We start from the raw sequence: 72,089 nt of genomic DNA, 5'->3' as shown, positions 1-72,089 counted from the left end.
CACCGCCAAGTGAACAATGAAGAAGAACACGTCTTTTGTGATGAAGACTCAAGTCCCGCACTTGTTGTCTCCAAAGTCTTGACTCTCCAACATCACCAAGAAGAAGACCAACGATGCCACATATTCCACACCAATGCCGGCATCAATGGACGATCCGTCAAAGTCATCATCGATGGAGGGAGTTGTCATAATCTCGCAAGTGAAGAACTTTGCTCCAAGCTCCAATTTCCCAAGACGAAGCATCCACATCCATACAAAGTGCAATGGCTTAGTGACTCCGACACCATCCAAGTCGAGCACCGAGTACAAGTCTCCTTCAAAATCGGCGCCTACGAAGACACCTTGGAGTGCGACCTCGTTCCTATGACCGTTTGTCATCTTCTCCTTGGACGGCCATGGCAATTTGATAGAGGAGTCGTCCACAACGGCCGAACGAACCACAACATCTTCAAGATGAAGGGCAAGGAGTACGTCCTCCGTCCAATGTCGCCAAGTAAAGTGATCGCCGACAAGCAAGCCACCCATCGTGGAGATCATAGTGAGAGAGCGAGCCACCAAAAAGAGAGTGAGCGCTGCTACGTCTTGAGCTTGCGTTGGTTTTCCCCGAAGAGGAAGGGATGATGCAGCAGAGTAGCGTAAGTATTTCCCTCAGTTTTTGAGAACCAAGGTATCAATCCAGTAGGAGCCCACGCTCAAGTCCCTCGTACCTGCACAAAGCGATATCTACTCGCAACCAACGCGATTAGGGGCTGTCAAGCCCTTCACGGTCACTTACGAGAGTGAGATCTAATAGATAGAATATTTTTGTTATTTTTGATATAAAGATGCAAAGTAAAAAGCAAAGGCAAAGTAAATAGCAAAACAATATAAAAGTGATGGAGATTGATATGATGAGAATAGACCCGGGGGCCATAGGTTTCACTAGTGGCTTCTCTCAAGAGCATAAGTATTCTATGGTGGGTGAACAAATTACTCTTGAGCAATTGATAGAATTGTGCATAATTATGAGAATATCTAGGCATGATCATGTATATAGGCATCACGTCCGTGACAAGTAGATCGAAACGATTATGCATCTACTACTATTACTCCACTCATCGACCGCTATCCAGCATGCATCTAGAGTATTAAGTTAAAAACAGAGTAACGCCTTAAGCAAGATGACATGATGTAGAGAGATAAATTCATGCAATATGAAATAAACCCCATCTTGTTATCCTCGATGGCAACGATACAATACGTGCCTTGCTGCCCCTTCTGTCACTGGGTAAGGACATCGCAAGATCGAACCCAAAGCTAAGCACTTCTCCCATGGCAAGAACTACCAATCTAGTTGGCCAAACCAAACGGATAATTCGAAGAGACTTGCAAAGATAACAAATCATGCATAAAAGAATTCAGAGAAGTTTCAAATATTATTCATAGATAGACTTGATCATAAACCCACAATTCATCGGTCTCAACAAACACACCGCAAAAAGAAGATTACATCGAATAGATCTCCACAAGAGAGGGGGAGAACTTTGTATTGAGATTCAAAGAGAGAGAAGAAGCCATCTAGCTACTAACTATGGACCCGAAGGTCTGAGGTAAACTACTCACACTTCATCGGAGGGGTTAGGATGATGTAAAAGCCCTCCGTGATGACGGCCCTCTTCCGGCGGAGCTCCGGAACAGGCCCCAAGATGGGATCTCATGGATACAGAAAGTTGCGGCGGTGGAATTAGGTTTTTGGCTCCTGTTCTGATTGTTTGGGGGTACGTGTGTATATATAGGAGGAAGGAGTACGTCGGTGGAGCACCGAGGGGCCCACGAGGTAGGGGGCGCGCCCTAGGGGGGGCGCCCCCACCCTCGTGACCACCTCTTTGATCCCTTGCAGTAGGGTCCAAGTCTCCTGGATCACGTTCGGTGAGAAAATCACATTTCCGAAGATTTTATTCCGTTTGTACTCCGTTTGATATTCCGTTTATCCGAGACACCAAAATAGGCAAAAAACAGCAATTCTGGGCTGGGCCTCCGGTTAATAGGTTAGTCCCAAAAATAATATAAAAGTGGAAAATAAAGCCCAATATAGTCCAAAACAGTAGATAATATAGCATGGAGCAATCAAAAATTATAGATATGTTGGAGACGTATCAGGCATCCCCAAGCTTAATTCGTGCTCGTCCTCGAGTAGGTAAATGATAAAAAGAGAATTTTTGATGCGGAGTGCTGCTTGGCATAATTTCAATGCAAATCTTCTTAATTGTGGTATGAATATTTAGATTAGAAAGATTCAAGAAAAAAGTTTATATTGACATAGAAAATAATAATACTTCAAGCATACTAACAAAGCAATTATGTCTTCTCAAAATAACATGGCCAAAGAAAGTTATCCCTACAAAATCATATAGTCTGGCTATGCTCCATCTTCCTCACACAAAATATTTAAATCATGCACAACCCCGATGACAAGCCAAGCAATTGTTTCATACTCTAAATTTTTCAAAACTTTTTCAATCTTCATGCAATACATGAGCGTGAGCCATGGATATAGCACTATAGGTGGAATAGAATGGTGGTTGTGGAGAAGACAAAAAGGAGAAGATAGTCTCACATCAACTAGGCGTATCAACGGGCTATGGAGATGCCCATCAATAGATATCAATGTGAGTGAGTAGGGATTGCCATGCAACGGATGCACTAGAGCTATAAATGTATGAAAGCTAAACAAAAGAAACTAGTGGGTGTGCATCCAACTTGCTTGCTCACGAAGACCTAGGGCAATTTGAGGAAGCCCATCATTGGAATATACAAGCCAAGTTATATAACATAAAATTCCCACTAGTATATGAAAGTGACAATATATGAGACTCTCTATATGAAGAACATGGTGCTACTTTGAAGCACAATATATGAGACTTGCTATATCATGGTGCTACTTTGAAGCACAAGTGTGGAAAAAAAATGATAGTAGCATTGCCCCTTTTTATTTATATATAATTTTTTGGGCCTTTTTTTATTTGGCCTTTCTCTTTTTTTCTTCTTTTTTTGGGACAATGCTCTATTGAATGATGATCATCACACTTCTATTTATTTACAACTCAATGATTACAACTCGATACTAAAACAAAGTATGACTCTATATGAATGCCTCCGGTGGTGTACCGGGATATGCAATGAATCAAGAGTGACAAGTATGAAAGAATTATGTACGGTGGCTTTGCCACAAATACTATGTCAACTACATGATCATGCTAAGCAATATGACAATGATGGATGTGTCATGATGAACTAGATGGTGGAAAGTTGCATGGCAATATATCTCGGAATGGCTATGGAAATGCCATAATAGGTAGGTATGGTGGCTGTTTTGAGGAAGGTATATGGTAGGTGTATGATACCGGCGAAAGGTGCGCAGTATTAGAGATTCTAGCAAGGGTGGAAGGGTGGGAGTGCGTATAATCCATGGACTCAACATTAGTCATAAAGAACTCATATACTTATTGCAAAAATTTAGAAGTTATCAAAGCAAAGTATTACGCGCATGCTCCTAGGGGGATAGATTGGTAGGAAAAGACCATCGCTCGTCCCCGACCGCCACTCATAAGGAAGACAATCAATAAATAAATTATGCTCCGACTTCATCACATAATGGTTCACCATACGTGCATGCTACGAGAATCACAGACTTCAACACAAGTATTCTTTAAATTCACAACTACTCAACTAGCATGACTTTAATATTATCACCTCCATATCTCAAAACAATTATCATGCTTCAATCTTTTCTTAGTATTCAACACACTCAAAAAGTTTCACAAATCTTGAATACCAAGCATATTATTGTTAGGCAAATTACCATGTTATTAAGAGACTCTCAAATTAATTTAAGTGAAGCATGAGAGATCAATAGTTTCTTTAAAACGAATCCACCATCGTGCTCTAAAAGATCTAAGTGAAGCACATAGACCAAAATTATCTAGCTCAAAAGATATAAGTGAAGCACATAGAGCAAAATTATCTAGCTCAAAAGATATAAGTGAAGCACATAGAGTATTCTATCAAATTTTAATTCATGTATGGCTCTCTTAAAAGGTGTGTACAGCAAGGATGATTGTGGCATACTAACAAACAAATACACAAATAATACAAGACGCTCCAAGCAAAACACATATCATGTTGGTGAATAAAAATATAGCTCCAAGTAAACTACCGATGGAAGTGGACGAAAAAGAGGGGATGCCTTCCGGGGCATCCCCAAGCTTTGAATTTTTGGTGTCCTTGGATTATCTTGGGGGTGCCATGGGCATCCCCAAGCTTAGGCTCTTTCCACTCCTTGTTCCATGATCCATCAAAAGAATTCACCCAAAACTTGAAAACTTCACAACACAAAACTCAAGATAGAGAACTCGTGAGCTCCGTTAGCGAAAGAAAACAAAAGACCACTTCAAGGTACTGTAATGAACTCATTTTTTATTTGTATTGGTGTTAAATCTACTGTATTCCAACTTCTCTATGGATTATAAACTATTTTACTAGCCATATATTCATCAAAATAAGCAAACAACACACGAAAAACAGAATCTGACAAAAACAGAACAGTCTGTAGTTATCTGTAGCTAGCGCAAAATCTGGAACCCCAAAAATTCTAAAATAAATTTCTGGACATGAGTAATTTATCTATTAATCATATGAAAAAATAATTAACTAAATAGAACTCTTCAAATAAAAATGACAGTAGTTCTCGTGAGCGCTAAAGTTTCTGTTTTTTACAGCAAGTTCAACAAGACTTTCCCCAAGTCTTCCCAACGGTTCTACTTGGCACAAACACTAATTAAACACACAAAACACAACCAAAACAGAGGCTAAATAATTTATTTATTACTAAACAGGAGAAAAAAGCAAGGAACAAAAATAAAATTGGGTTGCCTCCCAACAAGCGCCATCGTATGACGCCCTAGCTAGGCATAACAAGCAAGGATAGATCTAAGTATTGCCATCTTTGGTAGGTAATTCTTCAATTAGGCATCTACCATCTTTAGGAATTTATTTATTTTTATTAATTATCAAACTTTTAGGCACAAGATCGAAAAATTCATTTGTAATAAATGGTTCTTTAATGATAGCAAAAAGATTGGGATGAATACTTATAGATTTAAGATCAGCAGTTTCCTTACTAGATGATTCACCCTTATTTTTAGGAATATACATAAGCTTGGCAATTTTAGTAGGAGGACTAGGAGTATTCTTTATGGAATAAAAAGCGGTTCCCAAATTTGCAATGATACCCTCAAGTTTATCAATTCTAGTAGAATCTAAGTTCATCTTCTCATTAACTATGGGTTCCTTTTTCTTAATATTTTTCAATGTCATTCCTACCTTAGATCCATATTGAGTAATTTGATTGTGGATCTTTTTATCTAGATTTTCAATTGATTCAATAGTAGCAACTTTATTTTCAATAATTTCAAGTCTTTGCATAACATGCTCCAAAGTTAACATGGTTCCATTAACCAAAAGAGGTGGTGAGCCAAATAAATCTATCATAGCATTATAAGAATCAAAAGTATGGCTACCCAAGAAGTTCCCTCCGGTAATGGTATCGAGGATATATCTATATCAAGGATTAACACCTACATAAAAATTGCGAAGAAGAACTACGGTATATTGTTTCCTGGTAGATCTATTTTGAGCATTGCAAATTCTATACCAAGCATCTTTTAGATTTTCTCCCTCCCTTTGTTTAAAATTTAGAACTTCACTCTCGGGAGACAACGGAGAAGATATGAGACTAGCCATGACGACAAGCAAACAAACTAGCACACGAGCAAACAAAAAGGCAAACAGAGAGGGAGGATAGAGAGAGAGAGGGCAAATAAAATGGCAAGGGTGAATTGGGAGGGAGAGGAAAACGAGAGGCAAATGGCAAATAATGTAATGCGAGAGATAGGGATTGTGATGGATACTTGGTATATTGACTTTTGCGTAGACTCCCCGGCAACAGCGCCAGAAATCCTTCTTGCTACGTCTTGAGCTTGTGTTGGTTTTCCCCGAAGAGGAAGGGATGATGCAGTAGAGTAGCGTAAGTATTTCCCTCAGTTTTTGAGAACCAAGGTATCAATCCAGTAGGAGCCCACGCTCAAGTACCTCGTACCTGCACAAAGCGATAGCTACTCGCAACCAACGCGATTAGGGGTTGTCAAGCCCTTCACGGTCACTTACGAGAGTGAGATCTGATAGATAGAATATTTTTGGTATTTTTGATATAAAGATGCAAAGTAAAAAGTAAAGGCAAAGTAAATAGCAAAACAATATAAAAGTGATGGAGATTGATATGATGAGAATAGACCCGGGGGCCATAGGTTTCACTAGTGGCTTCTCTCAAGAGCATAAGTATTCTATGGTGGGTGAACAAATTACTCTTGAGCAATTGATAGAATTGTGCATAATTATGAGAATATCTAGGCATGATCATGTATATAGGCATCACGTCCGTGACAAGTAGATCGAAACGATTCTGCATCTACTACTATTACTCCACTCATCGACCGCTATCCAGCATGCATCTAGAGTATTAAGTTAAAAACAGAGTAACGCCTTAAGCAAGATGACATGATGTAGAGAGATAAATTCATGCAATATGAAATAAACCCCATCTTGTTATCCTCGATGGCAACGATACAATACGTGCCTTGCTGCCCCTTCTGTCACTGGGTAAGGACATCACAAGATCGAACCCAAAGCTAAGCACTTCTCCCATGGCAAGAACTACCAATCTAGTTGGCCAAACCAAACGGATAATTCGAAGAGACTTGCAAAGATAACAAATCATGCATAAAAGAATTCAGAGAAGTTTCAAATATTATTCATAGATAGACTTGATCATAAACCCACAATTCATCGGTCTCAACAAACACACCGCAAAAAGAAGATTACATCGAATAGATCTCCACAAGAGAGGGGGAAAACTTTGTATTGAGATTCAAAGAGAGAGAAGAATCCATCTAGCTACTAACTATGGACCCGAAGGTTTGAGGTAAACTACTCACACTTCATCGGAGGGGCTAGGATGATGTAGAAGCCCTCCGTGATGACGGCCCTCTTCCGGCAGAGCTCCGGAACAGGCCCCAAGATGGGATCTCGTGGATACAGAAAGTTGCGGCGGTGAAATTAGGTTTTTGGCTCCTGTTCTGATCGTTTGGGGGTACGTGTGTATATATAGGAGGAAGGAGTACGTCGGTGGAGCACCGAGGGGCCCACGAGGCAGGGGGGCGCGCCCTAGGGGGGGCACCCTCGTGACCACCTCTTTGATCCCTTGCAGTAGGGTCCAAGTCTCCTGGATCACGTTCGGTAAAAAAATCACGTTTCCAAAGATTTTATTCCGTTTGGATTCCATTTGATATCCTGTTTATCCGAAACACTGAAATAGGCAAAAAACAGCAATTCTGGGCTGGGCCTCCGGTTAATAGGTTAGTCCCAAAAATAATATAAAAGTGGAAAATAAAGCCCAATATAGTCCAAAACAGTAGATAATATAGCATGGAGCAATAAAAAATTATAGATACGTTGGAGACGTATCAAGCGCCACAAGCCAAAATCGAGTGCCTCCACGATGAGCGAGAACAAGAACCTAGTTCTATTTGCCACCAAACGTGAGGTAAGGGAAGTGTGTGAGAACCCATCTAGTGTCCTACACTACGTCCTCATGTGCAAGGAAAATGCACCACAAACTAACACTTCTCACACTCTTCCTCTAGTGTTGTCTTCTCTTTTGCAGGAATTTCAAGATGTTTTCCCCGATGAGCTACCTCCGGGTCTACCTCCTCTACGAGGCATTGAGCACCGAATCGACCTCATCCCCGGAGCACCTCTTCCGAACAAAGCTCCATACCGTGTTGTAAGGGCATATTTATCCCTAAGGTGTTTTGGTGATTGATGACAACGCGTTTGCGGACTAATTGTGTGCCTTGAGTATCCCAGACATTTCATCACTAGGCACAAGACGGTTGGGTGCCCCTCGAAGACTGTTGACGACGGCGTCTTTTCTACGTTTCTTTTTGGTGGATTTGAGTCATAGGAAAGCCGTACTATTAAGAGGGGGTCCGCGTCGGAAAGGTTTGGGTGGAATCATCACGTACACGTCTCCTTCTTGTCCCCTCCTTTTCCCTTGGAGCTTCCTCCGCTTTCTCACCTCCCTGGTTCTGGCTGCTGAGTTGGGTCGCGGTAGTACTGCTCCCAGGAGAGCGGTAGTACCATAGGTGTTGGGTTTCGTAGTAATTTCAAAAATTTTCCTACGCACATGCAAGATCATGTGATGCATAGCAACGAGGGGGGGAGTGTTGTCTACGTACCCAACGCAGACCGACTGCGGAAGCGATGACACAACATAGAGGAAGTAGTCGTATGTCTTCACGATCCAACCGATCAAGCACCGAAACTACGGCACCTCCGAGTTCGAGCACACGTTCACCTCGATGACGATCCCCGGACTCTGATCCAGCAAAGTGTCGGGGAAGAGTTCCGTCAGCACGACGGCGTGGTGACGATCTTGATGAACTACAGCAGCAGGGCTTCGCCTAAACTCCGCTACAGTATTATCGAGGTATATGGTGGCAGGGGGCACCGCACACGGCTAAGGAATAGATCACGTGGATCAACTTGTGTGTCTAGAGGTGCCCCCTGCCTCCGTATATAAAGGAGTAGAGGGGGGGAGGCTGGCCGGCCAAGGAGGAGGGCGCAGGAGAGTCCTACTCCCTCTAGGAGTAGGATTCCCCCCCCCCAATCCTAGTCGGAATAGGATTCGCGGAGGGGGAAAAGAGGAGGAGGGGGCCGGCCACCTCTCCTAGTCCTAATAGGACTAGGGGAAGGGGGAGGCGCACAGCCCATCTAGGGCAGCCTCTTCTCTTTTCCACCAAGGCCCACTATGGCCCATATAGCTCCCGGGGGGTTCCGGTAACCCTCCCGGTATTCCGGTAAAATCCCGATTTCACCCGGAACACATCCGATATCCAAACATAGGCTTCCAATATATCAATCTTTACGTCTCGACCATTTCGAGACTCCTCTTCATGTCCATGATCACATCCGGGACTCCGAACAACCTTCGGTACATCAAAATGCATAAACTCATAATATAACTGTCATCGTAACCTTAAGCGTGCGGACCCTACGGGTTCGAGAACAATGTAGACATGACCGAGACACGTCTCCTGTCAATAACCAATAGCGGGACCTGGATGCCCATATTGGCTCCTACATATTCTACAAAGATCTTTATCGGTCAGACCGCATAACAACATACGTTGTTCCCTTTGTCATCGGTATGTTACTTGCCCAAGATTCGATCGTCGGTATCCAATACCTAGTTCAATCTCGTTACCGGCAAGTCTCTTTACTCGTTCCGTAATACATCATTTCACAACTAACATATTAGTTGTAATGCTTGCAAGGCTTATGTGATGTGTATTACCGAGAGGGCCCAGAGATACCTCTCCGACAATCGGAGTGACAAATCCTAATCTCGATATACGCCAACCCAACATCTAACTTCGGAGACACCTGTAATGCTCCTTTATAATCACCCAGTTACGTTGTGACGTTTGGTAGCACCCAAAGTGTTCCTCCGGCAAACGGGAGTTGCATAATCTCATAGTCATAGGAACATGTATAAGTCATGAAGAAAGCAATAGCAACATACTAAACAATCGTGTGCTAAGCTAATGGAATGGGTCATGTCAATTAGATCATTCAACTAATGATGTGACCTCGTTAATCAAATAACAACTCATTGTTCATGGTTAGGAAACATAACCATCTTTGATTAACGAGCTAGTCAAGTAGAGGCATACTAGTGACACTTTGTTTGTCTATGTATTCACACATGTATTATGTTTCCGGTTAATACAATTCTAGCATGAATAATAAACATTTATCATGATTATAAGGAAATAAATAATAACTTTATTATTGCCTCTAGGGAATATTTCCTTCAGTCTCCCACTTGCACTAGAGTCAATAATCTAGATTACACTGTAATGATTCTAACACCCATGGAGCTTTGGTGCTGATCATGTTTTGCTTGTGGAAGAGGCTTAGTCAACGGGTCTGCAACATTCAGATCCGTATGTATCTTGCAAATCTCTATGTCTCCCACCTGGACTAGATCCCGGATGGAGTTGAAGCGTCTCTTGATGTGTTTGGTCCTTTTGTGAAATCTGGATTCCTTTGCCAAGGCAATTGCACCAGTATTGTCACAAAAGATTTTCATTGGACCCGATGCATTAGGTATGACACCTAGATCGGATATGAACTCCTTCATCCAGACTCCTTCGTTCGCTGCTTCCGAAGCAACTATGTACTCCGCTTCACATGTAGATCCCGCTACGACGCTTTGTTTAGAACTGCACCAACTGACAGCTCCACCGTTTAATGTAAACACGTATCTGGTTTGCGATTTAGAATCGTCCGGATCAGTGTCAAAGCTTGCATCAACGTAACCTTTTACGGTGAGCTTTTTGTCACCTCCATATACGAGAAACATATCCTTAGTCCTTTTCAGGTATTTCAGGATGTTCTTGACCGCTGTCCAGTGATCCATTCCTGGATTACTTTGGTACCTCCCTGCTAAACTTATAGCAAGGCACACATCAGGTCTGGTACACAGCATTGCATACATGATAGATCCTATGGCTGATGCATAGGGAACATCTTTCATATTCTCTCTACCTTCTGCAGTGGCCGGGCATTGAGTCTTACTCAATTTCACACCTTGTAACACAGGCAAGAACCCTTTCTTTGCTTGATCCATTTTGAACTTCTTCAAAATTTTGTCAAGGTATGTGCTTTGTGAAAGTCCAATTAAGCGTCTTGATCTATCTCTATAGATCTTAATGCCTAATATGTAAGCAGCTTCACCGAGGTCTTTCATTGAAAAACTTTTATTCAAGTATCCCTTTATGCTATCCAGAAATTCTATATCATTTCCAATTAGCAATATGTCATCCACATATAATATCAGAAATGCTACAGAGCTCCCACTCACTTTCTTGTAAATACAGGCTTCTCCGAAAGTCTGTATAAAACCAAATGCTTTGATCACACTATCAAAACGTTTATTCCAACTCTGAGAGGCTTGCACCAGTCCATAAATGGATCGCTGGAGCTTGCACACTTTGTTAGCTCCCTTTGGATCGACAAAACCTTCCGGTTGCATCATATACAACTCTTCTTCCAGAAATCCATTCAGGAATGCAGTTTTGACATCCATCTGCCAAATTTCATAATCATAAAATGCGGCAATCGCTAACATGATTCGGATGGACTTAAGCATCGCTACGGGTGAGAAGGTCTCATCGTAGTCAATCCCTTGAACTTGTCGAAAACCTTTCGCGACAAGTCGAGCTTTGTAGACAGTAACATTACCATCAACGTCAGTCTTCTTCTTGAAGATCCATTTATTCTCAATTGCTTGCCGATCATCGGGCAAGTCAACCAAAGTCCATACTTTCTTCTCATACATGGATCCCATCTCAGATTTCATGGCTTCAAGCCACTTTGCGGAATCTGGGCTCACCATCGCTTCTTCATAGTTCGTAGGTTCATCATGATCTAGTAGCATGACTTCCAGAACTGGATTACCGTACCACTCTGGTGCGGATCTTACTCTGATTGATCTACGAGGTTCAGTAGTATCTTGTTCTGAAGTTTCATGATCATTATCATTAACTTCCTCACTTATTGGTGTAGGTGTCACAGAAATAATTTTCTGTGATGTACTACTTTCCAACAAGGGAGTAGGTACAGTTACCTCGTCAAGTTCTACTTTCCTCCCACTCACTTCTTTCGAGAGAAACTCCTTCTCAAGAAAGTTTCCGAATTTAGCAACAAAAGTCTTGCCTTCGGATCTGTGATAGAAGGTGTATCCAATAGTTTCCTTTGGATATCCTATGAAGACACATTTCTCCGATTTGGGTTCGAGCTTATCAGGTTGAAGCTTTTTCACATAAGCATCGCAGCCCCAAACTTTAAGAAATGACAACTTTGGTTTCTTGCCAAACCACAGTTCATAAGGCGTCGTCTCAACGGATTTTGATGGTGCCCTATTTAACGTGAATGCGGCCGTCTCTAGAGCATAACCCCAAAACGATAGCGGTAAATCAGTAAGAGACATCATAGATCGCACCATATCCAGTAAAGTATGATTACGACGTTCGGACACACCATTACGCTGTGGTGTTCCGGGTGGCGTGAGTTGCGAAACTATTCCACAGTTTTTCAAATGTACACCAAACTCGTAACTCAAATATTCTCCTCCACGATCAGATCGTAGAAACTTTATTTTCTTGTTACGATGATTTTCAACTTCACTCTGAAATTCTTTGAACTTTTCAAATGTTTCAGACTTATGTTTCATTAAGTAGATATACCCATATCTGCTTAAATCATCTGTGAAGGTGAGAAAATAACGATATCCGCCACGAGCCTCAATATTCATCGGACCACATACATCGGTATGTATGATTTCCAACAAATCTGTTGCTCTCTCCATAGTACCGGAGAACGGTGTTTTAGTCATCTTGCCCATGAGGCACGGTTCGCAAGTACCAAGTGATTCATAATCAAGTGGTTCCAAAAGTCCATCAGTATGGAGTTTCTTCATGCGCTTTATACCGATATGACCTAAACGACAGTGCCACAAATAAGTTGCACTTTCATTATCAACTCTGCATCTTTTGGCTTCAACATTGTGAATATGTGTATTACTACTATCGAGATTCAATAAGAATAGACCACTCTTCAAGGGTGCATGACCATAAAAGATATTACTCATATAAATAGAACAACCATTATTCTCTGATTTAAATGAATAACCGTCTCGCATTAAACAAGATCCAGATATAATGTTCATGCTCAACGCTGGCACCAAATAACAATTATTTAGGTCTAATATTAATCCCGAAGGTAGATGTAGAGGTAGCGTGCCGACCGCGATCACATCGACTTTGGAACCGTTTCCCACGCGCATCGTCATCTCGTCCTTAGCCAATCTTCGCTTAATCCGTAGCCCCTGTTTCGAGTTGCAAATATTAGCAACAGAACCAGTATCAAATACCCAGGTGCTACTGCGAGCATTAGTAAGGTACACATCAATAACATGTATATCACATATACCTTTGTTCACTTTGCCATCCTTCTTATCCGCCAAATACTTGGGGCAGTTCCGCTTCCAGTGACCAGTCTGCTTGCAGTAGAAGCACTCAGTTTCAGGCTTAGGTCCAGACTTGGGTTTCTTCTCTTGAGCAGCAACTGGCTTGCCGTTCTTCTTGAAGTTCCCCTTCTTCTTTCCTTTGCCCTTTTTCTTGAAACTAGTGGTCTTGTTGACCATCAACACTTGATGCTCTTTCTTGATTTCTACCTCCGCAGCTTTCAGCATCGCGAAGAGCTCGGGAATAGTCTTGTTCATCCCTTGCATATTATAGTTCATCACGAAGCTCTTGTAGCTTGGTGGCAGTGATTAGAGAATTCTGTCAATGACGCAATCATCTGGAAGATTAACTCCCAATTGAATCAAGTGATTATTATACCCAGACATTTTGAGTATATGCTCACTGACAGAACTGTTCTCCTCCATCTTGCAGCTATAGAACTTATTGGAGACTTCATATCTCTCAATCCGGGCATTTGCTTGAAATATCAACTTCAACTCCTGGAACATCTCATATGCTCCACGACGTTCAAAACGTCGTTGAAGTCCCGATTCTAAGCCGTAAAGCATGGCACACTGAACTATCGAGTAGTCATCAGCTTTGCTCTGCCAGACGTTCATAACATCTGGTGTTGCTCCAGCAACAGGCCTGGCACCCAGCGGTGCTTCCAGGACGTAATTCTTCTGTGTAGCAATGAGGATAATCCTCAAGTTACGGACCCAGTCCGTGTAATTGCTACCATCATCTTTCAACTTTGCTTTCTCAAGGAACGCATTAAAATTCAACGGAACAACAGCACGAGCCATCTATCTACAATCAACATAAACAAGCAAGATACTATCAGGTACTAAGTTCATGATAAATTTAAGTTCAATTAATCATATTACTTAAGAACTCCCACTTAGATAGGCATCCCTCTAATCCTCTAAGTGATCACGTGATCCAAATCAACTAAACCATGTCCGATCATCACCTGAGATGGAGTAGTTTCATCGGTGAACATCATTATGTTGATCATATCTACTATATGATTCACGCTCGACCTTTCGGTCTCCGTGTTCCGAGGCCATATCTGTATATGCTTGGCTCGTCAAGTATAACCTGAGTATTCTGCGTGCGCAACTGTTTTGCACCCGTTGTATTTGAACGTAGAGCCTATCACACCCGATCATCACGTGGTGTCTCAGCACGAAGAACTTTCGCAACGGTGCATACTCAGGGAGAACACTTCTTGATAATTTAGTGAGAGATCATCTTATAATGCTACCGTCAATCAAAGCAAGATAAGATGCATAAAAGATAAACATCACATGCAATCAATATAAGTGATATGATATGGCCATCATCATCTTGTGCCTGTGATCTCCATCTCCGAAGCACCGTCATGATCACCATCGTCACCGGCGCGACACCTTGATCTCCATCGTAGCATCGTTGTCGTCTCGCCAATCTTATGCTTCCACGACTATCACTACCGTTTAGTAATAAAGTAAAGCATTACATCGCGATTGCATTGCATACAATAAAGCAACAACCATATGGCTCCTGCCAGTTGCCGATAACTCGGTTACAAAACATGATCATCTCATACAATAAAATTCAGCATCATGCCTTGACCATATCACATCACAACATGCCCTGCAAAAACAAGTTAGACGTCCTCTACTTTGTTGTTGCATGTTTTACGTGGCTGCTACGGGCTTAAGTAAGAACCAATCTCACCTACGCATCAAAACCACAACGATAGTTTGTCAAATAGACTCCGTTTTAACCTTCGCAAGGACCGGGCGTAGCCATACTTGGTTCAACTAAAGTTGGAGAGACAGTCGCCCGCAAGCCATCTCTGTGCAAAGCACGTCGAGGGAACCGGTCTCGCGTAAGCGTACGCGTAAGGTTGGTCCAGGTCGTCTTGTCCAACAATACCGCCGAACCAAAGTATGACATGCTGGTAGGCAGTATGACTTGTATCGTCCACAACTCACTTCTGTTCTACTCGTGCATATAACATCAACATAAATAACCTAGGCTCGGATGTCACTGTTGGGTTTCGTAGTAATTTCAAAAAATTTCCTACGCACACGCAAGATCATGTGATGCATAGCAACGAGGGGGAGAGTGTTGTCTACGTACCCAACGCAGACCGACTGCGGAAGCGATGACACAACGTAGAGGAAGTAGTCGTATGTCTTCACGATCCAACCGATCAAGCACCGAAACTACGGCACCTCCGAGTTCGAGCACACGTTCAGCTCGATGACGATCCCTGGACTCTGATCCAGCAAAGTGTCGGGGAAGAGTTCCGTCAGCACGATGGCGTGGTGACGATCTTGATGAACTACAGCAGCAGGGCTTCGCCTAAACTCCGCTACAGTATTATCGAGGTATATGGTGGCAGGGGGCACCGCACACGGCTAAGGAATAGATCACGTGGATCAACTTGTGTGTCTAGAGGTGCCCCCTGCCTCTGTATATAAAGGAGTAGAGGGGGGGAGGCTGGCCGGCCAAGGAGGAGGGCGCAGGAGAGTCCTACTCCCTCTAGGAGTAGGATCCCCCCCCAATCCTAGTCGGAATAGGATTCGCGGAGGGGGAAAAGAGGAGGAGGGGGCCGGCCACCTCTCCTAGTCCTAATAGGACTAGGGGAAGGGGGAGGCGCACAGCCCATCTAGGGCAGCCTCTTCTCTTTTCCACCAAGGCCCACTATGGCCCATATAGCTCCCGGGGGGTTCCGGTAACCCTCCCGGTATTCCGGTAAAATCCCGATTTCACCCGGAACACATCCGATATCCAAACATAGGCTTCCAATATATCAATCTTTACGTCTCGACCATTTCGAGACTCCTTGTCATGTCCATGATCACATCCGGGACTCCGAACAACCTTCGGTACATCAAAATGCATAAACTCATAATATAACTATCATCGTAACCTTAAGCGTGCGGACCCTACGGGTTCGAGAACAATGTAGACATGACCGAGACACGTCTCCTGTCAATAACCAATAGCGGGACCTGGATGCCCATATTGGCTCCTACATATTCTACGAAGATCTTTATCGGTCAGACCGCATAACAACATACGTTGTTCCCTTTGTCATCGGTATGTTACTTGCCCGAGATTCGATAGTCGGTATCCAATACCTAGTTCAATCTCGTTACCGGCAAGTCTCTTTACTCGTTCCGTAATACATCATTTCACAACTAACATATTAGTTGTAATGCTTGCAAGGCTTATGTGATGTGTATTACCGAGAGGGCCCAGAGATACCTCTCCGACAATTAGAGTGACAAATCCTAATCTCGATATATGCCAACCCAACATCTACCTTCGGAGACACCTGTAATGCTCCTTTATAATCACCCAGTTACGTTGTGACGTTTGGTAGCACCCAAAGTGTTCCTCCAGCAAACGGGAGTTGCATAATCTCATAGTCATAGGAACATGTATAAGTCATGAAGAAAGTAATAGCAACATACTAAACGATCGTGTGCTAAGCTAATGGAATGGGTCATGTCAATCAGATCATTCAACTAATGATGTGACCTCGTTAATCAAATAACAACTCATTGTTCATGGTTAGGAAACATAACCATCTTTGATTATCGAGCTAGTCAAGTAGAGGCATACTAGTGACACTTTGTTTGTCTATGTATTCACACATGTATTATGTTTCCGGTTAATACAATTCTAGCATGAATAATAAACATTTATCATGATTATAAGGAAATAAATAATAACTTTATTATTGCCTCTAGGGCATATTTCCTTCAATAGGCACCAGCGGTAGTACCGTGCGGTGGCGCGGTAGTACCGCAGGTGCCCACGGTAGTACCGCTCCCCTGGAGCTGCACTATCGCTGCCCACCAGGCTAGTACCGCTCCTTCGCGGTAGTAGGGGCAGATGTAATTTTTTACATACGCACCTACCGCCGTAGTACCGCTTTCGCTCCGCGGTAGTACCGTGCTATGTTGTCAGGCAGTAGTACCACCCCTCGGCAGTACTATTGTGTCGGGTTTTTGCTTCTTCTGTTTCTTTGCGGAAGTAGGCACGGATGTTTCCTCCCCCTGGCTAGGGGATTTCTGCCTTACGGTAGTACTGCATGGAGGTGTGTTAGTACCGCCCTCAGCTCCTGCGCGTCAGATCTGACCTTGCTGTCACTGGGGTTGCGGCAGTACCGCGGGCCTGTACGGTAGTACCGCATGGCCGTGCGGTAGTACCGCTGGCCTGGCGCGGTAGTACCGCTGGCCGCGGGCTGGTTTGTGGGTAGCGGTTGGATCTTTGTCCTACCTATATAAGGAGTCCCCTTCTTCCCTGTTGACTCATCTCTTCTAACCCTAAGCTCCATTATTGCTCTAAGCTCCATTTTCGCCCGATCTCACTCCCTAGCCAATCAAACTTGTTGATTTGTTCGGGAGTGGTTGAGAAGGCCTCGATCCACACTTCCACCAAGAGAAATTTGATTCCCCCCCCCACTAATCCCTTGCGGATCTTGTTACTCTTGGGTGTTTGAGCATCCTAGACGGTTGAGGTCACCACGAAGCCATAGTCCATTGTGGTGAAGCTTCATGGTGTTGTTGGGAGCCTCCAATTGAGTTGTGGAGATTGCCCCAACCTTGTTTGTAAAGGTTCGGTCGCTGCCTCCAAGGGCACCAATAGTGGAATCACGGCATCTCGCATTGTGTGAGGGCGTGAGGAAAATACGGTGGCCCTAGTGGCTTCTTGGGGAGCATTGTGCCTCCACACCGCTCCAACGGAGACGTACTTCCTCTCAAAGGGAAGGAACTTCGGCAACACATCCTCGTCTCCACCGTCTCCACTCTTTGTTATCTCATGCCTTTACTTGTGCAAGTTTATTTGTATCATATCACTTGCTTGCTTGTGTTCCTATCCTTGTTGCATCATATAGGTTGCTCACCTAGTTTCATATCTAGACAACCTACTTTGATGCAAATTGTTAAAGAAAAGCTAAAAATTGTTAGTTGCCTATTCACCCCCCTCTAGTCAACCATATCGATCCTTTCAATTGGTATTAGAGCCATGTTTCTTCATTAAGGACTTTACCGTCTGAAGAGTATGGTTAATACCGTAGAAGGTGTGGAGGAACACTCCGATGTGAATCCGACCTCGTCTACGGGCGATGGGGGAACCTCGGTCTCTTATGAGGAGTTCAATGTGGCCTTGGAGACATTGAAAACCTCCATGATGACCGAGGTTGAAAGCATGTTTACTATATTCCTTGAGGGGCTTAAACTATCCACCGCACCGTTGAAAGTGGGTGATCCCACCGACAAGGTGACGGATGCTATCTCCGATAAGGGGGAAGCTAGTAGTGAAAAGGCTCCTTCTTCTAGTGGTAAAAATGGCACCGGCATCTTTGCTCATGTGGAACCACCACTTGTTTATGGTGGACCGGTTCCTTCCACTCATTTGAATCATGCCGGTCCTCCCCCTAAGATTGTGAAAAATGAGGACTTTGATTCTTGGGTTTACCGCTTTAAACGTCATTTAAATCATGTGAACACTAACCTTTGGAGAATCGTTGAAGAATGTTTATATCCGCATGATCCAAGCAACTTCACTCCTCGAGAAGCCGCGGATAATCAATTCAATGAGAATGCTCTCTTCATCATTCAAGATGCAATCCCACCCGAAGACCTACCTCATCTTTGGCCCTTCGCCTTGGCCAAAGACGCATGGCACTGTGTTGTCTCTCTCTACCGGGGAAGCGCAAGCATTCAACGCTCCAACTATGAAGTGGTGCAAGATGAGGCCGATGAGTTTGCAATGAAAGAAGATGAAGAACCTCGTGAGCTTTATCGGAGAGTAACCAAACTTGCGGTCTCACTACGAGATCACGGGAGCAAGGACACGGATGACAATTGGATCAAGCGGAAATTCCTCAAGGAAATGATGCCCTACCACAAGGCCATGTCCTCCGTCATTCGTCAAAGACCGGACTTCCACACTTTGACCTCAAGCGAAGTGTTGGATGAGTTTGTGGCCATGAACATTTTGGACAAGACCGCCGACAATGCGGTGCTTCGTTCTCAAAGGGCAAAGAAGCCCAACCTTGCATTGAAGGCCAAGCTCAACGTTGAAGAAGAAGAGGAGGAAGAAGAGGAGAGCAACCCCGAAGATACAAAGTATGCATATCATGAACACATGGCACTCGCTTAAAGGCAATTTTGGAGCAAGAAAAACTCGAGGCCAAACTTCAGCAAAAACAACTCAAGTGGCACGAAGAGCAAGCAACGTGTAAGGACTTGCTACAATTGTGGCAACGTGAGTCATTTTGTTGCGGAGTACCCGTATGAGAAGAGGGAAGACAATGGTGGCAAGCTCATCCGAAAGGACAAGGCCAAGTCGTTCCCCAACAAGAGCAACTTCACCAAGAAGACTCCTCCCAAGGCATTGGTGGTACAAGAAGAGTACAATGAGGATGATGAAGGTGATGAGTCGGTTGCCATGGCCTCCGTTTCCATTGCGACGACTCCACGGGTGTCTCTCTTCGACTCACCCAATGAGAGCATCACCGCCAAGTGCCTCATGGCTAAAGCCACCAACAAGGTAACCCCCAACATCAAAACTACCATCATTAATCATCCTTCTCCGACGGATAGCATTCATGAACTTGAGGGAGCTAATGTGGAGGCAAATGAGTTTGAGGCCTTTATGGGCAAACTTAAGGGAAAATCCAAGAAGCACTTTGTTGCTCTCTTGGAACAACTTGGTGAAGCCAATGACATGATCGAGGCTCACGAAGACACCATCACTAAGATGGAAGGGCATAGTCGTGACTATGCCGATGAGATTTCGGATCTTTACAATTCTCTTGAGGAAGAGCATGGTCTTCGTTTGGCTCTTGAGGAGTCACACAACGTTGATCATGCTAAGTTAAAGAAAGATTATGATCATGTCCTCATTGTTTCTCATGTGCTAAACTCCGAGAAGGACAAACTTGAGGTTGATCTTGCTAGACTCAAAGAGGAGTTTGATCTACTTGACAAGGCTCACAATGTCTTGAAGGGTGCTCTTGCTAGCCTCAAAGAGTCTCATGATCAACTTCAAGTAAAGCTAACCAAGGAAAAAGCCACTTTTCCTCGTATGATGTTAATTGATAATGCAAATGCTACTAACCCGTGTTGTGAGCATGTGCATCTCGTTGAGGAGAACGCTAAGCTAAAGGGGCAACTTGAGAGAGGTCTTGCGACTTGCATACAAGGCAAGAAGAACCTCAACGACCTCTTGATCAACCAAAAGGGAGTTGTGGCCAAGGACGGGGTTGGGTACGTGCCCGACTCCAAGAACAAGAAGAAGAATGACAAGATCAAACGACCTCCTCGTCTCATGCAAACCTTTGTGAAGGAGGGAGAGAGTGCCTCCGAGGAGAAGAAGAAGAACAATGCGAAGGGTAGCATTGTCAAAAAGGGCAATGTCATTCCTCGCATCAAAGCCGGCAACTTTAATCCTTCTTATGTGTTATGCCGTGCTAGTGATGGGCATGTCTATGCCAAATTCGTTGGTTCTCCTCATGAATACATTGAATGGTCTATTTGGGTTCCAAAGACCCTTGTTACTAACATCAAAGTACCCATTACAAAATGGGTACCTAAAACCAAGCATTAATCTCTTGTAGGTGTTTGCTTCCGGTGGGGGATCATGGTTGCTCGATAGTGGAGCTACAAATCATATGACCGGAAGCAAGGACTTGGTGGTGGACATGCAAGATTCCATCTATGCCCACCAATGTCGAGTGGGGTGACGCCTCATCCTCTAAGGTATTGGGACTTGGCAAGGTGGTCATCTCTCATGATCTCATGATCGAGAAGGTCATGATTGTTGAGTCCCTTGCATACAATTTACTTTCCGTTCGTCAACTTGCAATCATGGGCTTTGCCACTTTCTTTGATATCGATATCATGGCCCTCTTGTGGAGCAATACTCTTAAAGTAGCCTTTGTTGGGCATGTCGAGAACGGTCTATATGTGATTAACTTTTCGGAGTGACCCACTAAGACCGCGACATGCCTAATGGCTAAAGTTGATGTGGGATGGCTTTGGCATCGCCGTCTAGCCCATGTCAATATGAGATCTTTGCAAAGTCTCCTCAAGGGGGACCATGTCCGTGGACTAACGAATGTTAGTTTTGCTAAAGATCGTGCTTGCAGTGCTTGTATCAAAGGAAAGCTACATGAGAAGGCTCACCCTCCCACGACTATCATTTACTCAAAGAGGCCTTTGGAGCTCCTTCACATGGATCTCTTTGGGCCTCCATCCTTCGATAGTCTTGGGGGTAGGAAGTATTGCTTGGTGATTGTGGATGACTACTCAAGATACACTTGGGTGTATTTCTTCAAGAGGAAGAGCGAGACCCAACAAACCATCATTGACTTTGCAAATGAAGCACAACGTCAACACAATGCAAAGATCTTGACAATAAGAAGTGACAACGGCACCGAGTTCAAGAACTACACCTTGGATGAGTTTCTTAGTGATGAGGGATCAAGCATCAATATTCCGCACCTTACACCCCTCAACAAAATGGTGTTGCGGAGAGGAAGAACAGGACGTTGATGGATGCGGCAAGGACCATGATGGCGGAGTTCAAGTCTCCGTACAACTTTTGGGCCGAAGCCATCAACACCGCGTGTCATGCATCCAATCGGCTCTACCTCCGCAAGGGCTTGAACAAGACTCCATATGAGATACTCACCGGTAACAAGCCCAACCTCAAGTACTTTCGGGTGTTCGGGTGTAAGTGTTTCATTCTCAAGAAAGGTGTTCGGTTGTCTAAATTTGAGGCTAGAGCTTATGAGGGCATATTTGTTGGTTATGCTACAAACTCTCATGCTTACCGTGTCCTCAATAAATCCATGGAACTTATTGAGGAGACATGTAACATGGATTTTGATGAGAATAACGGCTCCCAAGTGGAGCAAAGTGGCACTTGTGATGTAGGTGATGAAATTCCTCCTCAAGCCATAAGAAGAATGGGTGTTGGTTTTATCCTACCCATTGAGGAACCCCTTGTGGCCGAAGGAGAAGGACAAAGCTCCACTCAAGTGGATCCATCACCAACCCAAGGCCCACACGCTTCCGAAGAACAACATGAAGGCCCTCATCCTCAAGAACATGACCAAGGGCAAGATCATGCTCAAGACGGTGTTGACACATCAAGTGATGCCCAAGGTCAAGTTCTCTCCTCCGAGCAAGTCCAAGAACAAGAACAAGCTCAAGACGACGCTCAAGATGATCAAGTGACCACTCCTCGTCTCACCCCCGAGGAGGAATTGGAGCGTCGTGCCGCCAAGGTTGCTTCCAAGCTCTCCACCAAGGATCATCTCATGACGAATGTGCTTGGAAGCTTAAGAAAGGGGGTAAGCACTCGTAGACAATTAGCAAACTATTGTGAGCATCACGCATTTGTCTCTTGTGTTGTACCCCACAAGGTCTATGAGGCGCTAGAAGATCCAGATTGGCTCAATGCCATGCATGAAGAACTCAACAACTTCGAGCGCAACAAAGTGTGGAGATTGGTGCCAAGACCGACGGGGAACCACAATGTCATTGGAACCAAGTGGATATTTAAGAACAAGCAAGATGCCCATGGGATTATCATTCACAACAAGGCTCGTTTGGTAGCACAAGGCTACTCCCAAGTCGAGGGTATCGACTACGGTGAAACCTTTGCTCCCGTTGCTCGTCTTGAACCTATTCGCATGTTGATTGCTTATACTTCTCATCATAACTTTAAGTTACAACAAATGGATGTGAAGAGTCCTTTTCTTAATGGTCCCATTAATGAATTGGTTTATGTCAAGCAACCCCCCGGGTTTGAGGATCCCTACTTTCCCGATCATGTGTGTCAACTCGATAAGGCACTCTATGGCCTTAAACAAGCCCCACGTGCGTGGTATGACCACCTTACCGAGTTGTTACAAGACCGTGGTTTTGAAGTTGGGCTAATCGACCCCACTCTTTTTACTAAGAAGGTCAAAGGGGAGTTGTTTGTGTGCCAATTATATGTTGATGATATCATCTTTGGTTCCCCTAACAAAGCTTTCAATGAGGAATTTGCCGCTCTCATGACCTCAAAGTTCGAGATGTCTTCCATGGGAGAGTTGAAGTTCTTTCTAGGGTTCAAAGTGAAGCAAAGAAGAGAAGGAACCTTCATCAACCAAGCCAAATATACTCAAGACATGCTCAAGAGATTCAAGCTAAGTGATGTCAAGCGGGCTTCCACTCCAATGCCCACCAAGTGCCAACTTGACATAGATCCCAATGGTAAAGCGGTGGATCAAAAGGTATATCGCTCCATGATAGGCTCCTTGCTTTACCTTTGTGCATCTAGACCGGATATCATGTTGAGTGTGGGAATTTGTGCACGGTTTCAAGCCGCACCTAAGGAAAGTCACTATGTGGCGGTCAAACGAATCTTTCGATATTTGGCTCATACCCCAAACTTTGTCTTATGGTACCCAAAAGGAGCAAACTTCAAGCTTGTAGGGTATTCGGATTCCGATTGGGCGGGAGACAAAGTGGATAGGAAGTCCACTTCTGGAGGGTGCCAATTCCTTGGTTGCTCTTTGGTAAGTTGTGTGTCTCTCTCCTCCACCGAAGCGGAGTATGTGGCGGCCGGTAGTTGTTGTGTACAACTCTTATGGATGAGGCAAACTTTAAAGGATTACGGTGTCATTTGTGACAAAGTGCCTCTTTGGTGTGACAATGAAAGTGCCATCAAGATCTCTCTCAACCCGGTGCAACACTTCAAGACGAAGCATATCGAGATCCGGTATCACTTCATCCGGGATCACATTAGGCGAGGAGAGATCGATCTCAACTATGTCAACACTCATGATAACCTTGCAGATATTTTCACGAAGCCCTTGGATGAAGCAAGATTTCGTGAGTTAAGGCATGAGCTAAATATCATTGATTCGAGCAATGTTGCTTGAACCCTTGCACACCCCACCATACTCAACGTGTTGTCTTGTTTATATGTAGGCATGGACATAGGGGGAGTGTTGTTCTCTCAATGAACTCTCCCTCCCCCCATTATGCATAAATTGATCAAGTCTTTCACATTACCCATGTTTGATGGTACTTGTGCTTCAAAGACGAGTTTTGGTCATGGACCCAAGGATAATTCTTCGCGGTGCCATACCAATTGACTCAAACATAGGTGGCTACAGCCATCGCCCTCTCTTTGGAGAGGTGGTGTCTCATGGTTGTTTCATTTTGTCGTTTGCCTTTCTGCCTTTGTGTGTAGCGTGGTCTCATGGTGCCGTGTTGCCTCGGAGTGTTAGTGCAAAGACCCCGTTTTTCATGTGCTTAAAACGTGCATCTTCTTGAGCCCACGGTACTACTGCGGCTTGCCGCGGTACTACCGCTTTGAGAGGCACGGTACTACCGCGCCATAGCGCGGTACTACCGCTCAGGTGCGGTACTTCGGAAGTACCGCGCCGAGCGGTACTACCGCGATGGGGCACGGTACTACCGTGCCGTCGAGGGAGCATGGGGGTTATGACTCGGGCAGGGGAGTTCCAACTCCCCATACCCATTCACTTGTCTCTCTCCCCACATCTCTCTCTCTCTTGCTCAAGAACGGCGCCGGAGGCCCTCGTCGGATCTCCGTCTCCGGCCACTCTCCTCGGATTCCGACCGGTGGGATCGTTCCCCACCACTTCCTCTTGCCATGGACCAAGGTTTTTCCCCAAATCCCTCTTTTTCTTGGTTGTTCTCTCGCTTCTAGGTTTTTGGGGAGATGCTTGTTGTTCTTGAGATTTTAGGCCAAATCTATGCAAGAGTAGGATGTAGGAGAGTCGTGTTGCGTAGGAATCATACTTGATATGTTGTCTTGTGGTAGATTTGTCCAACCGTAGTACTGCCGCGGTTTTGCGGGCTTTTCTCGGATTTGAACTTGTTCGGATCTGACATGGTGCGGTACTACCGTGTCTCATGTGTGGTACTACCGCTCGTGCGGTACTACCGCCCATCAGGTGCGGTACTACCGCGCTAGCTCGTGCGGTACTACCGCTCATCAGACGCGGTACTACCGCGCTAGCTGAGGCACTAAGCTCGTACTACCGCTCCTAGACCCGGTACTACCGTGACCTTACACGGTACTACCGCGACTAAGAGCAGTACTACTATCTTAGTTCCGCGGCACTTGGCAGTACTACCGTAGGGGTCAAATCTCTCTCTAGGCAATTATCTTGTGTGCTTTCTGCATGTTTCTTTTGCTTTGTTGTGGTCTTTGCATTGATCCCTCTTGTTTGTCGTGGGTGTTTTGTGTTTTGTGTCTCAGGTGGTGGCTCTCGCTGTTCCAATCCTAGTCATGACACTGGCTCCAAGCGTCTGCGCAACCCCCAAGATGAAGCCCCAGAGGGCTCCAATGCCCCCAAGCGCAATGTCAAGACCACTGCCAGTAAGCAAAAGGAACCTGCTAAGGGCATGGATGAGATTTCAGTCACTGAGTATGTCGAACGCCGGAAGATCAATCCCTATGTGAATGCTCGGGCTATCCTCAGAGGCACCGAGTTGCTCTGGACCAAGCAACAGGCTCTCATCTATCTGGATGTGATCAAGAACAAGCAGAATACCTTCGTGGATGTCAAGTGGATTGACATGAATCACATGCGGAAGGACAAGTTTCGTGACTATTTTGGAGAGGCTCTGGACTTGGTGGAGCAGTTTGCTATTGAACCGGTGATCTCCTTTCACCTTGACTATGACCCTGAACTTATCTGTCAGTTCTTTGCCTCAGTGTACTTTCATCCCGGGGATGAGCGGAGGATGATCTGGATGACCAACGGCCGTCAGCTGTCTGCTACATGGAAGGAGTTCATGGATCTGCTTCACATTCCTGATGACGGGCTTCACACCCCCGTTGGTGTTCGCCCCCATGCCAACTCTGAGTCTGCCAACAAGAACCTGCTTCAGCCTTTCCTTGTTGAGAAGGTGCTCCCCAATGGCAAGTCAACTTGGGTGTTGAACTCCTTTCTGGATATCATGCATAGCATCTTCCGCAACACTCTATTCCCACGCATTGGCGACAAGGACAAGGTCCATGCCTATCTAGTGGACATGTTGCTCCTGTGTGTAGAGGCACGTTCATCTTAGACTCAGCCACTTGATGTCTCACACATCATGTGGTGTGAGCTTCGATTTGCGGTGTTCACTCGCAAGGTACCTATCTATGGACCGTACCTGTTTCTGCTGCTCTCCACCACTTGGGAGAAGATGTGCCCTGGTGATGAGTTCCTTGCTCCAGACTGGATTCGCCATGAGTCCATCAGCCTCCGCGTCAAGCCCAACTGGGCCAACACCACTACCCGTGCTGAGGCCTCTTCTGCTAGGAGGGCTGTTGGTGAGGAGGAGGCTGCTGCTGAGAATATTGCTGAGGACCGTCCTGCTAGATCCACCACACCTTCCTTTGAGCCATCGCGGGCCAAGAAGTTAAAGGACAAGATGAAGACTCTTTTCTGCATGCAGGCAAAGGGACAGTACATGGCTCACGTGGCAGACAAGGAGAGTCGCCGCCGTGACAAGAAGGTTATGAAGCTCTTTGGAGAGGATGTGTCTGGCGGGTCTGAGGACGTCATCACGCCTGAGGCTGCCTAGATGTCGAAGCCGGGATACAAGTGGACCAGTTCAGGGGAAGACATCGAGGAGACCGTCCCCGCCGCTGAGTCTGACGAGGAGCACGAGGAGCAGTGGGACGACTTCTCTGCCTGAGCCACCCCGTGTGTGTAGGTGTCCTCTCTGCCTTTTTGGCGTCTCGATGCCAAAGGGGGAGAGAGTGTAGGGATTTGCGTTGTGTCGTGCTTGGTGTGTTTGTTTGCTTTGTTGTTTGGGCCTAGTTTGCCTCGTTTCGTTTGCTTTTGTTTGGTTTAAGCTTTCGAGACCTATCCTTCATATGGTGTAAGACATATGCACTCTATCTATCTTAGTTAACTTATGTTTGTGCTATCTTGTCTTGTGATAGCCTTCCTATTACTAGATATGCCTCGTCTCTATAATATAGGGGGAGCTTTGATCCTAGTATGTGTGCCGTGCAATTCAAAGCACTCATCTAAGTGGCACACATCTAGGGAGAGCCCGTCTATATTCTAGAGAGGAGGGGTTTGTGGTTGCTTAATATTATTTCCCCTGTGCAAATCCCGTATTGTCATCAATCCACGAAAAAGGGGGAGATTGTAAGGGCATATTTATCCCTAAAGTGTTTTGGTGATTGATGAAAACGCGTTTGTGGACTAATCATGTGCCTTAAGTATCCCAGACATTTCATCGCTAGGCACAAGACGGTTGGGTGCCCCTCGAAGACTGTTGAAGACGGCGTCTTTTCTACGTTTCTTTTTGGTGGATTTGAGTCGTAGGAAAGCAATACTATTAAGAGGGGGTCCGCGTCGGAAAGATTTGGGTGGAATCATCACGTACACGTCTCCTTCTAGTCCCCTCCTTTTCCCTTGGAGCTTCCTCCGCTTTCTTGCCTCCCTGGTTCTGGCTGCTGATTTGGGTCGCGGTAGTACTGCTCCCAGGAGAGCGGTAGTACCGTAGGCACCAGCGGTAGTACCGTGCGGTGGCGCGGTAGTACCGCAGGTGCCCACGGTAGTACCGCTCCTCTGGAGCTGCACTACCGCTGCCCACCAGGCTAGTACCGCTCCTTTGCGGTAGTAGGGGCGGATGCCATTTTTTACATCCACACCTACCGCGGTAGTACCGCTTTCGCTCCGCGGTAGTACCGCGCTATGTTGTCAGGCAGTAGTACCGCCCCTCGGCAGTACTACTGTGTCGGGTTTTTGCTTCTTCCGTTTTTTTGCGGAATTAGGCACGGATGTTTCCTCCCCCCTGGCTAGGGGATTTCTGCCTTACGGTAGTACCGCATGGAGGCGCGGTAGTACCGTACTCGTGGAAGTACCACCCTCAGCTCCTGCGCGTCAGATCTGACCTTGCTGTCGCTGGGGTTGCGGCAGTACCGCGGGCCTGTACGGTAGTACCGCATGGCCGTGCGGTAGTACCGCTTGGTAGCAAGCGGTAGTACCGTGCAGCCTTGCGGTAGTACCGCTGGCGGCGGGCTGGTTGGTGGGTAACGGTTGGATCTTTGTCCTACCTATATAAGGAGTCCCCTTCTTCCCCGTTGACTCATCTCTTCCAACCCTAAGCTCCATTATTGCTCTAAGCTCCATTTTCGCCCGATCTCACTCCCTAGTCAATCAAACTTGTTGATTTGTTCGGGAGTGGTTGAGAAGGCCTCGATCCACACTTCCATCAAGAGAAATTTGATTCCCCCCACTAATCCCTTGCGGATCTTGTTACTCTTGGGTGTTTGAGCATCCTAGACGGTTGAGGTCACCGCGAAGCCATAGTCCATTGTGGTGAAGCTTCGTGGTGTCGTTGGGAGCCTCCAATTGAGTTGTGGAGATTGCCCCAACCTTGTTTGTAAAGGTTCGGTCGCCGCCTCCAAGGGCACCAATAGTGGAATCACGGCATCTCACATTGTGTGAGGGCGTGAGGAGAATACGGTGGCCCTAGTGGCTTCTTGGGGATCATTGTGCCTCCACACCGCTCCAACGAAGACGTACTTCCTCTCAAAGGAAAGAAACTTCGGCAACACATCCTCGTCTCCACCGTCTCCACTCTTGGTTATCTCGTGCCTTTACTTGTGCAAGCTTATTTATATCATATCACTTGCTTGCTTGTGTTCCTATTCTTGTTGCATCATATAGGTTGCTCACCTAATTGCATATCTAGACAACCTACTTTGATGCAAAGTTTAAATTGTTAAAGAAAAGCTAAAAATTGTTAGTTGCCTATTCACCCCCCCTCTAGTCAACCATATCGATCCTTTCAGTGTGGGCATCAAGGATCGCCCGTGCATTGATTGCCCACAGGGTGTAGCCGTCCGGCGCGAGCACCGGCATCCCCATGGACACCGATCCGCCCGCGCTGCCTCCGCCGTGTGGAACCAGAGCCATCGCCGGCGATCTCCTTCAGCTCGCTCCGTCACCTTGCTCTGATACCAAATGTTGGCGCAGCGATCTCGAGCACTCGACGGTGATCACCGAACACACGACCAGAGAGGAGGAGGAAGAACACAGAGAGTTTGCCGGCGCATGAACACCCCCCCACACACGGACGGGTTCTTTGTATTTCTCCTCGAGCACGAACTCGATCTCGTCAGCGATTACACAAGGGTGGAGTGGATCTTATACCCGCGAGGTCCGACATGCCGGGCCGCGCTCGAACGCACCCACCTGCCACTCGCCACGCCCCGCACGCGCCGGCTCGCGCGCTCCGATCACGCACGCATGCGATCGCCGCGGCCATGCTGCGCGCCCGACGCAGTCCACTCCTCCTAAACCTCGCCAACTAACTCACGCGGCCACGCGCACACACGCACACCTACACTTGGGCACGCACGCACGCGCCCAAGCTCGCCCTGGCCCGAGTCCGACGTGGCCACCGCACGCACGCACGCACACCGCACACCGGGCTCAGCACGGCTTATTCCCAACAGGGCGCTTCCACGTTAACTTTGAGCCTCCATCCGGGTTGACGACTGTTGATGGATGTCTCTGTCTGCCGTGGTATTGCCGACAAGGACTGCTTGTAGCGGCCACATGCTACGGCTTCCTCAGTGCCGGAGCACTTCATGACGACGCATGTTTTGATCACGAGGGCATCACTGTCCTCGAGGTTAGCGATGGCGCAGGCGTACAATACAGGCACGACTCACCATTGAAGCTAGTGAACATGTAGGTGAAGCCGGGAAGCTGGGACTGGGAGATTGGCACAGTGACAAATGAGGAAGACGGAGAAGATAGCGAACTGGAACGGCGCAACCTCGGCAACCTAGGAGCGTGGCGAATTCGAACAGTAGGTCGTAGGAGCGAAGCTCCGCGAGCAGGGCCACTACGTGCGGCCTGGTGCTGTTGACGGCGGGCTTGATAAGCTCGGCACCATCCGCCAAGACCTCGGCCGTGTTCGGGTCTCGACGCCTTAGAGGTCACCGGTACGCGCTTGAGGCGCAGTAGCGCCACTGCCAGCGCGTCTCCGGCGAGCCCAGCATGACTTCCGCGCGGGGCACGTTCTCCACGGCCAACAGCGGCATGACCTGCATGGCTGCACCCAGAGGCGGAGTCAGGATTTCTCAAAGCCTAGGGCTAAAACTAACTGACTAAAAATAACGTCAAATAGCATGCACACCAACATGTGCTAGAAGTATGCCACAAATTCACATTAAAGATGAAATGTAAATTCCTTATTACCATGAGAGAAAATTTGATAAAACAAATAATTTAACAAAGTGCATTTTACAAACATTGTTTGGTACCAAATTGATGAAGACTTGCTTAATTCTAGGCAATTGTTTCTTCACCAGCAATAGTAGAAAGACCTGGAGCTGCAAACATAAAATCGAGTATTTAAAATTAAGACACTGGACATATACTAAAATCAATTGTTCGTATGATATTTTGCAAAAAAAAATACCATTGTCACGAAGTGCACGAGGTAGTAGCCCCTTTTGTTTCCTCATTTTTTGATAGCACCGTATAATCTTAATATCATCAATGCTTGCAAATACATCACGCTCAATATAGCACGCCAAACGATGATTCATCCATTCATCATTCATCTTATTCCGCAATTCAGTTTTGACAATGCTCATAGCTGAGAAAGCTCTTTCTACGGTTGCTGTAGTGACAAAGCAGAATCAAGGATTTTGAACAATATTTCTTCTTCAATTGTTTGAATCCTCTTCATCTTGGATTTTGAACAATATTTCCTGTTAACAAATAACAATGAAATAGAAGTGATTAAAGTAATACAATTGAATGTCACAAACTCATTGACTTGGGCAAATAGAAAGAAAACTAAAGAAAATTAGATGACAGATACAATAAACTGAAGATTACCTGTCCTGTCTTGCTGTCTAGCCGATTCTGAAGATGATAAGGAAGAAGGGCTGGAGCCCGGAGGGCACTGCTAGGAGTCGACGAGGCGATGATCCGTGCTCTGAGCGGCGAGCGCCAGCCGCCTGGGCGCAAGTACAGACGCGGGACGCCGATCTGTCCCGTGGGAAATGGCGGGCGGCTGAGGCGGCGCAGCTGTGAACGGAGACGTTTTTTGATCAATTGGGCAAAAGATGAGGCGAAACACTGGATGAATGATTCTTTAGAAATCGCTACTAACCAAACCAACTATGGTGGTCTCGAGTTGTGGCATAGGACATCTCCATTGGGCTGGGAAGTGGGAACTTATGTAGGCTGAACATGGGGCTGTGCTTGCACGCCTGGGGCTGGGCCTTGTATGTATATAAATATAAAAAAGAAACTAATGAATGTATGCCTGGCCAAGCCTGGGGCTCCACGAATATTGATCGTGCCCTCCATTCCAGCTTGGCCACACGAAGAGAAGAGGCAGGCTGGGGGGTGGGAGCTCGACGATGGGGCACTGATGGCACGGCAGAGGTGAGGTATGGAGCATCGGGACGGAGAGGAGTCTATTTATAAGCAAATATAAAAGCGGTGGAACTGCTGCACCAGATTCTACGGGAGCCTTCTTTAGGAGAGGAGAAGAATCTAGAAGAGAGAGAACTAACGAAATATCTGGAAGGAACCCACCACCCATACCTCCACAAATCACGTTTTAAAAAATGTGAACCTGTGCAAAAAATGACACGTAGGCAATATCTGAGGACATGCAGATCAGATCGTCCCAATCCAAAGACACGCTAGCATCATGCTGTCCACATGCAAATTGAACACGGGATCAGTATATGCATGCAAATATCCAGAGAAGAAAGAGGGACGTAGTCAAATCAAACTCATCGAGCCCACGTGAACCGATCAGGGACAAAGAGCATGTTGCATGTCCCGACTTACCCCACATGCAATCAAAAATACTAAACCCACCAAAAGAAGCATCACAGCAGTTCAAAAAATTTGGAACGAAACCCTCGATACACAATGCATTTGTACACCACCGTGTGTTAGAATTAATGGGCTAGGCCCATAGCAATTTCTGAAATCTCAAAACCCATGTGTAAAATGGCAAGTGATGGTGCTAAGTTTAGTCCCACCTTGGAAGTTGAAGAAGAGTTGGACCTCTTTATATAGTGGGTTCTCTCTACCACTCTAAGTGATGTGTGAGAAGAGAAAGGGAAAACCACACGCGCGCTCGCTCGCCTCGCCCCGTTTTATTTTTATGTCTTGGCAGACAAGTTTTTTGATTTCTTGTCCGGCAAGTATACGAATTAGAAACCGAGTCGGTTTGGGATTGTAGTCGCGACACAATACCGCCTCTGGTCTTAATATATATACAGCTAGCCAGAGATACACCGAAAAACACCTAGGGTTTTGCCTCATCTCACAACTTGCGCCGCCATCGTAGTCTACTCCATCCCAAACGCCGGCGTGCATCGGCGCTTGGGAGAGCAGGTCTCCGGAACCGTTCGTCTTTGCGATCCTGCACCGGGAGAGGACGAATTAGGTTTTTGGGAAGCGCTGTGCGCGACTGCTCAAATTCGTCATCACGGGTCGTCTTCCGTCCAAGTCGGGCGGTGCTACTCATCGTCGTATTCATCGCCGACAGCAGCAGATCGTCGACAACATCGTCATCAACACTGTCGCACCCATAATAGCTAACGATCAGTACGTCCAACATCCTTTGTTCATGTCTGTTTCTACAGCTACTGTTACGTGTTTGCTGCTGTTATGCATGTCTTGCTGTTCTTCTAGTTTGCTAGATTTTTGCATGCTAGTATCTCTTCTAGTCATGAATTATTTACTGGAATTAATCATGAACTTGCCTAATTTTCCAACACCATGTACCAAAAAATAGCACGTGCCATATCCAAATCTCATCATGGGTCATTTTCATCCAAGTGGTGAATAATGGAGCGAAAACCTTGCCGGATATAGAGGCTTGGTTATATACACTTATTTTAAATGTGCGAATATATTAGGATTAGTGGCAGATATACTTATACAATATTTCATTTGCAATTTAGACCTTATGTAGTACTGCCTTCATATCAAAATATAAAATGATTTTTGGTCTAGATTTAGATTAAAAAGCTGTTTTATATTTTATTACACAGGTAGTATATGGGGCATGAGTTGACAATCAGTCCATCCTTTTAGTATGCATAGCACAAATGACCGAGCGTTGCAATGGGAGACATTGTTATACGTCTCATGCCTCACTAATTTTCATCCATCTCATCTCCTCTTTTCAGTCCGCCACATACCCGTGCGTTGCAACAGGATAAAAATTACCTGCACTCCTATGGTATTTGTAAAAAAGCAATGCATTGCAACAGGATAAAAATTCACGACACTCCATATGGCCAAGTGATCCCATTTTAAACATCTCAATAGGTCATCGACATTTTTATTATGCGCTTCATATAATTCCGTTTAATTAGAGAGTTTTCCTTCCTTGTTTCTCTAACTGAAATTGGTGTACGACTTCCTCTTTTCCACTCGACATCCATGGGGTGTACTCCATGTCAACTATTAAAAGATTTAACTTGCCACTGTATTCGCATCAATACATTAACCTATTATATATAAGAAGTCATTGTTGGTTAAAAAGAGAAAAATAGACAAAAACATCTTCCAAAAAGCAAGCCATTTATCTGGTGAAACATATATGAAAATTTACAATGTGATTTTTTTTGCGGTGAAAAACCCAGATAAAAGAAATATATGATAGAAAATAATAACACCTAAAAGCAAAACATTAGGAACTTCATTTGGCATACCTTTATTATAGCAAATAATCATCATTAGATGGTCTACTCGCAAAAGAAAAATATTAGATGACCAAAATTGTATACAAACACTATAAGTATGTAAAAAAATATTAGATGTGTCCACGCAATAGTGTACTGTTCACGTCCAGAATGCACACGTGTGTTTTGTGCTAGGCTGAGGCCCCTGGTCGCATTTGCCCGGCTTGAGATTTCTTTCCTCCCCTTACCAATTCATTTCCTTTCTTATTCTTTGTCTCTTTCTTGCCTTATTTATTTCCTTTCTTTCTTTATTTGCCTCAATTTCTTTCCTTCACTTTCTTTTGTCTCCATTACTTTCCTTATTTTTTTTGTCTCCATTCCTTTCTTGCCTTAATTATTGCACGTCTTCATTATTTCTTTGTCTCAGTCCTTTCTTTCCTCTTTGATTATTTTTAATTCCTAAGACGGCTACTTAATACCAGGAAACTGAAAAACATATATAAATGGAAAGAATTCTATTTCAGCGGGCGACGTGGGATTTAGTCTAACAATGGAGTTTGTGCAGCATTGATGGGCCGGCCCATAGTCCCCATCCAACCATTCAATACATATACACTTTATCTCTTTTAAAGAAGACAAGAGATCCTTAATGGGTTGGCTAGTGTGTATCCTTTCAGCAGGATGGTCTTTGAGGTCGATCCCCCACGGGAACAAATTTGTTTAGCGACGATTTCTTAGCGTCGGGCGAAAACGACAGACGAAAGAAATAGAAGGACTAAAAAAAGTGGAAAAACAATCCTCCTTTTAATATTAAAAATAAAGATAAAGATTAGGTAAAGATAAAGACTAGGATGCTAGTCAACCGGCCTCCATGGCGAGCCCCCGATTTCGAGCATTCCTGGCCGTCTGGTTGTGTTTTCACCCCGTCTATCCTCAGCCGTTAGATTTTGACTGCATGTTTCACCTCATTTGTGTTTTCACGGTGGGCCAATTCGTTTATGGGGTCGTGTGTCTTGGCTGGGTGCGATGGTGGAACGGTCTGATTGGTCTGTTCCTATGGGAAAGCCCATTGGCCAGAGAACTGTATGAACCCTAGCCACCCAATCCTTAGCCAGTCAGCCGCTATAGCCACACCCCTGCCTCCTCCTCCCTCCTATCTCCCTTGTGCACCGTCGCACCCTCTTCCTCTTCCTTCGTAACCACATCCTCTGCCCCACGAATTTTGACGCAAATAGCAATTGTGTACATCAACCGATGTATAATTAAGATTTTCTCTTTTTAGAAAAAAATACCTAGTAAGGTTTTATCACCGGTTTTTTGTCACGAAACCATACGTATAGTTAACCTTACTGGGTATACATCGTGGAAGGTTAACTATACATCGTAAAAGTTAACCTTACTGGGTATACATCCTCTGCCCCACGAGTTTTGATGCAAATAGCAATTGTGTACATCAATCGATGTATAATTAAGATTTTCTCTTTTTAGAAAAAATACCCAGTAACATGCGTATGTGTACATCAAACAGCCGCAACTACGTATAGTTAACCTTCCATGATGCGGCTGTTCGTCAGTTTTTTGTCACCGGTCACATGCCAGTGGGGGTTAACTATACATGTATTGTGTTGATCCCCAAAATCCAACATCCCGCGAAGCTGAAGGACTTTCGTCCAATTTATCTGTGCAATGTGATTTACAAAATAGTGTCTAAGTGCATGGTTAATAGACTCAGACCATGTCTAACGCATCTTATCTCCTAAAATCAAAGCGCATTCATTCTAGGACGCTTAATCTCGGATAATTCTATTATTGCTTTTGAGTGTATCCACCACATCCAAACCTCTTCCGGGAATAATGATTTTTGTGCTTATAAGCTGGATCTCTCAAAGGCATATGACCGTGTGAATTGAGACTTTTTGGAGCGTGCACTTTTGAAGTGGGGTTTTGACCCACGGTGGGTTGCTCTGGTCATGGAATGTGTGGGATCGGTTAAATATTCAGTGAAATTTAATGGCCGTCTTTTAAAGCAATTCTCACCTTCCCATGGTTTGCGACAAGGTGATCCCTTATCACCTTTCTTATTTCTCTTTGTGGTTGATTCCTTGTCATCTCTCTTGCATGTGGCAGTCCAACAAAGAGGGCTTGAGGCTATCAAAATTTGCAGAAGAGCTCCTGCTATATCACACTTGTTATTTGCGGATGACTCTTTGCTTTTCTTCCGTGCAAGTACTGATTCGGCGATGATTTTCAAGGATGTGTTGAGCACTTATGCTTCAGCTACGGGTCAACTTATTAACCCATCCAAGTGTTCCATATGTTTGCTGACAGTTGTCCAAGTCAAGTTGCAGAGGAGGTAAAACATATTCTGGGCGTAATACAACAAGAGTTCGAACCAAAATATTTGGGCCTCCCGGTTCCTAAGGGGCGCATGCATAAGGGGCGGTTTGGTCCTTGCAATCCAGGTTGAGTAAGTGTTTGGTGAACTGGAACGATACTCATCTTTTGCAAGTAAGGAGGTGCTTATAAAGGCTGTTGCTCAAGCTATCCCGGTTTATGTTATGAGTATTTTCAAGCTTCCCCTATCTGTTTTGTGATGACTTGACAAAAATGATGAGACAATACTGGTGGGGTGGAGAATGGGAAGAAAAAGATGGCATGGGTTGCTTGGGAATGAATGTCGCTCCCTAAATCTCAAGGAGGTATTGGTTTTCATGATATGTGAGCCTACAATCAGGCACTGTTAGCCAAACAAGCCTGGAGGCTTCTCACCTCTCCAGACTCATTGTGTGCTAAACTGCTTCGTGCCAAGTACTTTCCTAACGGGAACCTGGTGGATACAATTTTCCCAGCGAACAGTTCTGCGGTGTGGAAGGGCATCGAGCATGGTTTGGACCTAGTGAAAAGAGGTATGCTCTGTCGGGTCAGCAATGGTGCTAGCATAAGAGCTTGGAGGGATCCGTGGATTCTGAGGGGTCCTCCATTTACCCCCAATTTGCCAAAGCGCAATTGCCGCCATAACAGAGTACAAGACTTTCTTGATGACCATGGTAACTGGAAGCTTAATTTGCTACAACAGTTCTTCTGGCAGGCTGATGTAGAGGCGATACAGAAGATCTGGACATCTCTGCGTCAAATGGATGATTTTGTGTCATGGCCTTGGGACAGATCGGGTATGTTGAAGGTCAAGAGTGCCTATCATTTTGCAATGTCGACACTGAGGGATCATGTCAACCAGGGTGCGTTGAGCTCCGCCCCAACAGGTGACCGGCCGGTGTGGAAGCTTGTCTGGAATGCGGCTGCTCTCCCCAGGATGCGACACTTTGCCTAGCAGGTCATCTCGGGATCGCTTCCTACAAATGCCGAGAAGTGTCGAAGACATATAGGAACATCCGCATACTGCAGTCTATGTGATCGGGATGTGGAAACGTCATTTCATGCGCTGCTTGTATGCCCTAATGCTGCTCTTCTCTGGGATACAATGCGGGCAATCTGGCCACTGCCTAATAGGTCTGACATCATATGCACGGGCTCGGAATGGCTGCTTCATCTTCTTACTGAATCCAATCAGCATATCAGGAGAAGGATCATCATGGTTCTTTGGCGGACCTGGCACTTGCGGAATGAAATCACACATGGTAAGCCCATTCCCTCTTTGGATGTGTCGCGTTCGTTTCTATCGAGCTACTACAATACCTTCCAAAAAAATCCGCTGAATGTCGTGGAGATTCTAAAAGGGAAAGCCCCGATAATAGCAGATGCACTCATGCAAGTGCCCCCCCCTCTGTGATACGTACACCACGCAAACCATGGCCTTCCCCGGGGGCACATGAGGTGGCACTTGATACGTCCATTTTGCATCATGCTTTTATATCGATATTTATTGCATTATGGGCTGTTATTACACATTATGTCACAATACCTATGCCTATTCTCTCTTATTTTAGAAGGTTTACATGAAGCGGGAGAATGCCGGCAGCTAGGATTCTGGGCTGGAAAAGGAGCAAATATTAGAGACCTATTCTGCACAGCTCCAAAAGTCCTGAAACTTCACGGAAGTTATTTTCAGAATATATAAAAATTATTGGGCGCAAGAAGTACCAGAGGGGGGCCACCCACCAGCACTACTAGAGAAAAGCTTACTAATGGCGCTGGTTTTTTACATACCAGTAGCGCGGGCACCCGCGCTACTGCTAGGGCGCTACAGCTATTATTTAACAGTAGCGCGTTTCTAAACAAGCGTTGCAGCTAAAATACTCATTAGTAGCGCCGATTTCTCCACCAACGTTACTACTATCATCACGTAGTAGTAGCGCCTTATTTTCTCCCCACGCTACAACTAGGAAAATAGAAATAAAAAATAAAAAAGCAGCCAGGTGCAATATTCATGGAAATCAAGACAAGTCTAGTGCAAATAAACTAAGTTCAGAGAACCATCTCACAAACATTAACGACAGTACCACATTTAATATAACCACACAATCTCACAAACTCATATAGTAGTCAACAATGCATGGATAGATCATAGTCGATAAGTCTACTAGGTAGTCATACTAGCATATATATGGTTCAACAGCCACACGCATGCATATGAAGTTCTAGATGATGTCGATGACGACCATCATCCTCAAGCCTGGGCGGTGGGTGTTCCTCATAGTAATTAGGATTGCCTGTCCAACATGAAGATTTTTGCCGACGAGGAAGCTCTTCCACCCAACCGAGTTGAAGTGTGTGTGACCGTCCGTGTCCACGCCGTACGCACAAGTGGTGACGGAGCCCCTTGCGGTAAGGCGTATTCTAGCAGAGCCTTCTTCATCAGGCTTGATACCACAATTCTTAGATAGGCTCTTTGGCAATTGCTGAATAAGAAAAACATATCAATTAATAAGTAGCCTCACACATTCTACACTAAGTATAACAATAAAGCATATAATATTCACTAAGCACATAAGATTCACTAAGCATATAAGATTCACTAAGCATATATATCATCAGACTCTACACTAAGTATAACAATAAAGCATATAAGATTCACTAAGCATATAAGATTCACTAAGCATATATATCATCGGACTCTACACTAAGTATAACAATAAAGCATATAAGATTCACTAAGCATATATATCATCGGACTCTACACTAAGTATAACAATAAAGCATATAAGATTCACTAAGCATATAAGATTCACTAAGCATATAAGATTGACTAAGCATATATATCATCAGACTCTACACTAAGTATAACAATAAAGCATATAAGATTCACTAAGCATATATATCATCGAACTCTAAACTAAGTATAACAATAAAGCATATCATCAAATTACTCTAAAAACTACAGTAAATGCAACATACCATGATATGTCGATCAACCATGGTACTTGTCAGGCAGGTCATGAATGGCACCCCGACGAAGTCAGCACGTGGCGGAATGATGTCCCATAGGTTGCACACCTCCTCCTCGCTCAACTTCATTCTTTGAGCTACGATGGCATCACCGAGTGGGTCGTCATCATCCTCATAATCTTCTGCTTTGTTGACATAAATCACGGCCAGCTTGGGTCTTTCAGCTCTGAAGGAGAAGCTGATCAACTCAACACCGGTGATATGCATGTGGTCGATGAAACGGACCCATCCATCTCCTCCCACCCGCGTCATCTTTCGTCCTTTCTCGATCTCCATAGTGTAGGGGCCCCCAGGAGCCTCAAAGGTCACAGAGTCTCCAGTCAGATTGTTGAGTTCTGACCTCACATTGCATGGGATGATCTGTGTAAAAAAAGCAAAATGATATATACACGATGCATTAATGCCAATAACACTAAAAACAAAATAGTAGTTACTAGTTTCATATAATTTATTACCGCCGCATGAAGAAAACTAGACTCGAAGTAGATGCCAAACAGCATGCCAGTTGCAAGGTTGCTAGTGCACCTTGACTTGCACAGTCGACATGGTGGTGGTGGTGGTGGTGGCGCCATTTCCCTAAAGCAATATGATTAAAGGATTAATGATCCAAAAAGTAAACATAAAGTTTTCATAGCTAGAGTTCACATGGCAAGCAAAATAATAACTAAAAAGTAAACATAAAGTTCAGTCCAGGGGAACACTTTATCTATTCCCACATCCAAAAGTTGAACCAGCTAAGAATCTTCCAGAACACAATAAGTAAACATCCATTCCACCTTTGGCATCAGATGCACAATAACTAAAACTATAAAAGGCAAACACCCCCCTTTTCGATCAGATACAACTCTCTATCTATCTGTGTTTTCTTTTTCTGAAATTTACCAAAAATGGGCTCACAAACAGCATCATAAGAACTTAGCAATTTGAGCATCACCACATACAGATACTCTCTTCAACCTGAAAGAGAGTATCGAATCAAGCATTGATTTTTCCATGAAACCACATAACAATGAGGGCTTCTTGGTCATATCTTTATGTGCATCAACAAAGAAGCTAGTGGCAGTAGCCAAGAATTGAAACCCTCAACCGTTGCTGTCATATCAGAGCTAAAAAATGCTCACGATTCTACGGTTGAGCACTATGGTTGTTCCAGCGAAGGAATGACAAGTAGTTACAAGTACTACATCAATGATCCTAAATGTCGGAAACAATAGTCACGACATGGACGCCTCCTCTCTAAACTCTACAACACTAGGCACCGCCGCCGCCACCACTCCTCCAGGGGCAGCAGCCAAGAATTGAAACCCAAGTTTCAATTATATGTGCTAAAAGCCTCTACTTCTCTAGCTACTTCTCTCTACTCTCTCCTAAGTTTCGGTGAGCAACAAAAAGCCTCTACTTCTCTCACCTAACCCCTCTCTCTACTCTCTCCCCAATCACGCGAGGAGCATGTCGCATCGAAGCGCGGAGCCACCATGCAATCCCTAAATCCCCAAACATGGCGAGCCGCCGTGGAAAATCGATTGGAGCCTAGCTAGTGTGGCGCGCGCATGGAGGAGGAGATCGAGGGGGACTTACGGGGCTGGAGCGTCGGAGTTGGCGAGAGGCGACCGAGCGTGGTGGCGGCGCACGGCACCGTCGACGGGGGTGAGGCGGCCAGGGACGAACCCTAACCACGGCGGCGTCGTCGGGCGGAGGGGATCGATTGTGAGAGTGTGAGGGGGTGCGGGGGCGCTCGGGCCGGTTTTCTTTTGCTCTAGTAGTAGTGCTGTTTAGAGGCCGGCACTACTGCTAAGCCCACCAGCTGTAGTGCCCGTTCAAAACAAACGCTACAACTAAGTGGGCTACTGCTTTTGCCTTGCGGCCCATCTAACAGTAGCGCGGCCCAAGCAAACAAACGCTGCTGTTATATATTAGTAGTAGCGTGTTTTCTGCCAAGCGCTACTGCTAAATACTAGTAGCGTAGGGTCATAAACAGGCGCTACTGGTAAACTTCTATCTATAAGCATTTTCCTAGTAATGCAGCCACGAGTGTGGGGGCGCACCCTACACCCCTGGGCGCGCCCCCTGCCTCGTGGGCCCCTTGGTGGCCCTTCGATGCCCATCTTCTGCTATATGAGGTCTTTCATCAAGGAAAAAATCATAAGCAAGCTTTGGGGAAGAAACTCCGCCGCCACGAGGCGGAACCAATCTAGGGCTCCGGTGGAGCTGTTCTGTCGGGGAAACTTCCCTCCGGGAGGGGGAAATCATCACCATCATCATCACCAACGATCCTCTCATCAGGAGGGGGTCAATATCCATCAACATCTTCACCAGCACCATCTCATCTCAAACCCTAGTTCATCTCTTGTATCCAATCTTTGTACCCAAACCTCAGATTGGTACTTGTGGGTTGCTAGTAGTGTTGATTACTCCTTGTAGTTGATGCTAGTTGGTTTACTTGGTGGAAGATCATATATTCAGATCCATTATGCATATTAATACCCCTCTGATTATGAACATGAATATGCTTTGTGAGTAGTTACGTTTGTTCCTGAGGACATGGGAGAAGTCTTTCTATTAGTAGTCAAGTGAACTTGGTATTCGTTTGATATTTTGATGAGATGTGTGTTGTCATCCCTCTAGTGGTGTCATGTGAACGTCGACTACATGACACTTCACCATTGTTTGGGCCTAGAGGGAGGCATTGGGAAGTAATAAGTAGATGATGGGTTGCTAGAGTGACAGAAGCTTAAACCCTAGTTTATGTGTTGCTTCGTAAGGGGCTGATTTGGATCCATATGTTTCATGATATGGTTAGGTTTACCTTAATACTTTTGTTGTAGTTGTGGATGCTTGCAATGGGGGTTAATCATAAGTGGGATGCCTATCCAAGTAAGGACAGTACCCAAGCACCGGTCCACCCACATATCAAATTATCAGAGTACCGAACGTGAATCATATGAACATGATGAAAACTAGCTTGACGATAATTCTCATGTGTCCTCGGGAGCGCTTTCCTTCATAAAAGAGTTTTTCCAGGCTTGTCCTTTGCTACAAAAAGGATTGGGCCATCTTGTTGCACCTTATTTACTTATATTACTTGCTAATCGTTACAAATTACCTTATCACAAAACTATATGTTACCGATAATTTCAGTGCTTGCAGAGAATACCTTACTGAAAACTGGTTATCATTTCCTTCTGCTCCTCATTGGGTTCGACACTCTTACTTATCGAAAAGTCTACGATAGATCCCCTACACTTGTGGGTCATCAAGACTCTTTTCTGGCGCCGTTGCCGGGAGTGAAGCGCCTTTGGTAAGGAAAAATTTATATAGTGTGCTGAAATTTACTATCACTTGTTACTATGGAACATAATCCTTTGAGGGGCTTGTTCGAGGTATCTTCACCCCGACCAGGAGAGCAAAGAGTTTCTCCTAAACCTACTGAACCTAATGAAAATTTTTACTTTGAAATTCCTTCGGGTATGATAGACAAACTGCTAGCTAATCCTTTTGCAGGAGATGGAACATTGCATGCCGATTTACACTTAATCTATGTGGATGAAGTTTGTGGATTATTTAAGCCTGCAGGTATGCCTGAGGATGTTATCAAGAAGAAGGTCTTCCCTTTATCTTTGAAGGGAGATGCATTGACATGGTATATGAGATCATGGGACTATAAGCGATTGAAATTGGATTTTCACCAGAAGTTTTATCCTATGCATCTTGTTCATCGTGATCGTAATTATATATATAATTTTTGGCCTCACGAAGGAGAAAGCATCGCTCGAGCTTGGGGGAGGCTTAAGTCAATGTTATATTGATACGTCTCCAACGTATCTACTTTTCCAAACACTTTTGCCCTTGTTTTGGACTCTAACTTGTATGATTTGAATGGAACTAACCCGGACTGACGTTGTTTTCAGCAGAATTGCCATGATGTTGTTTTATGTGCAGAAAACAAAAGTTCTCGGAATGACCTGCAACTCCACGGAATATCTTACAATAAATAATAAAAAATCCTCGCCAAAGATGAAGACCAGGGGGGCCACACCCTTCTCATGAGGGTGGGGGGCGCGCCCCCCTAGGGCGGGCGCGCCCCCCTACCTCGTGGGCCCCCTGGAGACCCCCCGACTCCAACTCCAACTCTATATAACTGCTTTCGGGGAGAAAAAAATCAGGGAGAAGAAATCATCGCGTTTTACAATACGAAGCCGCCGCCAAGCCCTAAAACCTCTCGGGAGGGCTGATCTGGAGTCCGTTCGGGGCTCCGGACAGGGGGATTCGTCGCCGTCGTCATCATCAACAATCCTCCATCACCAATTTCATGATTCGCACCGTCGTGCGTGAGTAATTTCATCATAGGCTTGCTGGACGGTGATGGGTTGGATGAGATTCACCATGTAATCGAGTTAGTTTTGTTAGGGTTTGATCCCTAGTATCCATTATGTTTTGAGATTGATGTTGCTATGACTTTGCTATGCTTAATGCTTGTCACTAGGACCCGAGTGCCATGATTTCAGATCTGAACCTATTATGTTTTCATCAATATATGAGAGTTCTAGATCCTATCTTGCAAGTCTATAGTCACCTATTATGTGTTATGATCCGTTAACCCTGAAGTGACAATAATCAGGATACTTACCAGTGATGACCGTAGTTTGAGGGGTTCATGTATTCACTATGTGCTAATGCTTTGTTCTGGTTCTCTATTAAAAGGAGGCCTTAATATCCCTTAGTTTCCATTAGGACCCCGCTGCCACGGGAGGGTAGGACAAAAGATGTCATGCAATTTCTTTTCGATAAGCACGTATGACTATATTCAGAATACATGCCTACATTACATTGACGAACTGGAGCTAGTTCTGTGTCACCCTATGTTATGATTGTTACATGATGAACCGCATCCGGCATAATTATCCATCATTGATCCGATGCCTACGAGCTTTCCATATACTGGTTTACACTTATTTACTTTCCTGTTGCTATTGTTACAATCACTACAAAATACCAAAAACATTACTTGCTTTCATTACCCTTTTGTTACCGTTACCATCACTATCATATTACTTTGCTACTAAACACTTTGCTGCAGATACTAAGTTTCCAGGTGTGGTTGAATTGACAACTCAGCTGCTAATACTTGAGAATATTCTTTGGCTCCCCTTGTGTCGAATCAATAAATTTGGGTTGAATACTCTACCCTCGAAAGCTGTTGCGACCCCCTATACTTGTGGGTTATCAAGACTAATTTCTGGTGCCGTTGCCGGGGAGCATAGCTCTATTCTTTGAGTCACTTGGGATTTATATCTGCTGGACACTATGAAGAACTTGGGAGATCCAAAAACCAAGATCTATCCCTCAACTACGAGGGGAGGTAAGGAACTGCCATCTAGCTCTGCACTTGATTCACCTTCTGTTATGAGTAAGCTTGCGACACCTAAACCTGCTTCTGCTATTCGTTCTGATATGTCACATGTTATTGATGATGCTACTTCTGCTATACATGATACTTATGATGAAACTACCTCTATGCCTGATACTACTATGCCACTTAGTGATTTTCTCGAGGAACGACTTGCTAGGGCTAGAGAGATTGAAAATATTGAATCTCATTATGAAGATGAAAGTGATGATGAAGAATCACTTGTTATTCCCGAGGGTTATTTATTTGATCAAGATGCTTCTTTAGCTATTTTAGCTTGCAAAGATAGATATGAACTCAAAAGGTTATTAGCTAAATGGAATAAGCAATCTCTAAATGCTAGGATGAGACCTGACCCTGCTTTTGCTACTTCACCTATCTGTGTTGCTGATAAGGATTATGAATTCTTTGTTGATCCTGATATAATTACTTTGGTTGAATCTGATCCTTTTCATGGTTATGAATCTGAAACTGTTGTGGCACATCTTACTAAATTAAATGATATAGCTACCCTGTTCACTAATGATGAGAGATCTCGCTACTTTTATATCCTTAAAATATTTCCGTTCTCATTAAAGGGTGATGCTAAGATATGGTTTAATTCTCTTGATCCTGGTTGTGTGCGTAGTCCCCAGGATATGATCTATTACTTCTCTGCTAAATATTTCCCTGCTCATAAGAAACAAGTTGCTTTAAAGGAAATATACAACTTTGTGCAAATTAAAGAAGAGAGTCTCCCACAAGCTTGGGGGAGTTCTCTCAAGTACTTAATGCTTTGCCTGATCATCCTCTTAAGAAAAATGAAATACTTGATATCTTTTATAATGGACTAACCGATGCTTCCATAGATTACCTGGATAGTTGTGATGGTTCTCTTTTCAGGGAAAGAACACCGGATGAAGCTGAAATCTTATTGAATAATATGTTGACAAATGAAAATAATTGGGCACCTCCTGAGCCAGCTCCTGCTCCAATTAATGATCGCAATCCTAAACCAACTCCAAAGAAGAGGGGTATTCTATTTCTCAGTCCCAAAGATATGCAAGAGGCAAAGAAATCTATGAAAGAAAAAGGTATTAAAGCTGAAGATGTTAATAATTTACCTCCTATTGAAGAAATACATGGTCTTAATTTACCACCTGCTGAAGAAACATATGATCTTAATCCTTTATTTATTGAAGAACCTCCAGACCTCGATAACCCGACACAGGTAGTAAAGGTAAATTCTCTCTATAGATATGATAAAGCTGAAATCCCTCCTACTAAAATTGCTAGTCAATGCTTGGATGAGTTTGATAATTTTATGTTTAAGCAAGAAGACTTCAATGCTTATTTTGGTAGACAATTAAAACAAGATGCTGATATGATTAAATACTTGGGTGATTATATGGCTAACATTAGAGGTGAACTTAAACTTGTTAGCAAACATGCTTCTATGGTTACCACTCAAGTAGAACAAGTACTTAAAGCTCAAAAGGAATTGCTCAATGAGATGAATAGTAAGAAAAATAATTATGATGTTAAAGTGGCTACTAGAACTGGTAGAATGACTCAGGAACCTTTGTATCCTGAAGGCCACCCTAAGAGAATTGAGCTATATTCTTAGAAAAATAAAATTGATGCACCTAGTTCTTCTAAAAAGAAGAAAAAGAAAAATGATAGAACTGTGCAAACTTCTAGTGAACCTATTGCTGAACCACTTGATAATCCAAATGATATTTCTATTTCTGATGCTAAAACACAATCTGGTAATGAACATGAACCTAATGAAAATGTTAATGATGATGTTCATAATAATGCTCAACCTAGTAATGATAATGATCTAGAAATTGAACCTGCTGTTGATCTTGATAACCCACAATCAAAGAATCAACGTTATGATAAGAAAGACTTTGTTGCTAGGAAACATGGTAAAGAAAGAGAACCTTGGGTTCAGAAACCCATGCCTTTTCCTCCCAAACCATCCAAGAAAAAGGATGATGAGGATTTTGAGCGCTTTGCTGAAATGATTAGACCTATCTTTTTACGTATGCGATTGACTGATATGCTCAAAATGAATCCTTATGCTAAGTACATGAAAGATATTGTTACAAATAAAAGAAAGATACCAGAAGCTGAAATTTCCACCATGCTTGCTATTTATACTTTTAAGGGTGGAATACCAAAGAAACTTGGAGATCCAGGAGTACCTACTATACCATGCTCCATTAAAAGAAACTATGTTAAAACTGCTTTTATGTGATCTTGGAGCCGGTGTTAGTGTTATGCCTCTCTCTTTATATCGTAGACTTGATTTGAATAAGTTGACACCTACTGAAATATCTTTGCAAATGGCTGATAAATCAACTGCTATACCTGTCGGTATTTGTGAGGATGTCCCTGTTGTAGTTGGAAACGTTACTATTTTAACGGACTTTGTTATTCTTGATATTCCCGAGGACGATAGTATGTCTATTATTCTTGGAAGACCTTTTCTTAATACTGCAGGGCTATTATTGATTGCAACAAAGGCAATGTCACTTTTCATGTTAATGGTAATGAGCATACGGTACATTTTCCGAGGAAACAACCTCAAGTTCATAGTATCAATTCTATCGGAAAAATTCCATCGATTATATTTGGAGGTTTTGAATTTCCTCTTCCTACTGCCAAGAAGAAATATGATATACTTATTATTGGGGATGTGCATACCCCCATTGAGGTAACCTAGTGTTATTCGAAATTTCTCCGGTTTCATGTTAATCGGAATGAGTTTGTTAACAAGACTTGATCAACCTTATTAGTGGATTCCTTTTGACGAGCATGAGATGGATGAAACTAGAAGCACAACCTTCTGTACCCTCTCTATACTTTCTGTTATTTAGTTGAAATAAAGTAAAAATAAATAATTTTTTGTCTGTTATCTGATTATCCATGCAATATAAAAATACCTCGAAAATAAAAGTTCTCCAAATGCCCTGAAAATTAAATATGATTTTTTATAGAATATTTGAGGATTTATGGAACAAAGAACACACCAGGGGGCCAACCACCTTGCCATGAGGGTGGAGGGTGCGCCCCCTTGCCTCGTGGGCCCACAGTGGCCCTCCTCCACTTATTCTTTCAGCCACACACTTCATCTTCCTCCCCCAAACACGAAAAACCAGCTCAAACCCGAGTCCAAGCTCGTTTTGCTGCCATTTTCGATCTCCTTGCTCAAAGCACCTCTCACAAAACTGCCTGGGGAGATTGTTCCTTGGTATGTGACTCCTCCATTGGTCCAATTAGTTTTTGTTCTAGTGCTTTATTCATTGCAAATTTTGCTGCTTAGGTGACCCTGTTCTTGAGCTTGCATGTCAAATTTATATGGTCAAAAGTAGTTTTGATGCATGATTTAGGCCCTAGACACTTATAGGAGTAGTTGCTATCAATATTATTGAGTTTGTTTACTTCTATTTTGAAGTTACTAAAATTTTTAGAATTTTTTAGAAAATGATGAGGAGATTATTGAGGGGCTCATCGAGCCAAAGCTCGAAGGAAAAGGCACCGAAGCCTAAGTATAATTTGCCGCGCACCGCGGAGGTTCGGGCATGTGAATGGCCTTCCGAGGATTTCTTGAGAGCAGCCGGGATTTATGAAGATTTTCATGAATTGGCTCATAATGCAGGCCTCACCGCTTTCCTCCACGACCAATGCGATCAGTATCTCTTACTCACAAATACCTTTGTGCAAAACTTTCATTTTCATTCTAGGAACTCACCACCTACGGTGGAGTTTCATTTATATGATGAGCATAAGGAGATGTCACTTTATGATTTCTGTCGGATTTGTTTGGTCCCTTTTGGGAGCAAGACAGAAGAACCCCATCATGATGATGTGGAGGGATTTATTAATACTATCACTGTAGGGGAAACTAGGAAGGTTTCTGATGCACGAATCACTAGCATACATTTTCCTGTTTTACGTTACTTTGCATTATTTGCTAGTCGTTGCTTAATTGGACGCGGAAACTGTGAAAACCTTAGTATCCCTGATATAATTATTCTGCTCCAAGGTTTATACAGTGATAACACTTTTAGTATGGGCAGCGTCATTGCTAGACGGTTAAGTATGAACCGTACTAAGGGTCCCATCTTTGGAGGCATCTATGCTACATGCCTAGCTGCACATTTTAACATACCTATTAGGCATGCTGAGAAGGAAGAAAAAGTGCTGCCTTGTGTTTATTTAGATTATAAAAGTATGGTGGCACATGATTTTATTGTTAAGAATAGGGCAGGAGAGCTTAAATATCAATTGTTCTTTAATAAACATCATCCTGAGACTATTACCTTGCCTGCTCCTGCTTTGTTTGATTTAACTGTAGGCAAGTACCTTGTTCCGTTGACGGCTATCCACGCCTACCGGAACCCTGCACCAGCCGAGGAGCCAGAACCGGAACCACAATTTGATCCTTCATGACATTCTAACTATCAGTGGGATCCGGAGATGATTGCCAGCCAGTGGCAATCAGAGCCTTCTTCTTCCTCATCGCAGTACGGCCCCAACTATTATTATGGATATCAGCCAGGCCAGCCGTGGCCATAGACCAACTTAGGCCAAAAGCCTAAGCTTGGGGGAGTACGTGTTTCTCACCGACATTACATTTATGTTCACACACACTCATTGCTAGATGTCGGTGCTCATACTTTTTCATTGTATCATCCATGCTAGTTTATTTCCTTTTATGCTTTCTTCTTGTGTGTTTAATAAACCTTAAGGAAAACCAAAAAAATTAGTTGTAGCTTTTAATTAATTTACTTTCCATGTTTGTAGTAGTAATTAAAAAGAAAACCCAAAAATATTTCCTGTTCTTCTTTTGCTTGTTGGGAGCTTTCCCATGTAAATAGTTTTATTTCTTTTCTTTCTTTGGGGGTCAGTAGGAGAAGACCATGATTAAATTGTTGAAATGGCTCTTATATGCATTATTGTTTATCTGACAAAAGAGCCCACATTGCTTTGTCTTCTCCTGTTTATTGAATGCTCACAGATTCCATCTTAGTCCAATGCACGTGCACTCTTATTATTATTCACATCGTTCGGTCGTGCAAATGAAAGGCAATTATGATGATATATGATGGACTGACTGAGATGAGAAAAGCTGGTACGAACTCGACCTCTTTTGTTTTTGTAAATATGATGAGTTCATCGTTCTTGATTCAACTTGTTATGAATAAACATGTTTGCAATGACAATTAGAGATCATAGTTTCTTATGCCATGCTTGATTAGCTATGAGTTATAATGGTTTACCTTGCGTGCCAACATGCTATTAAAATGGTTATGATGTGGTATGATAGGGTGGTATCCTCCTCTGAATGATTTAAGTGACTTGACTTGGCACATGTTCACGCATGTAGTTGAAACAAATCAACATAGCCTTCACGATATTTATGTTCATGGTGGATTATATCCTACTCATGCTTGCATCCAATGTTTATTAATTTTAATGCATGTACATGACTGTTGTCGCTCTCTAGCTGGTCGCTTCCCAATCTTTTGCTAGCCTTCACCTGTACTAAGCGGGAATACTGCTTGTGCATCCAATCCCTTAAACCCCCAAAGTTATTCCGGATGAGTCCACTATACCTTCCTATATGCGGTATCTACCTGCCGTTCCAAGTAAATTTGCATGTGCCAAATTCTAAACCTTCAAATAAATATCCTATTTTGTATGCTCGAATAGCTCATGTATCAACTAGGGTTGTCTGTATCTTCCATGTTAGGCGGGTTATTCTCAAGAGGAGTGGACTCCGCTCCTCACTCATGAGATAAAGGGCTGGTCACCGGGATGCCCAGTCCCATGTTTTATGCAAACTAAATCAAAATAATTGCAAACAAAACTCCACCTGGGACCTGATGTATGTTGGAGGCACTCGTTGTTTCGAGCAACCCATGGATTGATGTTTGTTGGTGGAGAGGGAGTATAAACTTTACCATTCTGTTTGAGAACCGCCTATAATGTGTGTAGCATGGAAGATATCGCCATCTCTTGGTTGTTATGTTGACAATGAAAGTATACCGCTCAAAATATTATTCACCTCTATTTCAAAACCGAGCTCTGGCACCTCTACAAATCCCTGCTTCCCTCTGCGAAGGGCCTATCTATTTACTTTTATGATGAGTCATCACCCTGTTATTAAAAAGCATTAGCTGGAGAGCACAACTGTCATTTGCATTCATTATTGTTAGTTTACATTGGGTGTGACTATGATTGGATCTCTTTTACCATGAATTACAATGTCTAGTCAGTCCTTGATCTTTAAAGGTGCTCTGCATTTATGTTTTGTGGTCTCAGAAAGGGCTAACGAGATACCATCTTGTTATATCATATTATGATTGTTTTGAGAAAGTGTTGTCATCCGAGATTTATTATTATAGCTTGCTAGTTGATTATGCTATTGATATGAGTAAACATGAGACCCGAGAATTATTGCAAATGTGGTTAGTTATAATCTTTAGTGAAAACTTGAATGCTAGCTTGACATATTTACAACAACAAGAGTAAACAGAGTTTGTAAAAGTTATTCTTTATTTCTTTCAGTTTGTCAACTAAATTGCTTGAGGACAAGCAAGGGTTTAAGCTTGGGGGAGTTGATACGCCTCCAATGTATCTACTTTTCCAAACACTTTTGCCCTTGTTTTGGACTCTAACTTGTATGATTTGAATGGAACTAACCCGTACAGACGCTGTTTTCAGCAGAATTGCCATGATGTTGTTTTATGTGCAGAAAAAAAAAGTTCTCGGAATGACCTGAAACTCCACGGAATATCTTACAATAAATAATAAAAAAATCCTCGCCAAAGATGAAGACCAGGGGGCCCACACCCTTCTCACGAGGGTGGGGGCGCCCCCCTAGGGCGCCCCCTACCTCGTGGGCCCCCTGGAGACCCCCCGACTCCAACTCCAACTCTATATAACTGCTTTCGGGGAGAAAAAAATCAGGGAGAAAAAAATCATCGCATTTTACGATACAGAGCCGCTGCCAAGACCTAAAACCTCTCGGGAGGGCTGATCTGGAGTCCGTTCGGGGCTCCGGACAGGGGGATTCGTCGCTGTCGTCATCATCAACCATCCTCCATCACCAATTTCATGATGCTCACCGCCGTGCTTGAGTAATTCCATCATAGGCGTGCTGGACGGTGATGGATTGGATGAGATTCACCATGTAATCGAGTTAGTTTTGTTAGGGTTTGATCCCTAGTATCCACTATGTTCTGAGATTGATGTTGCTATGACTTTGCTATGCTTAATGCTTGTCACTAGAGCCCAAGTGCCATGATTTCAGATCTGAACCTATTATGTTTTCATCAATATATGAGAGTTCTAGATCCTATCTTGCAAGTCTATAGTCACCTATTATGTGTTATGATCCGTTAACCCTGAAGTGACAATAATCGGGATACTTACCGGTGATGACCGTAGTTTGAGGAGTTAATGTATTCATTATGTGCTAATGCTTTGTTCCGGTTCTCTATTAAAAGGAGGCCTTAATATCCCTTAGTTTCCATTAGGACCCCGCGGCCACGGGAGGGTAGGACAAAAGATGTCATGCAAGTTCTTTTCCATAAGCACGTATGACTATATTCAGAATACATGCCTACATTACATTGACGAATTGGAGCTAGTTCTGTGTCACCCTATGTTATGATTGTTACATGATGAACCGCATCCGGCATAATTATCCATCATTGATCCGATGCCTACGAGCTTTCCATATACTGGTTTACGCTTATTTACTTTCCCGTTGCTATTGTTACAATCACTACAAAATACCAAAAACATTACTTGCTTTCATTACTCTTTTGTTACCGTTACCATCACTATCATATTACTTTGCTACTAAACACTTTGCTGCAGATACTAAGTTTCCAGGTGTGGTTGAATTGACAACTCAGCTGCTAATACTTGAGAATATTCTTTGGCGCTCCCCTTGTGTCGAATCAATAAATTTGGGTTGAATACTCTACCCTCGAAAGCTGTTGTGATCCCCTATACTTGTGGGTTATCATATATTCATGCCCCAATCATGAGCTCTCAAGAGAAATGATTATTCAAAAAATTTATGCTCGGCTTTCTCTCAGTAATCGCTCCATGCTCGATATTTCTTGTACTGGTTCTTTTATGATGAAGACTATTGAATTCAAATGGGATTTATTGGAAATTATTAAATGCAACTCTGAGGATTGGGACCTCGACGAAGGTAAGGAGTCAGGTATAACACCTAAGTTTGATTGTGTTAAATCTTTTATGGATACCGATGCATTTCATGAATTTAGCACTAAATATGGACTTGACTCTGAGATAGTAGCTTATTTCTGTGAATCCTTTGCTACTCATGTTGATCTCCCTAAGGAGAAGTGGTTTAAATATAATTCTCCCATTGAAGTAAAAGTAGTTGCACCTATTAAAGTAGTTGCACTTATAATGATCCTATTGTTCCTACTGCTTATGTTGAGAAACCACCTTTCCCTGTTAGAATAAAGGATCATGCTGAAGTTTCAACTGTAGTCAACAAAAGTAATATAAGGACACACAAACCCCCTAAGTAAGTTAAAGTTGAATCTAATATTGCTATGGTTAAAGATCTCTTGGCCGATAATATTGATGGGCGTGTTATTTACTTCTGTGATGAGACTGCTAGAATTGCTAGACATGATACTAAAAATAAACATAGACCTGTTGTAGGCATGCATGTTATTTCTATTAAAATAGGAGATCATTGCTATCATGGCTTATGTGATATGGGTGCTAGTGCAAGTTCAATACCTCATTCCTTATACAAAGAAATTATGCATGATATTGCACCTGCTGAGATAGAAGATATCAATGTTACCATTAAGCTTGCCAATAGAGATACTATTTCACCAATTGGGATTGTTAGAGATGTTGAAGTCTTGTGTGGGAAGGTTAAATATCCTGATGATTTTCTTGTTCTTGGTTCCCCACAAGATAGCTTTTGTCCCATTATATTTGGTAGACCCTTCTTGAATACTGTTAATGCTAAGATAGACTGCAATAAGGATATTGTTTCTGTTGGTTTAGGGGATATGTCTCATGAGTTTAATTTTTCTAAATTTCATAGACAACCCCGAGAGGAAGAATTACCTAGTAAAGATGAAATGATTGGTTTTGCTTCTATTGTCGTGCCTCCTACTGATCCTTTAGAACAATATTTGCTAGACCATGAAAATGATATGTTCATGAATGAAAGAAGGGAAATAGATGAAGTATTCTTTAAACAGGGACCTATTCTGAAACACAACTTGCCTGTTGAAATCCTAGGGGATCCTCCTCCACCCAAGGGTGATCCCGTGTTTGAGCTTAAACCATTGCCTGATACTCTTAAATATGCTTATCTTCATGAAAAGAAGGTATATCCTGTTATTATTAGTGCTAACCTTTCAGAGAAGGAGGAAGAGAAATTGTTGAAAACTCTGAAGAAGCACCGTGCTGCTATTGGATATACTCTTGATGATCTTAAGGGCATTAGTCCCACTCTATGTCAACACAAAATAAATTTGGAGAAAGACGCCAAACCAGTTATTGATCACCAATGGCTGCTAAATCCTAAGATGAAAGAAGTGGTAAGAAAGGAAATATTAATGCTCCTTGAGGCAGGTATAATTTATCCTGTTGCTGATAGTCAGTGGGTAAGTCCTGTCCATTGTGTCCCTAAGAAGGGAGGTATTACTGTAGTTCCTAATGATAAAGATGAATTGATCCCGCAAAGAATTATTACAGGATATAGAATGGTAATTGATTTCCGCAAATTAAATAAAGCTACTAAAAAGAATCATTACCCTTTTCCTTTCATTGATCAAATGCTAGAAAGATTATCCAAACATACACATTTTTGCTTTCTAGATGTTTACTCTGGCTTCTCTCAAATACTTGTGTCAGCTGATGATCAATCAAAGACCACTTTTACTTGCCCTTTCGGTACTTTTTCTTATAGACGTATGCCTTTTGGTTTATGTAATGCACCTGCTACCTTTCAAAGATGCATGATGGATATATTCTATGACTTTTGTGAAAAGATTTGTGAGGTTTTCATGGACGATTTCTCCGTTTATGGATCCTCTTTTGATGATTGCTTGAGCAACCTCGATCGAGTTTTGCAGAGATGTGAAGAAACTAATCTTGTCTTGAACTAGGAGAAGTGCCACTTTATGGTTAATGAAGGTATTGTCTTGGGGCATAAAATTTTTGAAAGAGGTATTGAAGTTGATAAAGCTAAAGTTGATGCTATTGAAAAGATGCCGTGTCCCAAGGACATCAAAGGTATAAGAAGTATAATTGGTCATGCCGGTTTTTATAGGAGGTTCATTGAGGACTTCTCAAAAATTTCTCGGCCTCTGAATAACCTATTACAAAAAGATATTCCTTTTGTCTTTGATGATGACTGTGTAGAAGCATTTGAAATACTTAAGAAAGCTTTGGTTTCTGCACCTATTGTTCAACCTCCTGATTGGAATTTACCATTTGAAATTATATGTGATGCTAGTGATTATGCTGTAGGGGTTGTTCTAGGACAAAGAGTTGATAAGAAATTAAATGTTATCCAATATGCTAGTGCTACCTCTTGAGCACTGCGTTGGTTTTCCCTTGAAGAGGAAAGGCTGATGCTGCAAAGTAGCGTAAGTATTTCCCTCGGTTTTTGAGAAATAAGGTATCAATCCAGTAGGAGATCACCCTCAAGTCTCGCGAACCTACACAAACAAATAAGAACCTCGCAACCAACGCGATAAAGGGGTTGTCAAGCCCTTCACGGTCACTTACGAGAGTGAGATCTGATAGACATGATAAGATAATATTTTTGGTATTTTTATGATAAATAGAAATAAAGATACAAAGTAAAATAAACGGAAAAGGAAATAACTAAGTGTTGGAAGATTAATATGATGGAACATAGACCCGGGGGCCATAGGTTTCACTAGTGGCTTCTCTCAAGAGCATAAGTATTACGGTGGGTAAATGAATTACCGTCGAGCAATTGATAGAATTGAGCATAGTTATGAGAATATCTAGGTATGATCATGTATATAGGCATCACGTCCGAGACAAGTAGACCGAAATGATTCTGCATCTACTACTATTAATCCACACATCGACCGCTATCCAGCATGCATCTAGAGTATTAAGTTCATAAGAACAGAGTAATGCTTTAAGGAAGATGACATGATGTAGAGGGATAAACTCATGCAATATGATATAAACCCCATCTTTTTATCCTCAATGGCAACAATACAATACGTGTCGGTTCCCTTTCTGTCACTGGGATCGAGCACCGCAAGATTGAATCCAAAGCTAAGCACTTCTCCCATCGCAAGAAAGATTAATCTAGTAGGCCAAACCAAACTGATAATTCGAAGAGACTTGCAAAGATAAACCAACCATACATAAAAGAATTCAGAGGAGAATCAAATATTGTTCATAGATAATTTGGATCATAAACCCACAGTTCATCGGATCTCAACAAACACACCGCAAAAGAAGATTACATCGAATAGATCTCCAAGAAGATCGAGGAGAACTTTGTATTGAGATCCAAAGAGAGAGAACAAGCCATCTAGCTAATAACTATGGACCCGTAGGTCTGAAATAAACTACTCACACATCACCAGAGAGGCCATGGAGTTGATGTAGAGGCCCTCTATGATCAATGCCCCCTTCGGCGGAGCTCTGGAAAAGGCCCCGAGATGGGATCTCTCAGGCACAGAAGGTTGCGGCAGTGGAATTAGGTTTTCGTGGTGCTCCTGGATGTTTGGGGATACGTGGATATATATAGGAGGAAGAAGTACGTCGGTGGAGCAACGGAGGGCCCACGAGGGTGGAGGGCACGCCCATGGGGGTAGGCGCGCCCCCTGCCTCGTGCCCTCCTCGATTGTTTCTTGATGCACACTCCGAGTCTCCTGGATCACGTTTGTTGAGAAAATCACGTTCCCGAAGGTTTCATTCCGTTTGGGCTCCGTTTGATATTCCTTTTCTTCGAAACCCTAAAATAGGCAAAAAAACAACAATTTGGGCTGGGCCTCCGATTAGTAGGTTAGTCCCGAAAATGATATAAAAGTGTAAAATAAAGCCCATTAACATCCAAAATAGATAATATAATAGCATGGAGCAATCAAAAATTATAGATATGTTGGATACGTATCAAGCATCCCCAAGCTTAATTCATGCTCGTCCTCGAGTACGTAAATGATAAAAGAAGAATTTTTGATGTGGAATGCTTTCTAACATATTTCTCAATGTAATTTTTCTTTATTGTGGCATGAATGTTCAGATCTGAAAGATTCAAGATAAAAGTTTAATATTGACATAGAAATAATAATACTTCAAGCATACTAACTAAGCAATCATGTCTTCTCAAAATAACGTGGCCAAAGAAAGTTATCCCTACAAAATCATATAGTCTGGCTATGCTCTATCTTCACCACACAAAATATTTAAATCATGCACAACCCCGATGAAAATCCAAGCAATTGTTTCATACTTTTGATGTTCTCAAATTTTTTCAATCTTCACACAATATATGAGCATGGGCCATGGATATAGCATTATATGTGGAATAGAATGGTGGTTGTGGAGAAGACAAAAAGGAGAAGATAGTCTCACATCAACTAGGCGTATCAACCGGCTATGGAAATGCCCATTAATAGATATCAATGTGAGTGAGTAGGGATTGCCATGCAACGGATGCACTAGAGCTATAAGTATATGAAAGCTCAACAAAAGAAACTAAGTGGGTGTGCATCCAACTTGCTTGCTCATGAAGACCTAGGGCATTTTGAGGAAGCCCATCATTGGAATATACAAGCCAAGTTTTATAATGAAAAATTCCCACTAGTATATGAAAGTGATATCATAGGAGACTCTCTATCATGAAGATCATGGTGCTACTTTGAAGCACAGGTGTGGAAAAAGGATAGTAGCATTGTCCCTTCTCTCTTTTTCTCTCATTTTTCTCATTTTTTGGGCCTTCTCTTTTTTTATGGCCTTTCTCTTTTTTATGGCCTTTCTCTTTTTCTTTTTTTTTTCGTCCGGAGTCTCATCGCGACTCGTGGGGGAATCATAGTCTCCATCATCCTTTCCTCACTTGGGACAATGCTCTAATAATGATGATCATCACATTTTAATTTCTTACAACTCAAGAATTACAACTCAATACTTAGAACAGAATATGACTCTATGTGAATGCCTCCGGCGGTGTACCGAGATGTGCAATGATGCATGCGTGAGATGTATGAAGAATTATGAATGGTGGCTTTGCCACAAATACAATGTCAACTACATGATCATGCAAGCAATATGACAATGATGAAGCATGTCATAATAACGGAACGGTGGAAAGTTGCATGGCAATATATCTCGGAATGGCTATGGAAATGCCATAATAGGTAGGTATGGTGGCTGTTTTGAGGAAGGTATATGGTGGGTGTATGATACCGGCGGAAGTTGCGCGATATTAGAGAGGCTAGCAATGGTGGAAGGGTGAGAGTGCGTATAATCCATGGACTCAACATTAGTCATAAAGAACTCACAGACTTATTGCAAAAATCTATTAGTTATCAAAACAAAGTATTACGCGCATGCTCCTAGGGGGATAGATTGGTAGGAAAAGATCATCGCTCGTCCCCGACCGCCACTCATAAGGAAGACAATCAATAAATAAATCATGCTCCGACTTCATCACATAACGGTTCACCATACGTGCATGCTACGGGAATCACAAACTTAAACACAAGTATTTCTCAAATTCACAACTACTCAACTAGCATGACTCTTATATCACCATCTCCATATCTCAAAACAATTATCAAGTATCAAAATTCTCATAGTATTCAATGCACTTCTATGAAAGTTTTTATATTAAAGAAAATTTCCATGTTGTTCTAAAGGACTCTCAAAATAATATAAGTGAAGCATGAGAGATCAATTATTTCTATAAAATGAAACCACCGCCGTGCTCTAAAAGATATAAGTGAAGCACTAGAGCAAAAACGATATAGCTCAAAAGATATAAGTGAAGCACATAGAGTATTCTAATAAATTTCAAATCATGTGAGTCTCTCTCAAAAGGTGTGTACAGAAAGGATGATTGTGGTAAACTAAAAAGAAAAGACTCAAATCATACAAGACGCTCCAAGCAAAACACATATCATGTGGTGAATAAAAATATAGCTCCAAGTAAAGTTACCGACAGACGAAGACGAAAGAGGGGATGCCTTATGGGGCATCCCCAAGCTTAGGCTTTTTGGTGTCCTTGAATTTTACCTTGGGGTACCATGGGCATACACAAGCTTAGTCTCTTGCCACTCTTTGTTCCATAATACATCAAATCTTTACCCAAAACTTGAAAGCTTCACAACACAAAACTCAAAATAGGAAATCTCGTGAGCTCCGTTAGCGAAAGAAAACAAAACACCACTTCAAGGTACTGTACTTAACTCATTCTTTATTTATATTGGTGTTAAACCTACTGTATTCCAACTTCTCTATGGTTTATAAACTCTTTTACTAGCCATAGATTCATCAAAATAAGCAAACAACACACGAAAAACAGAATCTGTCAGAAAAAAGAACAGTCTATAGTAATCTGTAGCTAACGCAGCTTATGGAACCCCAAAAATTCTAAAATAAATTTCTGGACGTGTGGAATTTATCTATTAATCATCTTCAAAAATAATTAACTAAATATCACTTTCTAAATAAAAATGGCAGCAGTTCTCGTGAGAGCTAAAGTTTCTGTTTTTTACAGCAAGATCAAAAAGACTTTCCCCAAGTCTTCCCAACGGTTCTACTTGGCACAAACACTAATTAAACACAAAAAAACACAACCGAAACAGAATCTAGATAAATTATGTATTGAATAACAGCAAGGAGAAATATTGGGTTGTCTCCCAACAAGCGCTTTTTTTAAAGCCTTTTAGCTAGGCATTGATAATTTTAATGATGCTCACATGGAAGACAAGAATTGAAGCAGAAAGAGAGCATCATAAAACATGTGAAAAAACACACTTAAGTCTAACATGCTTCCTATGCATAGGCATCTTAAAGGCAAACAAATTATCAAGGCAAGCAAAAACTAGCATATGCAAGGAAGCGGTAAGAAACAATAGCAATCTCAACATAACGAGGGATAATTTAGTAACATGAAAATTTCTACAACCATATTTTCCTCTCTCATAATAATTACAAGTAGGATCACAAGAAAATTCAACAATATAGCTATCACAAAACATATTCTTAACACGATCCACATCTATGCAAAGTTGACACTCTTCCGAAATAGTGGAATTAACATTAACTGAAGTCATGACCTCTCCAAACCCACTTTTATCAAAAAGTTCATAAGATTGAACATTCTCCAAATATGTGGGATCTAAAGGTGACACTCTTCCAAACCCACTTTCAATATTATTGCAAACATTATAATCAATCTCATATTCATCATGGGGCTTAAATAAATTTTGAAGATCATAAGAAGAATCACCCCGATCATGATCATTGCAACAAGTGGTAGACATAGCAAAACTAGCATCCCCAAGCTTAGGGTTTTGCATATTATAAGCACAATTAACATTAATAGAATTTATACTATCATCATTGCAATCATGCTTTCTATTGAAAGATCCATCGTGAATCACTCCATAAAGTACTTCATCACAATTTTCAGATTCATGAATTTCAAGCAAAACTTCATAAAGATAATCTAGTGCACAAAACTCACTAGCAATTGGTTTATCATAATTGGATCTCTTCAAAAGATTAGCAAGCGGATGAGGATCCATAGATCTTAGGTTATCTGTTTAGTAATAAATAAAAAACTATTCCAACCAAACGAGCACACAAGCCAAGTAAGACATCAAAGCAAATGGAAAGACGAACAAAAGAAGGGCGAATAAAATGGTAAGGGTGAAGTGGGGGAGAGGAAAACGAGAGGCAAATGGCAAATAATGTAATGCGAGGGATAAGAGTTTGTGATGGGTACTTGGTATGTCTTGACTTAGCAATGGCACCAGAAATGACTCGTTGTTGGGAGTCAAATCTTGACTTGACTTGGCACGAATCTCCCCGGCAACGGCACCAGAAATCCTTCTTGCTACCTCTTGAGCACTTCGTTGATTTTCCCTTGAAGAGGAAAGGGTGATGCAGCAAAGTAGCGTAAGTATTTCCCTCAGTTTTTGAGAACCAAGGTATCAATCCAGTAGGAGATCACGCTCAAGTCCCACGCACCTACACAAATAAATAAGAACCTCGCAACCAACGCGATAAAGGGGTTGTCAAGCCCTTCGCGGTCACTTACAAGAGTGAGATTTGATAGATATGATAAGATAATATTTTTGGTATTTTTATGATAAAGAGAAATAAAGATGCAAAGTAAAATAAATGGCAAAGGAAATAACTAAGTACTAGAAGATTAATATGATGGAAGATAGACCCGGGGGCCATAGGTTTCACTAGTGGCTTCTCTCAAGAGCATAAGTATTACGGTGGGTAAACGAATTACTGTCGAGCAATTGATAGAATTGAGCATAGTTATGAGAATATTTAGGTATGATCATGTATATAGGCATCACGTCCGAGACAAGTAGACCGAAACAATTTTGCATCTACTACTATTACTCCACACATCGACCGCTATCCAGCATGCATCTAGAGTATAAAGTTCATAAGAACAGAGTAATGCTTTAAGGAAGATGACATGATGTAGAGGGATAAACTCATGCAATATGATATAAACCCCATCTTTTTATCCTCGATGGCAACAATACAATACGTATCGGTTCCCTTTCTGTCACTGAGATCGACCACCGCAAGATTGAACCCAAAGCTAAGCACTTCTCCCATTGCAAGAAAGATCAATCTAGTAGGCCAACCAAACTGATAATTCGAAGAGACTTGCAAAGATAAACCAATCATACATAAAAGAATTCAGTGGAGAATCAAATATTGTTCATAGATAATCTGGATCATAAACCCACAATTCATCGGATCTCGACAAACACACCGCAAAAGAAGATTACATCGAATAGATCTCCAAGAAGATCGATGAGAACTTTGTATTGAGATCCAAAGAGAGAGAAGAAGCCATCTAGCTAATAACTATGGACCCGTAGGTCTGAAATAAACTACTCACACATCACCGGAGAGGCCATGGAGTTGATGTAGAGGCCCTCCGTGATCAATGCCCCCTTCGGTGGAGCTCCGGAAAAGGCCCCGAGATGGGATCTCTCGGGTACAGAAGGTTGCGGCGGTGGAATTAGGTTTTCGTGGTGCTCCTGGATGTTTGGGGGGTAGGTGGATATATATATAGGAGGAAGAAGTATGTCGGTGGAGCAACGGAGGGCCCACGAGGGTGGAGAGCGCACCCAGGGGGTAGGCGTGCCCCCTGCCTCATGCCCTCCTCGATCATTTCTTGACGCACACTCCAATTCTCCTAGATCACGTTTGTTGAGAAAATCATGTTCCCGAAGGTTTCATTCCGTTTGGACTCCGTTTGATATTCCTTTTCTTCGAAACCCTAAAATAGGCAAAAGAACAGCAATTTGTGCTGGGCCTCCGGTTAGTAGGTTAGTCCCAAAAATGATATAAAAGTGTGAAATAAAGCCCATTAACATCCAAAATAGATAATATAATAGCATGGAGCAATCAAAAATTATAGATACATTGGAGACCTATCAGCTAGCAAAACCCTAGACAGTGCCCAAAGAAATTATGCTACTACTGAAAAAGAATTTTTAGCAGTTGTATTTGCTTGTGATAAGTTCAGACCTTATATTGTTGATTATAAAGTAACTATTGGAGATAGAACTGCACACAAGGTATTGCAATCTGGTTTTTATTCGCCTACTCTCTTCAAGGATGCCCGTAAGTTTGTCTTGTCTTGTGATGAATGTCAAAGAATTGGTAATATTAGTAGACGTCAAGAAATGCCTATGAATTATTCACTTGTTATTGAACCATTTGATGTTTGGGGCTTTGATTATATGGGACCTTTTCCTTCCTCTAACGGGTATACACATATTTTAGTTGCTGTTGATTAGGTTACTAAGTGGGTAGAAGCTATTCTAACTAGTAGTGTTGATCATAACACCTCTATTAAGATGCTTAAAGAAGTTATTTTTCCAAGGTTTGGAGTCCCTATATATTTAATGACTGATGGTGGTTCACACTTTATTCATGGTGACTTTCGTAAATTGCTTGCTAAGTATGATGTTAATCATAGAATTGCATCTCCTTATCACCCACAGTCTAGTGGTCAAGTAGAATTGAGTAATAGAGAGCTTAAATTAATTTTGCAAAAGACTGTTAATAGATCTAGAAAGAATTGGTCCAAGAAACTTGATTATGCATTATGGGCATATAGAACTGCATATAAAAACCCTATGGGTATGTCTCCGTATAAAATGGTTTATGGTAAAGCATGTCACTTACCTCTCGAACTAGAACATAAAGCATATTGGGCTATTAAAGAGCTCAACTATGACTTCAAACTTGCCGGTGAGAAGAGGTTATTTGACATTAGCTCACTTGATGAATGGAGAACCCAAGCCTATGAAAATGCCAAACTGTTTAAAGAAAAAGTTAAAAGATGGCATGATAAAAGGATACAAAAGCGTGAGTTTAATGTAGGTGATTATGTATTGCTATACAACTCTCGTTTAAGATTTTTTGCAGGAAAACTTCTCTCTAAATGGGAAGGCCCTTACGTAACCGAGGAGGTCTATCATTCCGGTGCCATAAAAATCAACAACTTCGAAGGCACAAATCCGAGAGTGGTGAACGGTCAAAGAATCAAACTTTATATCTCAGGTAATCCCATAAATGTTGAAACCAATATTATTGAAACCATAACCCTAGAGGAATACATAAGGGACACTTTTCAGAACTTTTAGACTCCAAAAAGGAATAGGTACGTGGTACGGTAAGTAAACCAACTCCAAAACAGTTCTAATGGCAATTTTTCTCCGTTTTGGAATATTTAAGAAAATAGGAAAATAAGAAGTAGACCAGAAAGGACACGGGGCTTCCACGAGGGTGGAGGGCACGCACTACCCCCCTGGGCGCGCCCCCTGCCTCGTGGGCACCTCGTGCGCTCTCCGGACTTCGTTTTCTTGCACGATACTTCTTTTGGTCAGTAAAAATTCATTATATAATCTTCCAAGGTTTTGACCACCATATCGCGCAAATATCATTTATCTTTGTTTCGAGTTGTTCCTGCTGCAGATTAGAGCAATATGTCATCCCAGGATTCGGAAGGAGAAAGCTATGTGGTTGATTACCTTGTAGATCCTAAGGTCTATGGGGACGTGGAGCATTGTGGTTGGACTATGGAAGAAGAAGAGGACTATGAACCCAAGGGAAAGGAGGAGACAAGCTCAGATGAAGATGAAGTCCCATTACCTCAACCTGGGGACATGCATGTGGAGTTCAAAAAGTCAAGCCTCCCAGATAGAGCAAAGAAACCTAAGATCGAGTTTATCCCTTTTCGCCTCTTGCAGGAAAACAAACAGGAATTATGCAAGAAGATATTAAGCCTTGAGCAGGAGATCGATGACCTAAGGGATCAAAATTCTGTCCTCAAACACAAATTAAGGAAGAAGCCTACGCCATCAACAAAACCATCACCTTCTTCACCAACAAAGAAGAACTGAGCAACAGGTATGGGCACTCCCCTTGGCAACTGCCAAGCTTGGGGGAGTGCCCCGGTATCGTATCACCATCACTTTTACCTTTACCATTTTTCTTAGTTCGATCCTTTTGATAATATCTTGATCTAGTAGAATAAAGTTTTAGTATGATCTAGTTGTGAGTTTTGCTTTATGATCTTCCTATGTAATCGAGTCCGTGAGCTATATATAATAAAGATTAGTGTTGAGTCAAGGGCTTGATTACTTTGGTATGATCTTGAGGGAATAAAATAAAAAAGAGAAAGAATAAAAAGAAATAAAGAGATCATATAGATCTTATGGAGAGTAATGACTTCACATATAAGAGTATGATGAATAAAAGTTGTTGAGAGTTGACAAACATAGTTTTGGTCATCGTTGCAATTAATAGGAAGTAATAAAGAAAGAGAGGTTCACATATAAATATACTATCTTGGACATCTATTATAGTTGTGAGCTCTCATTAAAATATGACATGCTAAAGTGTTGACGTTGGACAAGGAAGACAACGTGATGGTTTATGTTTTCTTACATCTGACATAAATTATATTGTCATGGTTCATCCAACATGTTGAGCTTGCCTTTCCCTCTCATGCTAGCCAATTTCTTTGCACCAAGTAGAGATACAACTTGTGCTTCCAAATATCCCTAAACCCGTTTTGCCATGAGAGTCCACCATATCTACCTATGGATTGAGTAAGATCCTTCAAGTAAGTTGTCATCGGCGCAAGCAATAAAAATTGCTCTCTAAATATGTATGATTTATTTATGTGGAGAAAATAAGCTTTATACGATGTTGTGATGTGGAAGAAATAAAAGCGATGGACTGCATAATAAAGGTCCATATCACAAGTGGCAATATAAAGTGACGTTCTTTTGCATTAAGATTTTGTGCATCCAACCATAAAAGTGCATGGCAAACTCTTCTTCCCTCTGTGAAGGGCCTATATTTTATTCTTGTCTTATACTTCATGCAAAGAGTCATGGTGTTATCCACCTTTCCTTTTTACATTTTATCCTTTGGCAAGCACAATGTGTTGGAAAGATCCTGATATATATGGCTAATTAGATGTGGGTTTGCATGAACTATTATTGTTGACATTACCTTTGAGGTGAAATGTTGGGAGGAAAAACTATAAGCCCCTATCTTTCTCTGTCTCCGATTAAAACTCCATACCCATAAATATTGCGTGAGTGTTAGCAATTGTGAAAGACTAAATGATAGTTGAGTATGTGGACTTGCTGAAAAGCTCTTATATTGACTCTTTCCTATGCTATGATAAATTGCAATTGCCTCAATGACCAAGATTAGAGTTTGTTAGCTTTCAATGAATTTTATGATTCATACTTGAAATTGTGATTGAATTGTTACTTTAGCATAAGAGATCATATGACAATATATATTTATGTTGATGTTCTAAGAATGATCATGATGCCCTCATGTCCGTATTTTATTTTTATCGACACCTCCATCTCTAAACATGTGGACATATTTTTCGATTTCAGCTTTCGCTTGAGGACAAGCGAGGTCTAAGCTTGGGGGAGTTGATACGTCCATTTTGCATCATGCTTTTATATCGATATGTATTGCATTATGGGTTGTTATTACACATTATGTCACAATACTTATGCCTATTCTCTCTTATTTTACAAGGTTTACATGAAGAGGGAGAATGCCGGCAGCTGGGATTCTGGGCTGGAAAAGGAGCAAATATTAGAGACCTATTCTGCACAGCTCCAAAAGTGTTGAAACTTCACGGAAGTTATTTCCAGAATATATAAAAAATATTGGGCGCAAGAAGTACCAGAGGGGGGCCACCCACCAGCCACGAGGGTGGGGGCGCGCCCTACCCCCCTGGGCGCGCCCCCTGCCTTGTGGGCCCCTTGGTGGCCCTCCGATGCCCATCTTCTGCTATATGAGGTCTTTCGTCAAGGAAAAAAATCATAAGCAATCTTTGGGGAAGAAACTCCGCCGCCACGAGGCGGAACCAATCTAAGGCTCCAACGGAGCTGTTCTACCGGGGAAACTTCCCTTCGGGAGGGGGAAATCATCACCATCGTCATCACCAATGATCCTCTCATCGGGAGGGGGTCAATCTCCATCAGCATCTTCACCAGCACCATCTCATCTCAAACCCTAGTTCATCTCTTGTATCCAATCTTTGTACCCAAACCTCAGATTGGTACCTGTGGGTTGCTAGTAGTGTTGATTACTCCTTGCAGTTGATGCTAGGTGGTTTACTTGGTGGAAGATCATATGTTCATATCCATTATGCATATTAATACCCCTCTGATTATGAACATGAATATGCTTTGTGAGTAGTGTTTGTTCCTGAGGACATGGGAGAAGTCTTGCTATTAGTAGTCATGTGAATTTGGTATTCGCTCGATATTTTGATGAGATGTATGTTGTCATCCCTCTAGTGGTGTCATGTGAACGTCGACTACATGACACTTCACCATTGTTTGGGCCTAGAGGGAGGCATTGGGTTGCTAGAGTGACAGAAGCTTAAACCCTAGTTTATGTGTTGCTTCGTAAGGGGCTGATTTGGATCCATATGTTTCATGCTATGGTTAGGTTTACCTTAATACTTCTGTTGTAGTTGCGGATGCTTGCAATGGGGCCATCTTGCTGCACCTTATTTACTTCTATTACTTGCTACTCGTTGCAAATTACCTTATCACAAAACTATCTGTTACCGATAATTTCAGTGCTTGTAGAGAATACCGTACTGAAAACTTCTTATCATTTCCTTCTGCTCCTCGTTGGGTTCGACACTCTTACTTATCGAAAAGGCTATGATAGATCCCCTACACTTGTGGGTCATCAGCACTGTCAGTTGATGGATCTTTTGACCCTGCAGACGAGTCAGGGGGCTCTGGTATGATTCTGAGAGACAGTATTGGGGCTGTTATTTTTGCTTCCTACCGCAAACTGTTCCACTATAATGAAGCTCTAGAGGCAGAACTACAAGTAATGATGGAAGGGCTAAAGCTAGAGGTAGAGCATTCTCAGGCCACTATTCTTCTTCAGTCTGATTGTGCTGTGGCTCTCAAGATGCTTGTGGATAACTCCTTGGACAGATCGGCGTACGGTCATCTAGTGTCGGAGATCAAGAGGTACTTGAGTGATAGGGTTGTTATTCCTTTCCAACAGGAATCAAATATTAACCGATGGCATCCTTTCCAAACAATATTATCCTTTCCAAATAATACTTTCCATACACAACAAGAATCAAATCGCATCGCAATCGCAAAAAGATATACAACGCCAATCAATCTATTCGTTCTCTACTCTTAATGTCTGAGTCCGTACGTGGTTTCGTTCGCTCATACCCTTCTCCTCCCATTAAATGAGAGGCCACCCCTCGATCCCATCCCACCTTCACCGATTTTTTTAAATTTTTTATTAACCGAGACAATCCCAAAGAAACCCCACAAAGGCCAAACAATATTAACCGATGGCATCCTTTCCAAACAATATTAACCTTTTCAAATAATACTCTCCATACACAACAGGAATCCAATATTAACCGATGGCATCCTTTCCAAATAATACTTTTCATACACAACAGGAATCAAATCGCATCACAATCGCAAACAGATATACAACGCCAATCAATCTTTTCGTTCTTTCCATCTTACACCTCCAATGCCCAAAAATAAAGCGACCAATCATACTCTGTCCATCTCACGCCTTCCATATACAACAACAAACCAATTTTCAAAATGCGAAGCGGCGGGGGAGGAGGTCACCGACCTCGCGGAAGCAGAGCTCGGCGGCGCCGTGGCGCACGGTGGGGTGCTTCCAAGGGTGGCGCATGGCGCGGTGCTCCGAGCGACGAGGCAGAGTGCTGCAATTACGCTTCGTGGTGAACGCGAGCAAGCGAGCAATAGAGAAGAGAGGGGGAGAAACACAACGAACAGATTGGTGGATGCTACCAGAGGTTAACCGCTGTACACAGGAATCAATTTTTTTAATTTTTTTATTAACCGAGACAATCCCAAATAAACCTCACAAAGGCCAAACAATATTAACCAATGGCATCCTTTCCAAACAATATTAACCTTTCCAAATAATACTTTCCATACACAACAGGAATCAAATATTAACCGATGGCATCCTTTGCGAACAATATTATCCTTTCCAAATAATACTTTCCATACACAATAGGAATCAAATCACATCGCAATCGCAAACAGATATACAACGCCAATCAATCTTTTTGTTCTCTACTCTTAATGTCTGAGTCTGTACGTGGTTTCGTTCGCTCGTACCCTTCTCCTCCCATCAAACGAGAGGCCACCCCACGATCCCATCCCACCTTCACCGATTTTTTAAATTTTTTTATTAACCGAGACAATCCCAAAGAAACCCTACAAAGGCCAAACATTAACCGATGGCATCCTTTCCAAACAATATTAACCTTTTCAAATAATACTCTCCATACACATCAAGAATCAAATATTAACTGATGGCATCCTTTCCAAACAATATTATCCTTTCCAAATAATACTTTTCATACACAACAGGAATCAAATCGCATCGCAATCGCAAACAGATATACAATGCCAATCAATTTTTTCGTTCTTTCCATCTTACACCTCTAATGCCCAAAATAAAGCGACCAATCATACTCTGTCCATCTCATGCCTTCCATATATAACAAACCAATTTTCAAGTATTATTTGTAAAGGATAATATTGTTTGGAAAGGATGCCATCGGTTAATATTTGATGCCATCTTGTAGCGACCCGACCTCAAACGGTCAAGTCTCTGTGCTTTAGTGTCATCCCTGGATCGGTAATGCTGACACACACAGTACTCGAAGGATTTATAACAGAGTAGAAATCACACACTTATTACATCGAATGTCTCAAAAGAGAACTTATTACAATAAATATGGCTTAAGGCCATCTAATACGGTAACAGCGGAAGGCTTGAAAGATAAAGTGAGTCCATCAACTCCAACGGCATGGCTGAGCTGCACGGCAATGACCTAATGAACCTTACTCCTCGTCTGAAAAGTCTGCAACATAATACGTTGCAGCCCAAAAATGGGTCAGCACATGGAATATGCTGGCAAGATAACACGGTAGAGCAAGAACAGAATAATGCTATCACTACATGCATATTTGGCTGGTGGAAAGCTCTATGGTTATGGTTTTTGCGAAAAGCCAATTTTTCCCTACAACAAAGGAATAAATTTTATTTAACTATCATGGTAGTTGAAACATCATTGAGAAGGTTCCTCCAACTCAATCCCAATTAAAAGTAATTATCAACCCAACAATATTAATTTAGAGTGATGAGATACATAGGATACTCCATGTACTAGATATCAAGATTTCCATAACCGGGGACACGACTAACCATGATTAGTTTATACACTCTGCAGAGGTTTGCGCACTTTTCCCCACAAGACTCGATCTCCTCCGTTGAATTTCTCGCACTACATGGTGTTTGAGAAACGGATGACCGAGACACAATCTTTCAGAAGCATTAACTCCTTACTCTGGGCAGACCATACCAACCTACATCCCTCTACCTGCTGATCCACCTCTTCAGGAGCTTCACGCAACTTACTCAACTATGCTAGAGCCCATAATAGCTTGTGGCTGCACACGGAAGTTTCTAGCATGAAAATATATCAGTTCCCTCTGAGCCTGGGTGGCGGACCTTAGGATGATCACACGGGTACTCCGGGATATCCTAGGACAACACTGGGTTCTCTAGGTGCCCGACAAGCAATCCACCCAGATGTGTATTAAAGTTGCCACCTTAAGTTGAACCATTAATTAACAATCTCACATATGTCATGGATTCACTCACCCAAACCACGTCTACGAGCATAGCATAGCAATATAAGCAATACGTAGAAGTAACTCCCAACGTTTGAATATAACAGGGCTATAGGTTTGTGACGCCCCCGATTTAATCGTACACTAATCATACACGCAAACGTGTACGATCAAGATCAGGGACTCACGGGAAGATATCACAACACAACTCTACAAATAAAATAAGTCATACAAGCATCATATTACAAGCCAGGGGCCTCGAGGGCTCGAATACAAGAGCTCGATCATAGACGAGTCAGCGGAAGCAACAATATCTGAGTACAGACATAAGTTAAACAAGTTTGCCTTAAGAAGGCTAGCACAAACTGGGATACAGATCGAAAGAGGCGCAGGCCTCCTGCCTGGGATCCTCCTAAACTACTCCTGGTCGTCGTCAGCGGGCATCACGTAGTAGTAGGCACCTCCGGTGTAGTAGGAGTCGTCGTCGAAGGTGGCGTCTGGCTCCTGGGCTCCAACATCTGGTTGCGACAACCAGGTAGAAGGGATAGGGGGAAAGAGGGAGAAAGCAACCGTGAGTACTCATCCAAAGTACTCGCAAGCAAGGAGCTACACTACATAGGTATGCATTGGTATCAACTGGAATAAGGCTATTATATGTGGACTGGACTGCAGAAAGCCGGAATAAGAGGGCGATAGCTAGTCCTTTCGAAGTCTACGCTTCTGGCAGCCTACGTCTTGCAGCATGTAGAAGAGATTAGACTAAAGTCCTCCAAGTAGCATCGCATAGCATAATCCTAACCGATGATCCTCCCCTCGTCGCCCTGTGAGAGAGCGATCACCGGTTGTATCTGGCACTTGGAAGGGTGTGTTTTATTAAGTATCCGGTTCTAGTTGTCATAAGGTCAAGGTACAACTCCAAGTCGTCCTGTTACCGAAGATCACGGCTATTCGAATAGATTAACTTCCCTGCAGGGGTGCACCACATAACCCAACACGCTCGATCCCATTTGGCCGGACACACTTTCCTGGGTCATGCCCGGCCTCGGAAGATCAACACGTCGCAGCCCCACCTAGGCACAACAGAGAGGCCAGCACGCCAGTCTAAACCTAAGCGCACAGGGGTCTGGGCCCATCGCCCATAGCACACCTGCACGTTGCGTACGCGGCCGGAGAGCAGACCTAGCAACCTCCATTACAAAGGAAGTCACGTTATGCGGTCCAACCCGGCGCGCGCCGCTCAGTCGTTGGCGTCACGAAGTGCTTCGGCTGATACCACGACGTCGAGTGCCCATAACTGTCCCCGCGTAGATGGTTAGTGCGTATAGGCCAGTAGCCAGACTCAGATCAAATACCAAGATCTCGTTAAACGTGTTAAGTATCCGCGAACATCGACCAGGGCCAGGCCCACCTCTCTCCTACGTGGTCTCAACCTGCCCTGTCGCTCCGCCTCAAAGTAACCGTCGGGGGCCGTCGGGAACCCAGGCCCACCTCTACCGGGATGGAGCCACCTGCCCCTTCAGCCCCCATCTCCGAACAGTATCACAGGTAAGGTAACTGTGTAAAGTATATTGTATATGCCCGTGATCACCTCCCGAAGTGATCACGGCCCAGTAGTATAGCATGGCAGACGGACAAGAGTGTAGGGCCACTGATGGAACACTAGCATCCTATACTAAGCATTAGGATAGCAGGTAAAGGTAACAACAGTAGTAGCAAAGGCAGGCTATGCATCAGAATAGGATTAACGAAAAGCAGTAACATGCTACACTACTCTAATGCAAGTAGTATAGAAGAGAATAGGCGATATCTGGTGATCAAGGGGGGGCTTGCCTGGTTGCTCTGGCAAGAGAGAGGGGTCGT

The 72,089-nt window shown here is 43.0% G+C and overlaps 1 protein-coding gene and 1 long non-coding RNA gene across 3 annotated transcripts; both read right to left on the bottom strand.

Annotated features, from left to right (window-relative positions):
• Positions 1–28,703: 28,703 nt before the first annotated feature.
• On the bottom strand, positions 28,704–31,666 carry LOC125533646 (uncharacterized). Of its 2 annotated transcripts, XR_015613491.1 has the most exons (4): positions 31,102–31,666; positions 30,677–30,971; positions 30,519–30,587; positions 28,705–30,307 (listed from the first exon to the last, which is right to left on the bottom strand). It is a non-coding gene; the product is annotated as an uncharacterized LOC125533646 (long non-coding RNA). The 2 variants fall into 2 exon arrangements; XR_007294324.2 differs by having other exon boundaries at positions 28,704–30,587.
• A 6,674-nt stretch (positions 31,667–38,340) lies between these two features.
• On the bottom strand, positions 38,341–41,007 carry LOC147991279 (uncharacterized). Its single transcript, XM_087538263.1, has 4 exons — positions 40,905–41,007; positions 39,782–39,902; positions 39,276–39,686; positions 38,341–38,779 (listed from the first exon to the last, which is right to left on the bottom strand). The coding sequence occupies exons 2-4, from the start codon at positions 39,896–39,898 to the stop codon at positions 38,519–38,521; spliced, it is 789 nt and encodes a 262-aa protein (XP_087394389.1). The 5' UTR covers positions 39,899–39,902; positions 40,905–41,007; the 3' UTR covers positions 38,341–38,518.
• Positions 41,008–72,089: the final 31,082 nt, after the last annotated feature.

Source organism: Triticum urartu, chromosome 1A (genome assembly GCF_056163025.1).
Source record: "Triticum urartu cultivar PI428250 chromosome 1A, HENAU_Tu73, whole genome shotgun sequence".
Classification (NCBI taxonomy): domain Eukaryota; kingdom Viridiplantae; phylum Streptophyta; class Magnoliopsida; order Poales; family Poaceae; genus Triticum; species Triticum urartu.
Note: the sequence above shows the minus strand (reverse complement) of the source record. Positions and strands in the feature narration are given on the sequence as shown.

Coding starts and splice junctions, on each gene's coding strand:
- LOC147991279 (XM_087538263.1), bottom strand. CDS start 39,898: ATGGCGCCACCACCACCACCACCACCATGTCGACTGTGCAAGTCAAGG. Junction 39,687..39,781: donor CTAGTTTTCTTCATGCGGCG/GTAATAAATTAT, acceptor TTTTTTACACAG/ATCATCCCATGCAATGTGAG. Junction 38,780..39,275: donor TGGTTGATCGACATATCATG/GTATGTTGCATT, acceptor TTTCTTATTCAG/CAATTGCCAAAGAGCCTATC.